Here is a 72,089-nt window from a genome sequence, read left to right as displayed (position 1 = left end):
ACAGGACTCGAGTTGGGATCAGTAATTGAATTTATACTTAGGTGAAATGGTTACAGTTGTGGAACTGCTCATGCAAGTATGAACAGAATAAGTGTGTTGCACAACAACCAAAAATGTACAACCTCATATGTAAGAGAACTTACGCAAATGTATGACACAATTCCCACCTGAATCTCTAATCCAGGTTGGCCAGAACTGGTCCAAATTAGTTCTCACATGCAAAATCTTGAAAATATTTATAGAGCAGATTCCAAGATTTGGAGCAGACCCATGCAACTACTCTCACCTTCTAGACCACCTAACCAAAAAAAAAATCCTGACATTTTACACCACTGTTTCTGCCATAATAGCAGCAGGAAATTGCCAGAGAGGGATATGGTGAAGACCTCTGGGGCTATAGTGAAGCACTGGCAGGTCCTGGGCTGGTTGTATATTTGGGGTCAAAACTGGGCAAGAGAAAACAAATGTTGTAGCATCCTTCTCAAGGTCAACAACAGCAAGCGAAACCCTGTCACTGTGCACAACTTTGAAAATTATCCTCCTCCTCCTCCTCCTTATTTGTATCTCGCCCTTTCCCCAAAACTTGGGAAAGCAGAACAGGTACACAAAGCCTTTCAGTCAGAGACACCCTCTGTCTTTGGAAATGCTCATCATCACATGTAAGTTCAAGCAAGTTTTGCTTTAATCAGGTTGCAATGTGAAAACAAAAATCTACATAACCAGGAATGTTTGTCCACATTCCTAATTTCTCTCAGAGCTGGGAAATGTTACTGTTTTGGGGCTACAACTTCTAAATTTCCCATAGCATGGAACCATCTGTGGGGAAATTTGGAAAGTTTTACCCCCCTCCAGTTGCTCTTCTGTTTTCTCTTTGGGACTGCAATAACTACTTACTGGAACAGTTTAAACTTAAAAGAGATTGCGACCTCACATACTGAGAAAGATCCAGGTGTTCCTCTCAAGTGTCCAAAATGGAGAAATAAACATTACCAAATATAACTGAACCTCTGGTTTGAGACTGTGATATCCGTATCACTTTAGAAAGTCTTTAAATTCTGTGGTAATTCCCATACCCCAGAATGTGAAGCTCAGTTCTCTAGACACACTCTTTGTGAGAGTCCTTCCACTAATAAAAGTTGTTAGCTATCTGCCTGGTGCCTGGAATGTAGAATCATGGGGATTAAGGGTAGCAGAAGTTCACGCAATCCAATCTTCTGTCTCATCGAATCACCTTTCCTTGTTGAGTGACAGGCAGGGCATTTTCATCAGTAACCTTTCCATCAGCCTGCACATAGAAATGGCAGTATGGAGACCACCCTTTGCGCAGGCCACTAGCACTTAAACAAGTTCCTTTGTTGGACTACAACCCCCAGAATCTTCTCAGTCATTGGGGATTATGGCACAAAACCACAAATCCCAGAATTCTGTAGTATGGAGCCATGTCAGTTAAAGAGGTATCAAACTGCATTAATTCTACAGCATAGATGCAGCCCAAGCTCTCTAGTATCAAAGTAAGAGGTAGACAGACAAATGGAAGGGGAGTCTGGATGCAACAAAAACAGAATGTTAATTATGTAAAGGTACAAACAAAAATCCATCAATGATACCTTTATTGGCCAATTGAAATGCACAATATACTTGTTGCAAGCTTTCAAAGCTCCATGGGCTTCTTCGTCAGGCAAGATGTTACAAACCAAACAGGAGGGGGGGGGGGAACAATTGGAGATGTTAGTCAGATGCCTGCATGTTGTTTCAGTCCTTAGTAATGATGGTATGCTGGGGATGATATCTTTTGTAGGCAGGCTACCAGGCTACCCAGCATACCATCTTTACTAAGAACTGAAACAACATGCTGGCATCTGACTAACATCTTCAATTTTCCCCCTTGTATTTGTTAAATGGCCTACACCACCACCCATGCATGTTTTATGTAAAGGTAATAAGGCATATGTGAATTGCTCTTGCAAATGTTGATTTTGTTTCTTCACATTTAGAGCAAGGGTGTAGCTGGGTCAGGGGCAGCAAAGTGAGAGCATTGCCTTTCAAATAAGGATTCTGTATTCCTTGTTAAATTTTCTTTCAGTCCCCCAAATTTCTTGCATTGTAGTAACTGAAGACTTCAGCTGAGCATTTAGAAATAGAGTTTAGGCCTCCATAGAAAAAGGGCAAGCAAAGTTACCACAGGAATACAAATAAAGCAAATAAAAGAATTAACGGTATAAATGCTTTTCAATGTCTCACCCTTTGCAGTGCTAGAAATTTGAGGATGGAAGGAAAATTTTTATTGCAGGTACACAATTCTTATTTGGAGGGCAGTGGGCACATTTTGCCCCTTCCATAGTTGCACCCCTGGTTTAGAAGCTGCTTAGCAGTCTATTTCCATTTAGATTGCTGCTCCTTTTAGCTCACCTGCCTGTCAACCGTGTCAGGGACCGGAGTATTCAATCCACATAAATTGCCAGATTTCTTTTCACAGTTTCTGAGAATGTACTTCAGCACCAAGGCAAGACTGGCCAGCTTTTCCTCACACTTCTAAACAGATGACAATTGACCTTTCTGTAAAAATAGAACTCAAATGTGCTTTGTGAAAGAAAAGCTCTGAATTGTTATTAATACGGTGGCATGTGACACCACCTCAGCAGCAAAGAGTTCTATTTTGTATGTGTGCACGCACTTCCTAGAGGAGCTCTTTATAGAAGTGCTAATTTTTCATGTCCCAATTCCTGCTTTCAGCACTTTGTCATTCAGTTCAAGGATGGCCTCTTGCCTATCCAATCCAGTCTTCTAGAAATAATCTCACCAAGGGCAAACAATCATTAAAATGCTCATTTAAGGAGTTGAAAACAGCCTCTTGGCTTTCTGTCTCTCCAATGTTGGGAAAACAGAAAGCCAATTAGCGATTAAAGCCTTAATAAAGTATTTTATTTGTGTGCATTTCCATCCCTGTGCAACAAAACCTGGCCTTGACAAATTGGTCTAGCCTGCGATACCACTGGCATGGAAGAGCAGATTCAAATGAAGATGTGGAGGATATGCCTATTTAGTTTAGCTGAATGAGTTTCTATTTTTAGTCTATTCATAATAGATTTGCCAATTTTCCTTTTAATTAATTTAAAAGTTTAATTATGACTCATGCGGAAGCACTGATGTCATTAAATTGAGAAGTACAAAGCTTTTGACTCTGCTGAAGAGGGCAAGCTTTTGTAATCAAGGTATCCATCACATAGATTTTTAAAATAAATGTTTTAATGGCAATTTTCACACAACTGCATGTCACATGTACTTTAAGCATCATGAAGACTTTTCATAGTCTTTTGAGGGACAAAGTGTTGTCCTGCCACTTTCTCCTCCGTACTGTAATGTTGTGATAGGAGATACTATTCTTCGGGGACTTTGGGGGCAAAAACTGGAGACTTTGGAGGCAACATTTTCCTTCAGATGGATAGGTGTTGTTGACTAAGGGGCTGTCTGAACTACAGAAATAATTCAGTTGTTCCCAGTAACTGCCATGGTTCAATGTTGTGGAATTCTGGAAATTATAGTTTTGAGAGACATTTAGTTTTCTCTGTTAGAGAGCTCTGGTGACACAGTAAACTACAATTCCCAGAATTCCATGGCACTGAGCCATGCCAATTAAAGTGGTGTCAAACTAGATTATTTCTGCAGTGCAGATGCAGACTAAAATCAACTTTCTGAACAGGAAAACCCTCAAATATAGACTATTAATAATGCGTGTGTTAATAATGCAAACAAAATGAAGAGTCTTTGGGAGGTGACATCCTTTCCCACATACTCATCATTAACCCATACCATTTTATTTTTGTTTTATTTATTTATTTAATTTATATCTCACTTTTCTTCTATAGAGGACCCAAAGCAACTTACACTGTATGTTAAAAACAAAATAACTAAAATAATAGTGGATATGACTCAAAGCCAGGTGACTTCTCGAAAGCATATATAAAATTTCTGAATCATTAACTGAAACTTGTAATGATAATCACATTTCTTACCAAGCAGTTGATGTAATTACATTTGAATCCAAAGGGGTTACCACTTAATTATAGTCTCTCCATGTAATTTCTATCCTAGATAAACTGATGGAAAAAGCAATGTTACTACTAATATTGTTAAACATGTAGAAGGAAATTACTTAAGAAGAAAAAAATCACTGATTTCACCTTACCAGTTTCATTCAAGCATTTTGAGAGGTACACATTTGCAGAGCTTGTTCCGCTATACACTGAAGAAGACTCTGTTGTCCCTACTTTATCTTCACCTCACCCATTCCCTTATTCACTGGCCCTTTTCTTCCCATTCATGTCAGTGTGTTTCATTTTCTAGGCATGCTAGTAGTGTTAAAGGGTTAAAGCCAGCAAAATGAGAAATGCTTAGATGTGTGTGTGACCATGAGCATCCAGCACCAGAAGGACAAGGCTAATTAGCCACAGCTGATGCTCATAGGCACAAGTTCACTCTGTTTGCCTACATGCAGCAAAGCCTGGATGATGAAACAGGAGGACGCTTTACAGTGTGGGACAGGAAGTGACTGAGTTTGGGAGACCGCATGGTCTGGAGTGTATATAAACTCAAGGGCTTCCAGTAATTGCTTGTGGGTTTGAGTAGGAGTTGGTATTCGTTTGATCTGTATAGTAGCATTGGTGATTTGTGGTTAGCACTCTGTAAATAAAGATAGCACTTTTGGGAGCCTGGCTTCTCTGGTCGTTTATTCAGCTGGAGCTGAAGCAGCAGCGATTGCTGGAGAGTTCCTGAGATTTCTGCAATTCCTCCACTTCTGGAAGACATCCAGTGCCTGTCATCTTCACTGTGAACCATGTTTCTACACATTTGTCAACTACTCTGTTATATTCCAGAATTGGTTTATAAGCCCAGCAGTTTTTTCTGCCAATAGTTATTGGGCTCAGCAGTTATTGGCAAGTAGTATATCTGGCATCAGGGGGACATAATTTTCTCTTTGCCATACACTGTCCCCTGTTTTCTCCAAATGATGCACTATGTTTGTATTGATTTTCTAAAAGGTTAGCCTACTTGTTTTGTCTTTGGCAGTGCCAAATATTATTCTGGCAAAAGGAGAGAAGGCAGGTTGCCCTTGCTAGACATATCTGGGTATTAGGGATGGCAACAATTGTAAGGTAAGATTTACAGTAAAGGTAGGAAACTTCTTTTACCCATGAAGTATGTTCATTTTCAAGAAAGACATAGGGGGTTATGTTCTGATAATGGGCCAGGCCAAAGAGAAAATGGTGGTGTCAAGGTGACAAGGTAGGCTCAGGCAAAAAGGATTACTTACAAAGGAGACAAACTGGAATGTTTTCAGAAAAGTACAGCCAAAATAGTATAGTATCTGAAAATGAAGCCTCATGAGAAATTGCATAGGGAGATGGATATGTTTAGCTTGGAGAAGACTGAGAGGAGATAGGATAGTCATCTTTAAATAGTTGAAGGGATATAATGCAGAAGATGGAGCAAGTTAATTTTCTGCTGCTCCAGGGGCTAGGACACAAGTCAATGGATTCAAATTACCAGAAGAGAGTTTCTACCTAAACATTAGGAATAAGTTATTTTTTTTAAATTATGAGAGCTGTTCAACAGTAGACAAAACTGTTCCAGAGAAGGTTGGAGTCTCCTTCTTTGTAGGTTCGTAGACAGAGGTGGGATAGGCCTATCTTGCAAGTGATTTAACAATGTAAATTTCTGCATGTTAGGGGGCTGGATTAGATGGCCCTTGTGATCCCTTCCAGCTGTGCAACTATGATTTTATGAACACCAACCATGCAAGGGCTCTTATTCCCATTTCCCTCTGACTTTGTATAAATTGTGTTTTCCTTTTTTTCTTCCTTCCCTTTTTTTCTTCCTTCCCTTATTCTGGCCTGTGAAATATTTCATGGGCAGGTCAGAAACAAGACTTTTAATAGATTGCTTCCTAGTCAGCACTACCTTCAATTCAATAAAGATCTGCTGTTTCTCCATTTTTTTTTACAAGTCAAGGCAATTTATAGAGGCATCCAGAGATATTTATAAAAGACAACATTTAACAGCCCTACTGAAATAGATTGTGTATGTCAGGTTTATCTGTGAAATTTCAGCAGATTGAGGAGAGGAAGAACATTTGCTATACTTAGTGATATCATGTTACCAACAGGATGAGGAAGTTGCTGCAGTTAATGAAAATTCAGCCTCTCTGTCTTTGCCAACAGAATTGATTCAGCCAGTGTATACCACCTTTCATTCTTGTTTCTGGATTTCAACAATGCTATGGGATGAACAATCTCATATTAAACTGTTAATGGTCTGCAGAAGTGTATTGGAATACACTGAACACAGCTAATGATGGAGAAGCAAGTCCATGAGAAAATATTTGTCTAAGTATTATCACGTTAATTGGAATTGAGTAGATGAGAAAGAAATGATGTAGGAAGACACAGTGTTTCTGAAAGGCTGGCATGTCGATTATGATACCATCTGTTGCTAAGGCAACTTCATGCGTAATATATAAACCTAGAAGAGATACAGCAGTATAGATTTGTTGAGAGCTATGCCTTCGCATCTGTTATAATGAATGAAAGGGCCAGCAAAATCAGTTCAAAATTATAAATATTCCACACTGGTAATTTTTAGCATCGTCTACAAATAGACAATGAAATCAATTCTTTCCTGTTGCTTTAGAGTGTTGCCAGATTTTCGAAACAAAAAAACAAGCTCCATGTGCTCTGGGACGGTCAACGGTTTATTCAATGTTTAAAAAGCCCAACATGTTTTGGCCACAATGAGAAAGACCTTCTTCAGGGGCTCAGTTATGATAACAACCATCCAGTAACTATATGCATGGTTTGCTATCAAAACTGAGCACCTGAAGAAGGCTTTTCTCATTGTGGCCAAAATGTGTTGGGCTTTGTAAACACTGAATAAACAGTTGACCATCTCAGAGCACATGGAGCTTGTCTTCTCATTGTTTCTTGCTTTTCTGTGTGCTTTCTAATTCTCTTTTCACTACAGACTTTCAATGCAGGGTTGACAATCAGGAAGGAACTATTAAGAAGTTTGGGGCTTGACAGACTGCCCTGAAAGGGTGGGCTGGAGTCGCCCATTTTTACTCCTGACAAGTTTTTAGTCTGCGCAGCAGGTGCCATGAGTGCGCCAATGGCACACTTGCATGCAGCGATGATGCACGTGCACCGGGACAATGTTTAGACACTTTGCCACACTTGCTTCATCATGGCGGCCCCAATGTGGACAGGGCCAAGCCATGATGGTGCTGCCGGCGCACGGAAGGGCTTGCGAGCATGCGGTCGCTCTGCATTCCCAAGCCCTAAAATTTACCCCAGACTGCTGTTTTCCCGCAGTCTGTACCGGGCCTTTGTGTCTTACCTGGATACCAAATGAATATATTAATTTCAATTAACTTAGCCATTAATTACTCTGTAAAAAATAACATATTGCCCACATTCATCAGTTACATCATGCACACATTCCTGAAGGGCTCACATTCAAAAATAGGATTTCTTTTGGCATCTTGTTCAGTGTATGTAAAAGAGAAGTCTTTGCAACCATCTAATAGAGGCTGCCCCTCATAATAAGACACCCCTGAAAGTCCTATAACTTACAAACTTTTCAAGATGTGTACATGCATTAGTAATGCCTTCCTGGTGGCTTTTCAATTGTGTTTTGTATTTTAACATGCTGTACCCTGCCTTGACCCTTGATGAGAGGCAGGAAAGGAATAATAATAATAATAATAATAATAATAATAATAATAATAATAGGAGCCCTGCTCAAGCAAATCAAAGTTTAAATGGATTTTTAAAAACAAGATATCTTTAAAGCCATGGAGTATTATGGAGACCACCTGCCAGTGAATAAACAATCATCCTTTTAGTCTGCTATGAATTGCTTGTGGATCTCATGAAGAAAACCTAGCTGCAGAGACAGAGTTCTTGGGTTTATGCCCGACATTTTACGTGTGTATGTGTGTACAGCTTACAATTTCACTTTTAAAATCTTCATATATGTGGTATGTATATCTAGCAAGAAAAGTAAAATTTGTAGTAGCTCAAAGTTCCCTTGTAGTAGGATTTACAACTTAGATAAAGTCCTCTGAGAGGAATATGCATTTGTTGTTATTTATGTCAAGTTGACTTTTACTAATTGCAACCCTATGAATGAGAAGGAGGAAGGGAGGGGAGGGGAAAATGATGTAGCAGCACCTTTAAAACTAACTAATTTTTATTTTTACAGGACCTTTTGTAGATATAAACCCACTTCTTTGGATGCTTACAGAGTGATAATACACACACATGTATAAAGCATATATACACAGTTATGGGGATAGGATGGAATGTAATAGGTCCCAGAAAGATGTAAATAATCTTTGCAGTGGCCAATTAGTGTTGATATGTTAAAGCAATAAAGCTGGTTACCAACAGTCAGTTCCTTGGATGAATGAGACACCCCCAAAGCCCTGTCCCCTAACTGGTCTCTCTGGATTGAATCCACTCACCTGTGACGAGGTCTTCTTTTCCTATTCGCTTTCACTTTCTCAAGTGTTATCGTTTCAAGTAAGCCATGCTGTCTCATCTAGATCCAAAGTATGACAGTCTCAGTTTAGTTATCTTCACTTCTAGTGAGAGTTATGGCCTGATTTGCTCTAGAAGCCATTCATTTTTTCCTTTTTAGCAGTCGATGTATCCATACAACTATCCAGCACCATTTTTCAGATGCATTATGTTCTTCATGTCAGCCTTTTTTTCTGTCCAGCTTTCACATGCATACATAAAAATCATAAATACAGTGGCATGACCTATTATGGTTTTGGAATCTGGTGATATATCTTTACACTTGAAGGTCCTATCTAGTTCTTTCACAGCTTCCCTTTCAAGTCATAGTTTTCTGATTTCTTGACTACAGTTTAAAGTGTAATGTAATGTAAAAGTTTATTCGGTCATTGACCATCAAACAGTTTAAAATCATGTAAATCATATGTGGTGATAATTTTTTCAGTGTTTTAGATGACTTTTCACCTTCTTCCTTAACTTTCATCAATAGTCATTCCAAGTCTATACTACTGTCTGGAAGTAATATTGGTGTCATCTGCATATACATACTTTCCCCCAATTTTCACTCCTCCACCCTCTAAATCTAATCCTGCATTCTATATGATATCTTATTCATATAAATTAAAGAGATGGGATGATAAAATCTAATCTTGTATGACCCTCTTGCTAATGGGAAATCATTCTGCTTCTCCATATTGTGTTTTAACAGTGGCCTTTTATTAATACAGGTTACATAATAAGATGATCAAATCTTGTGGCACAACCTTTTCTTTCAGAATGAACCATAATTTCTTATGATCTGTATAGCCAAAGGCTTGTCTATGTATAGGGTATGCAGATTTCAGTAGAAAATGCAAGTTGCTTAACAATTAACAAACAAAACTTTATAAACATATTACCAAAATGTTTTGACTTCTGCCTTCTTCAGCTATTCAATGTAAAAGTGAGCTGCATTCAATGTAGCAATGTGAATGCTCCACTGTGAACCTTCTTAACTGGTTTTCATCCAGCCTGTGACAACATCCAGGCACTGATCCAGCACCTGCATAGCTCCATCTGACTCTGATGACAAGGAAAAGTAGAGCTGGGTGTCATCAGCATACTGATGGAACACTAACCCTAAACTCTTTATGAGCTTGCCCAGTGGCATCATATATATTCAGCCATGAAATTTTTTAAGCAACTGTTTATCATAACACAAGATGTGTGACTGAACAAGTAGGAATTATGGAGTCTTTCCTTCATAAACTGAAGTGGATGAGGGATGGTTGATATTGGGACCTACACCCATCACAGGGACATAGCCAAGGGGGGGGGGGGGTTCTTGGGATCCGGACCCCCCCTTCCATTAGAAAAATGAATGGTGTGTGCTGCTGTGCCACCGCACCCAAGCCCCATTATAATGGTGGCACTTAGTCTGGACCCTTCCTAAAATCCTGGCTACGTCCCTGCCCATCACAACACAATGGAGATTATCGCACTGGGTTCTGAGAACGTTCTCATCCCGTGATGAGAACGGAACGCATTTGAGTATACCGCACGTATGTGTTCCAATCGGGTTCTCAGAACGCTTAAATGTGTTCCAAATGTGTTCCAGGAGGGTACAGATATGAATGTGTTCCCAGAGAGCTGAAACGTGATGAGAACGTTCCAACAGAAGTGTGTGCGATATTCTTATCTGTTCTCAAATCCGTTCTCTCATTCCTCCGTCTCCTGATTGGCTGAAAGAATGACAGGCAGGGAGGGAGGCAGGCAGGCGAGCTACTGCAGTGAGGGAAGGTGTGTGTGTGTGAGGGGGGAAAGAAGGAGGGAGGGAAGGGAGGAAAGTTGGGACAAGTGAGAGAAGAGGAAAGAAGGGAAAGAGAGAGAAAGAGAGAGGGAAACAGGGGGGCCAGAGCAGAGAGCAAGAGGGAGCGGGTCTGGCTGCTTCTGCGGGGGCCTCTAGTGTCATGTCCAGTGGGGCTCCTGTGCTGTCACAATGCAGGAGGCAGGGATGCCCAGGACCTTCTCCTCCTTCCCTCCAGGAGGGAACCCACAAAAGCTCCTCTGTTTGGAGCACCACAGAAAAGCAAGCAAACAACTCCCAGAATTCCATAGCAAAGAGCCAGACAAGAGTTAAAGCGGGGAGGGAAGCTCACAACCTGAAGGCACACATTACATGCACACACACAGGAGGAAATGGGATGACAGCAGAGGACTCTTCTTTTCTAACCGGTTTAAAGAGCTGCAATGGCTGCAGGGGTTCTCCCCTTGGTCCAGTCCCCTCCCTTTCCCTCCGCTTGAAGGGACCTCCGTGGAGCTCCCTTAAAGCCCAGGCTGCCAAGGAGGGGACTCTGCCCTTGGCCCATCAAGTTACATAAGTTTTATCCTATTTTCTTCAAACATATGCCAGCATATGAAGCCCCAGCGTTTTATAGGGGCTTGCCTTCCTTCCCTCCCAAGAGAATCCTCTGACTCCCTTCGGAGGGAAGACAAGATGGGAGGGGGGATGCTTGCCTTCCTTTCCTCCCAAGAGAATCTTCGGAGGGAAGACTTCTCAGTGAGGCTGAGAAGCACTCTCCCAGCCAGAGTCCCTAGGCTTACTGAAATCCCCCACCTCCCTTCCCCATAGAAATCAATCCAAAAACTGAGTTTAAAAGGAGCAGAGGCAAGCCCTTTGGGTCTGCATCTGGGAGAGATTTTAAACTCCGTTTTTGGATTGATTTCTATGGGGAAAGAGGGGAGAGAGAGAGATGGCAGGACATCCCCATAGCCAAGCAACCTCTGCCTCCCCAGATGAAGACCCATAGGGCTCACTGCTCTTTAAGCTCCGTTTTTGGATTGATTTCTATGGGGAAAGAGGGGAGAGGGAGAGATGGCAGGACATCCCCATAGCCAAGCAAGCTCTGCCTCCTCAGATGAAGACCCATAGGGCTCACTGCTCTTTAAGCTCCGTTTTTGGATTGATTTCTATGGGGAAAGAGGGGAGAGGGATAGATGGCAGGACATCCCCATAGCCAAGCAACCTCTGCCTCCTCAGATGAAGACCCATAAGGGCTCTCTGCTCTTTTTTAACCTCCGTTTTTGGATTGATTCCTATGGGGAAGGGAGGTGAGGGATTTCAGTAAGCCAAGCCTCCCTTTTTCCTCTTTCCTGGGAGCAGCGCCTCTCCTGAGCCGTCCAACCACTGAGTGGCGACGTCATCAGAACACAGCCCACAAAACGTAATACAGCAAACCGTTCTGAGAACGGTTTCAAGAAAAAGGAATCGCTGTGCGGTAAAATGCAGTTCTGATCACGTTCTGATCACGTTCTAGTTTACTAATGCAGTAATATCTGTTCCAGGAACGTTCTCATCACGTGATGATAGGAACGTTCTCAGAACGCAGTGCGATAATCTCCAATGAGTCAATCTTTCCTTTCCTCTCTTCATATCTTTAGTCAGTCAGTGAAAAGTTTTAATGTTCTAGAAATATTTTCAAACTGCCATGAATAGCTGAGGATTTAACACATCCCCCCCCCCCCGCCATGAAGATTTTTTTCAAAGCTCATTAGCACTTCACCTCTGATTCTGCAAAGACTACTTAAATGGCAGAAGAGAATGACAATATGTTTACTCTGTGTGTGTCTGTGTTATTAATTAACCAAATTACAAATTGCATATTCACAGTTTTCCTAGCATTCTTCTCATATATAAAAATATTCCATCTTACTCAGTAATTTCAACAAAATATAACATGAGAATGCTCTGAAGATGCCAGCCACAGATGCTGGTGAAACATCAGGAAGGAACTCTTCCAGAACATGGCCCAAAAAACCCACAAAAAACTATGGATGCTGGCCATGAAAGCCTTCGACTAAACCTAAAATAATTTAAAACAGTAAAAGCAAAGAATAAAAGTGGTACACACAATGGTTTCTGCCACAGCATGCTTACAACACACCCATCTTGAGGTCAGCTGACTGCAAAACCTAAAAAGAAAAACCAAGGCTTTAGTTTAGGCCAGGTCTTCAGGAAACAACAGTAATGCACCCAACTGAAAGAGCTGAAAACAGAAGTTGAAACTGGAGATTGCCAAACCTCATTTATCTGTCATGCAACATTGGGCATTTTGGGGGAAATCTGTTCCTTCCACTCCCTGCTACAAAACTTCAAATCATTTTCTGAAAAATAGAGATCTCATGTATATACAGTGATACTGGAACAAATTTACTAACCTTGGTGAGATCTGCATTTTGATCTCTGCAATTTTCAAAGAAAGAAGGCTTTTAAGATGTCCACTTTTTCAACGTCTTCCTCATCCACTTGCTTACTGGTACATAATGTTGCTATATAAGTTGCCTTGAGTTAGTATGATCTCAAGATATTTAGATCTGGAAAAAGCAATGTTGATATCTTCTCTGAAGATGTCAGCCACAGATGCTGGCGAAACGTCAGGAAGAAACTTTTCTGGAACATGGCCACATAGCCCCAAAAAACCACAAAAAACTATGGATGCTGGCCATGAAAGCCTTTGATTTTACATTATAAAAGAGCACATCCCAGATTCTGACAGATAGTATGAACTGCCCAATGTCCCCTACTGAATTTCCATGGCTGAGTGGGATTTAAAGCAAGGTCTTCCAGGGTCCTACTCCAACACTCAAACCACTCCAATACACTGTTTTTCGTAAGCAATACCATGTTGTTGTTATTGTTGTTGTTGTTATTGTCATGTTCCTTCAAGTCTGAAATGGGGTTTTCTTAGCAAGATTTGTTCAGAGGAGCTTTGCCATTGCCATCCTCTGAGGCTCAGAATGTGTGACTTGCCCCAGGTCACCCAGTGTCTTTCATGGCTGAGCTGGGAATTGAACCCTGGCCTCTGGAGTCATAGTCAACTCAAACCACTATGCCACACTAGCTCTGCAGTATAAAATTAGAAAGCTGAAAGTTTCAGTGCTGTTTTTTATTGTAATGACATTTATATATTTATCTGACCTAATTAATTCTGCTAGGGCATTTGTGTGTTTAATTAATCCAGACAGTGAATGTCTGAATAGAAGCCCTTTCATGCTACGCAATTATAGCATTATGATTCCATGTTAACTGCCACGGTTGCATCTATGGAAACCTGGGGTTTGTAGTTTGGTGAGGCACTACAGCTCCCTGGCTGAGAATTCTAAGAACCCCTCCCAAAACTCCAAATCCCAGAATTCCATAGGACTGAAACAGGCCAAAGTAGAATCATAGCACTATACTTACATAATAAGAATAGACTTTAGGGGCGGTGCATGTGTATACATGTATATGTGCATGTGCATGGGTGCATACATGTGAATCAGGAGTGTGATGTTGATCTCACCCAAATGCTTCACAGAAGGTTCTCCATGAGACAATGTGTCCCTCAAGGTGAAAACGGGTCTCCTGTTCTACTGTAGAATGAGGTGAACCTTGAAGAGCAACACAAGTAATTTGCACTGACAGCAATTCAGCATGTCATCTGGAAGAGGAATGAGTAAAAAGGAGCTCTTTCTGATAAAAAGAGACATTTGGTGAATCTATCTACGCAGGCTTAAACAGACCTCTCATTGCACTAGTACATGCTCTCCCTGCACTCTTTTCCTAATTCATGAGGGAAATGGCTCTTACTGTCAGCAAGATGCTGACAAGACAAAATGTTCTTTTATGCACTGGGCATTTGCCAAAAAGCGCCACCTCAGGCACCAGGCCACCACTTCCAAACTCTCTTGCAAAACAGGACCACACTGAGATATGTTCTTACAGATTTTGCTCAAATATTTTGCTGCTTTTTAGGGCAGTCGTTAGAGCGTGCCATAAAACTAGGTCAGCATCATCTGAAGGATGGTTTTTAAAAGCATGGTTTTAGTTTTAAAGATGACAGATGCTCTTTTCATGAGGCCGAGCAGAAGCATTTTCAGGAAAGATTTAGCAGCCAGTTCCTGACATTTACCCTGAAAACTGACACTGTAGAAAAGCAGGGTCCCCATATCAGACCCCATACCATAGGCTTACAAATTCATAAAGAGGAGACAAAGTAGAAAACTTGTGTCTGGATTGTACCATTTCAGGGTGGAAATGAGGAATCATGTGAAAGTTCCCTATCTGTATCAAGCCAGATGTCAGAGAGGAGGGTCTTAATATGATATATAGAGGGTTATTTTATTTATTGAAGGTATGAAGGAACCTTCTTTTACAGGAGACTGAAGCCTCTGGGGGAAAGTATGGGCTGTTTTATTGCATTTTCAGTCATTGAGGGCATCTCACAAGACACCTGTTGCTCAGGCCTAAAAAAAAGGATAGACACCTCCCCAAAATGCCACAACAAACAATCAGTAGAATTGAAAGCAGTTAAAAACATGCCCATTGATAAGAACAACAAATTTAGATAACACATTTGCAAGTGGACCAATGAGCAGTAGGTCCTCAAAGACCTACCAAAACAAAGGTTTTTGCCTTAGGGTTACCAGAGTGAAAACTGGAGAGAGCACCTGTATCTTTCATTGTAAAGTCAAAGGCTTTCATGGCCAGCATCCATAGTTTTTTGTGGGTTTTTCGGGCTATGTGGCCATGTTCTAGCAGAGTTTCTTTCTGATATTTCACCAGCATCTGTGGCTGGCATCTTCAGAGAATGCTTTGCCTGGAAAACTTGGGTGTATATATACTGTGTGAGCCTGGGAATGCAGGAGTGATTTGCATGTGTATTATTCTGTGTTGATGGCTGGCCTCAGCCTGGGAGGTTAATGCAAACGAGGAAACAATGTCTGCTAATTGGTGATTAATTATCTTCTGGGAAAGCCCCTGACTCTGAATGGTTTCCCATTTGCATTTTCTGAGTCCTTATTTTGCTATTCTTCAGGACTGGTAGCCAAATTTTGTTCACTTTAAGGGTTTCTTCTTTCTGGTTGAAATTATCCAGATGTTTGTAGATCTCAGTGGCTTCCCTGGGCATCCTGACATGGTAGTGGTTGGAAAGGGGAAGCTATATCAGTAAATCCAGAGACCCTTGGGAGTGTCTTTGCCAGTTTCAGAAAAAAAAATCAATTGATCTTTGAATATTCGCTGGGGGGGAGGGAGACCATTGCCCCCTCCATAGAAATTCTACCCCCAAAATGAAATTTTCCTCCAATCCCCAAGTTTTTACAATTGCAGTGAGTGGAACATGGAAAATCATTCCTATGGTCATGACTAGAACCCCTGCACTTGCCGTGTTCCCATTCTCTTGGTAATTTTGGTTGTGCCTGTTCTTTGCCTGCCTAAACTGTATGTCTGAATATTGAAGGTTTAAATTCCTACAGTGGTAGAAATTTAGGCAATGAAGGAAAAAAAATCATTTGGGGGCAGAATGCTTTTTTTGTGGGGGGAAACACCCTCATTTTGCCCTTCTGCCTTGAAATGAGTCACATCTTTTGGCCTTCTTCAGCCCAAGAGGCTAATACAAGGGAACAAATTCAGAGGAAGAAAAAATGCATTCCCACTGCTGAGACATATGGTTGTGGGATGCATCTCTAGACACACCTTGACTTTAAAAGAAGCAGAGGCAGGTCTCTGGAAGCAGATCATCACATCCTGTGGACTTAAGGATCATTGAGGTCCTATTGTGTTGTCAAACTTCTGTGTATTCTGTTCCTTAACATAAAAGTCTTCTTTTAAAAAAACAAAACAAAACAAAACAAACAAAAACCCATCCTTGTATGCTTGCAGTTGCATATTGTTATTCAAGACAGAAAGCCCAGTTACATAATTTGATGTTGGATCAGATTCTTGAGCAGTCTCCCTCCCTCCCACACACAAAGAGAATACAAAAAAATCTACCTCCCATGAGCTGACACATTTTATTTAAATTCATTTGCACCCATTCTCCACCTGAAGTGCTGTTCTTTTAGGATTGAGGGAACACATCTCTGTTGCTGAGGCAATTAGGCTAGCTTTTGGAGGGGGGAGTGTAACATGGTGTAGTAGTTTGCGTATTGGGCTATGGCTCTGCAGACCAAGGTTCAATTCCCCAGTTGGCCATGGAAATCCACTGGCTGACATTGGGAGAGTCACACACTTTCAGCCCCAGAAAACTGTGTGATAGGTTTGCCTTAGGCTCGCCATAAATTGGAAACAACGACACACGACACCTTAGAGCACATCCCAATGGAAGAAATGGAAAGCAACATATTCAGACAGAAAGGTACAGAGTTTTTTTGATCCCATTGATGCAGATGGATTAATTGTTTGACTTTTAAACAGACTTTTAAATATGATTTGCATGTTACCACATAACTGCTACTTCATAATGTTGGGGTGCGGGAGGTCTGAACCCAAAAAATCACCATTCGTTTCTGCCCTATTCTGTTATTTTATCCCTCATTTTATTTTTACAAGCTTCAAATGATCTGTTTTGGTACTCTAAACCTGAGCAACGAAAACTGGGAGCCTAACCATAGATCAACCACAGCATTTATTGATTAGTGATTGAACCAGTTAAAAGTTTGAAGCCTTCCTTAAAAACCCTATCTAACTTTAGCATAAGATGTAACTCAGGATAAAAGCCAAGACAACATCAGCTGAATTATTTTTCAGGTTACTGTACCTACACAGTGAATCTTGTCACTTTGAGTCTCTTGTGTTCTATTTGTGAACAAGTGTTGACATTCTTTATGTGGAATAGCAAAAAGAGCTATTTTAAAATCCTTTGTACACTGTAGGGATTATATGTGAAACAGACAATTCAGTTCAATGATCATCTGTGACATTTATATCACAAAAATCCATCTATATTTACAGTTTATCTATCATCACTGTGGTACTGATTTTGAGTTTAAAAAAAGTTTTAATTTATACAGCATTGTCAAACATGTCTTTAGTCCCTGTGAAATAATAACAAAACAAGAATACCTCTGAGCATGTGTTGAGCAGTTTTGTCTCTTCACTGAGAAAACAAATTGGGGGTTACAGGGTCCGAATGTCTTATTTGCATGGTGATCGCAGCTCCATCTACTCCTGATCATTTTAAAATATATTCTAATTTTTAATACACTCCTCTATCCTGTATCGGGGTGGGAAGTATGTGAGGTAGGAAATGATAATGTTGATAATGCAGTTCATTACACTCACATATTATGTCTAATTTATAGCCATTGAATTTATTTATTTATTTATTTATTTATTGCATTTATATCGTATGTCACCTTTCTCCTAGAGTGGGACCCAAGGCAGCTCACAGAAGAAATTAAACCCCAACAATATAATTTTCAAAACAATTACAATAATCCCATTTAAAATACTACAAAATTATTTTAAAAGCATTCAAAAGTTAAAACAACCAATAAAGCATACATCCCAATAAGAAACCTGTTTGCAAGCGAGTATATCCTAAAAGCTTGCCTAAAACAAAAAGCCCTTGCCTGAAATTGGTGCATGGATGGGCATGGGTCTGTTGGCTGAGGATTCTGGGAGTTGTCATCCGAAAGAGCAATGTCTCTAAACTCTGAAATCTGTGATGTACAGACAGCAGCAAAAGGATATAGTTTATAATATAAGTATGTGAGGGAAGCTGTGGCTGCATCCATGCTGCAGAAATAATCCAGGTTAATATCACTTTAACTGAGCCGTGGCAGTTAAAGTGGTGTCAAACCGAATTATTTCTGCAGTGGGCATGCAATCTTTTGACCAGCCTTGCTCAAGTGTCTCAGGATAAATAAAGAAGAGCCCAGCCCGTTGGAAAGCTGGTTATACCACTTTTCTTCAGTAGATGGCAGTTAAAAGCTTAGTTGAAGTTGGCCATCTAGGTACTAATAGCAACTGTCTGATGCAGCTGCCAGAGCTAGAGCTGGTCCAGCCCAGAGAGGAGAGAGGATGTGCATAAGCAGGAGAGAGCTTGTCGCTCACGCACAGGAGCATTAAAGCCACAGTCCAGGCAGGCAAAGAGGAAGAGAGAAGGAGAGGAGCTGTAATAGAGCGCCTGGAGCACATGCAAGGCACAGAACAGCATCCAAGAAAACCTGCCAAGTGGGATGCAAAGGGGAGAGAAATAAAAGGGATAGGAAGGCCAGCTTGGTAGGTAGGAGAAGAGAGCCAACTATCAGCCCTCCAGAAGAAAGGTAGCACCTTGGCTACTATGACAGGCAAAAACTGAAGCAGAGTGATCAGTTTTATTTTCCTCAGGTAAGTCTCTTCTGCCTCTTTTTCCAAAATCATCTATACATTATAGATGCATGTTGCATAACAAACAAGGCATATGTGGCTGGGATGAATGTGTGAGAGAAACAGCGTTGCCAATTTCTGGGGATTTCCCCGGAGTCCGGGGAATTTAATTTATTTATTTCCAGGGATTATGACTGAATATTCTAGTAAATATTGGGGAATTCTGAGGATTCTGGATTTTGGTAAAACATTCGGGGGAATATCTTTGAGGCTTGTTGGCAACACTGGAGAGAAATGCTTGAATCCCATCTTCATATTGGGGAAGGCATCTGAAATAATACAGGATTTGAAATGAAGGCGTGGGAGGAACCAAAGGAATGAGAACAGATTTTGGACTGCAAAGGGATGCTGGTTGGGGTCTGGGGAGAACTTTATACCTCAGCATCTTTCAACAGAGGCTAGAATCTGTTTCATACCTTACATCTTCCTTCTGGGAGAAATCGAACCATGGCAAAGGTTCAAAACCTCTTCATCTTGGGTTTCGTATTCAGAGAGTAATGAAGCAAGAGGTGGAGGGGAGCAGTTTTAAAACAGATAAGTCTATAACATGGTTAGAGTTGGGAAACTTCAGAGATGGGCTCCAATTTGTAAGCTGATTCTCCTGAATCATCATTCTTCTTCAAATAGTGAAAAGAAGAGATTGACTGAAAATTTGCAGTTGGTGATTTTTATTTTATTCCTTTATTCTTAACAACATATTAAGAGGTACAATATGATATAGCATTTTCTACAAAGTTTGCATGTTTATATCTTTTAAAAATGAAAGTCCATATATTTACATAAATATTCCTTTTAGGTTGTTTTACATATACCTTTCAAGGCTGTTCCCCCAAGTAACCATTATTTTAAGTTTAAATTAAGCTTCATTTTATTTTATTTTTAAAATAGAACATTGGTGCAGATGTTTACATATATGCAGGAAAAAATTATTTTTCTATCATTAATTTTAAAGTCCTTTCTGCTTTGTCGTTTACAACATAAACTTGTACTGCATAAGCCAGTTTATAGCATAAATCTATACATGTCTAGACAGTAGGAAGTCTTACTGTGTTCAGTACTGAGATTTTTTTTTTCTAAAAAATAAAAGTAAAGAATGGTGTTATAGGAACAGTCATTCCTTACATTCCATAAAATATACAAGCCGTTGAATTATAAAAGATCATTAACAGTCATGAAGAAAAGACGTGAAGATGTACCAATGTCAAACTTATAACTGTTTCATATAGGAAGAATTATTTACAGTTGTGCATTTGGTTTCAGCTCTCAAAAGGAAGTAACTGTCCTACCATTATTCAACTGAATTTAGACATACTGGCATCTTTTCTTTCTTCATACCCCTGCTTAAGAAAAAGAGCTAGCTAGGTTCCACATGAGTTAGGAATATGATAAGATTTGTAAATACAGTCTTTAGTATGGTTGAGAAGCTCCATATGCTCAGTTCATTAAAAATAAAATAAAAAATCCTCATCATTTATCTAGCATGACTTGATAATTGAAACACAATCATTTTTAGATATGTATTCAGCATCTTTTTACCAAGCGGCTCATTTTACGGAACCCTTTCCAATGGTGCAGAAAGGTTATAAAGTACTTTTGATATCTGTGACAGTCATTAATACAGAGTGTGAAGTTTTTAGGCATCATTTTAGAAAAGTAGGCCTTTGGCAATTGAGTTAGGTGTGTTCAGACCTGCATTCTGCTTCCAGCATTAGCCAGCAAGATGTCTTTTTATAGTCACACAGGTAAAGTATGATTGTGATGGACTTCTCCTGTTTTGTGTTTTCGTCATAGGAGGTACACACCTCTTATACACACACATACCTCTTAACAGAACAGGAGAAGCCCATCATTGTCATACATTAAGTGTGACCTTAAAAAGATACTTCGCTGCCCAGTGCTGGAAGCAGAATGGGCTTGGCATATGTTCCTGTAAGGTAGAGAATCCATGTGAATCTCTCTAGATGAATGCTACATATCTTGACCAAGTGTTTTGTCTTATATAGTCTTGGTTCTCACCTTGCTTCCTGCACTCAGATATGCAATTACACATTATTTTTTCTAGTCCATGAACAAATCTGCCCCAGCATCTGGGTCTGGTTGTATGTATCCCTGGCATCTGCAGTTAAAATGATCAGGTGATAGGTGATGTGGAAATCTTCTACTCAAGATTCTGGAGCGTTGGTGTCCATCTAAAATGGTTATGTTAACTAACAGTGTGACATGGTGTAAGGCAGCCTCATATGTTCTGATTATGTTAGCCCTCTACTTTCTGCCTCAGCTCTTTGGTTTTCCCCCATTAGTGGGCCACATAAGATAAAATCTGCTTCCCACTCGATGAGGCAGTGATCTCTTTCTGTAAGATCTCTATAAAATAACAGTTAAAATAATGATCTGGGAGGGAAAGATTCACCTCAGCATTTTGTGTATTGATCTCCCTACTCAGAAAAAGGGCCATCCTGGCTATTTACATCCTCCCATCCCCAGCATGTGCATATCAATTTGCCAACCTTAAGTATAAACTTCACATATCTGATAATGGACAATGCCAATGGAAGCTTATGTCATAATAAATTTGTTTATCTTTATAGTGTCATGGTCCTCTTTGTTTCTTAAATGTCAAAAATATTTTTTTCTTATTATATAACGGTGCTAACAGAAAGGTTGTGCATATATTTCCAGGTCTGGAATTCCATTTAGTTCTTTTTATGCAGCTTCATAAAAATAGCATTTACCCTAGTGTTAAAGAAAAGAAAACTCTGTTTATTTCTATTCGTGTTTTTTTATATAAAATGCACAAGGAATGCTAGGGCAGTAGTTTAGAATGTATGCGCGCAAAGAGTACATCTAACGATCACAACTCCTTTGAGTTTAATGCAGCATGCATGGCTGAAAGAAATAGAGGTTACCCAGCAGGATTGCTTCACAGCTTGTGTCTGAAAAGTGGGCACACTATTAATGGCAGCTTGGAAGCCAATTCATTTTTTAAAAAATATTTAAAAAAAAAAAGAAGACCCTTCACCTACATTAAATCTGTGTATTGCAGTGAATGGTTCCTTACTTGATGTAGGCCCATGCATCTTAAGTTACCTGATGGCGGAGGGAAGAGCAGGATTTTCTCCCAGGAACCAGTACCATATTTCTTTCTTTCTTTGAAATCCTCCAGGGACCAGTAACTGGTGTCTCCTGGACCACTACTTTCCGTCACACTGATTTGGGCAAGCCTTTAACTAAAAATCTCCAGGTACTGTATTTATCCTAAAAGGAATTACTATTTGATCATTTTCTTAGTTTAAAATAATTTATTAAAACTTTTGTAAAGTGGGAAAAGATAAATAATTTCTCTCGCCCTCCCCAATAAACACATAGGCAAGGCAGCATATCATCATTCAAAGGTGGATCTAGGTTTTCTGCTACCTAGTCCAGCTATTAAAATACTTAATTTACAAGCCAAGAAATATAAAGCATGAATGAATTTTGGAAAAGAAAGACCAGAATCCCTCATTTGAAGCCTTTAACTGGAAGGTCTGTCAGAACATTCTTTACATTCCTTTAGTCAACACAGTAGATATTGAATTAAAGCTACAGGAAGCGAATTTGTGTCAGAGTGACTAGCAAATGCTACAGTGCTAGCATCCTGCTTTCTCTCTCTCTTTTAAAAGATGGATGTACCGTACAGCAGCAGCATTGGTAAAAGCCCATCAATTTTCAGATTGCATAAGGTTTTTTCCTCTGCGCTCAGCAGCTCTAACTAAAAATCAATGCCAGGCAGTAATGAGATTCACTGAATTGCATGAGTGTTTCTTTGTTTTTCTTCCTTAAAATGATGTTCAGTCTTGCCATTGGAAAGCCATGATGATAAAAATTGCACTGCGTAATTTTTTAAAAATTGCAGTTCGTCAAATTAGATTTTTATGATCAACTGGCATTAGTTAAGCTATTAAATTTAATTTTATCATTTTTTAAAAGAATACAAACATTTGAAATTTAATTTATTTTAAATATTAAGGTGACTACCACAATTACAGGTTTGTTTGTTTTTAAAAACATAGTTTGCCATTTAAAAAAAAAAAAAAAGACAAAGAAGCCCTATGAGTGGGGAATGTGGGGCAGATTATTCTGGTGAGCCCCACATTCCCAACAGCAACTTCCATCAGTCCTCTACCAGTGGTAGAGGACAATGGAAACTACAATATGGTAATACTTGTAGGGCCATACATTCCACATCACTTTTGTAAGAATTCCAGCAGTGTTGATAGAGAGATCAAATGCAATAGCAGCCCAACTGTTGGCCAGGAAATATTGATGCCACAAGAGCATAGCTGTGCATCTGGCCAGAGAGTGCCAGGAGAGGAGACCATTAGGAAGTTTGTGGAAGATATGCTCAGGCAGAATGAGCCGGTCTCCTCAGGTAAGCATTCACTACTGCACTTTAGGACAGGGGACTGAAAGAACAGATAATCTATACCTGTAACTAGATAAAGGGAGTGCATCTCTATTGGTTTAAGGGATGCCAGATGGCAGGGCTTGACACTGAGTCTCAGGTTTTCTAGGGTCATCTCCAGGCAGGATGTAAGAGTGCTAATTCTTTAGTTTTGTGGGTGAATGGGAAGAATCGGCTCCAGCCGAGAAGAAAGGGCTGTATGCAACTCAGCTAGGAGAGAAGCTCCATATTTGCAAGACCACCCAAGAAGTCTATGGATTTACTAAGGACCGAAACAGATGGGTAGAAAAAAATGTGGCAGGGCTGCACCGGTGCCATTCACACCAGGGCTGTGGTGACTGCATGCACCCGTTCCCGATCCAAGCAACTGCTGTGGTCCTGAACCAGGCTGCAAAAAGGAGTTGATTTTTTTGCTCCGTTTTGGCCTGGTTCTTTTCTAAAGACATAGCATCGGCACAGTTTCCTGCCATGTTTGGGGCATGCGTCACCTAAACGCTATGCCCAGCACGCGGTGGGAAACCACATCAATTTGCCTCTCTGTTTCGGGCATAAGTTAGTTTTCTCATTGCCTCCCAGTCACTGTGGTGTCAAGGTTCACCTTCCACTCTGCTCTACATTCACCTTCGGGCTAGAAGTAAGTAGGTTGGATTATATGTTATTTATGCGATCTCCATAAGTAAGGGAGAAGGAATAATTTCTTCATTTCACCTTGATCTAGGAACACCCTCTCTCTGTGTCTGAATGAGCAACTGTAGTGAGTATTTAATACAGAACTCTTAATGACATGATCAGGGCTCTCCTTAGGTCTATGGTTTTTGCCTGGAAAAACCAGAGCCTGGGATGATCCTGAACTGTCAGCCTTAATTGGTTCTTTTAGACCTCTGGTGGGATGCTGCCCCTTTCCTGGACGGATTGGGGCCGTGGCAACCTCACGATGCAGCCTGATTTGGCCTTTGGAGGGTGCAAAAGGAGCCGCAAAAAGCGGCTCCTTTTTGCACTCTCCAAAGGATGCTATAGTTGTGGCGGCATGGCTGTATGACGCCCCTTTGGTGTTGCATCATCTGGACACAGTGCTGGAGGCACGCCATGATGCCGTGCGCCATCTGGAGCAGTGCACAACATCATGGCGCCCTAGGGGCGGAGTCAGGGCATGCATCGTTAGGGTGTTGCATCCCGACTCCGCCCATAGGCCGGCCTTTCGGGCCAGTCTATATAGGGCCTTAGTACAATTAGACAGTACAATTGGCCATGTTTTGTGCTGTATTTATTTATTTGATTTATATCCCACTTTTCTCCCAAATGGGACTCCAGGTTGGTGAACAAGCCTAACTTAAAAACTGATTTTTAATTATTTAATTATTTACATTTTCAAAACTGATATACATGTTCTTTCTCCTTTAAACTGATTTTGATTATGAAGACAGTTGATCTAGTGATCTGATGTCATCATATTTCTGGAAAACATTGCAAGGCTGGATTTACAGTGTAAGAATGTTCTTGGCCCAGGTGTTCCTGCATGCTCAGGATTCCCAAAGGCAGAGAGTTGCTTTTGTTCAGCTTACACTAGTTTGTCCACTGTATCCATTTCTGGAGAGGGAAGACAGTCACATATGCCGTAGAATGGATTGCTTTAACATGCTATATAGGGTGCTACTTTTGATGGCAGTTCAAAAACTTCAGCCAGGACAAAAATTCTGGTGCAATAGCCCAGTGAAATGAAGAACATCAGTCCATTATTGTATCAGCATAATGTGTAGGGATTCAGTTTTAGGAGAGAGACATTGGGAGCTCTGGAGTACAGATTATTCATATGAGCAGTGTGTATGTGGGAAATTATGGCTTGTGCTCCACTGCTATACAGGTTATGCTTCTCTGATATAAAAGTCATTTTTTCACTTCTCATTTCATCTTTCATCAGCAGCTTCATGCCCCTGACCAAATCAACCCCAGATTATTGCCTCCAAGGAAAATTTCAATATTTTGGGCCATCCCAGTGGCCTGGATGTGTACTCTGTTAACTACACTGGACCCAAATTGTAAAGGGCTATTGGGCCATAAGTAGTTTCCTGAACAGTGCTAAGACTAAAAGAACAATCTATATAAGCAGTGCTCACTATAGTCACATCCTAAGAACCCATCATAAGAACTTAAGAAAAGACATGCTAGATCAGACCTAACGCCTATCTAGTCCAATATTCTGCTTGCATATTGGCTAATCAGTAGCCTATGGGAAGCATAAAAGAAGGACATGAGTGTAGCAGCTTCCTCCATCTCTTCGACTCCAGAAACCAAATGTACAGAAGCACACTGGCTCTTTTTGCAGCAATAACATATGGACATTTTGAGTAGTAGTCACTGATGGCCCTATTCTTCATGAATTTATTGAACTCACCTTTAAAGTCATTCACATTGGAAGTCCTCACTACCTCCTATGGCAGTGAGTTCCACAGATTAATTATTAGCTTTGTGAAGTGCTTCTTAATCACCCACCTTCCAGCATCAGCAGATGACCCTGAGTTCTAGTACAGTTGGTCTTCCATATCCACGGATTCTTTATCCATGCATTCAACCATTCAGAGCTTGAAGACAGACAGACAGACAGACAGATCCTATGGGAGAGGTGGGATAGAAATAAATCATCATCATCATCATCATCATCTAAATTCCAAAAAGCAAAGCTTGATTTTGCCATTTTATATGAGGGACACCATTTTACTAAATCACTACCGTATATATCTTGAGACTTTAGGAGAAGGAATAAAGATAGGAAGAATGAATATCAACAATCTAAAATATATGGATGACACCAAACTACTAGCAGAAACATGGAACATTTACTAAGGAAGGTCAAATAAGAAAGTGCAAAGGCAGGCTTATTGCTGAACATAAATAAAACAAAAATAATGACCACAGAGGAAATACATAGACAATGTAAGCAAGAAAATGAGGATTAACCTAGACAATGAGGATATTGAAATACTTAAAGATTTCATAACTTAGATCAAATATTAATCAGAAGAGAGACTCCAGTCAAGAAGTAAGAAGACTAGGAATGGGAAGGGCAGTTATGAAAGAACTAGGTAAGATTCTAAAAATAGACAACTGAGCAGTAAAGTTACAATCCTCCACGCTATTGCATTCCCCATCATCATGTACAGATGTGAGAGTTGGACAGTGGAGAAAGCGGATCAGAAGAAAATCAATTCATTTGAGATGTGGTGCTTGAGAAAAGTGTTGAGGATATTGTGGACAGTCAAAAAGAAAAACCAATGGGTCCTTGAACAGACCAGACCTGAACTCTCCCTGGAAGTCAAGATGATCAAACTGAGGCTGTCATAATTTGACCAAAGCATGAGAAGGCATCTTTGAAAAGATAATAATGCTAGGAAAGATAGAAAGTAGTAGAAGGAAAGAAAGACCACATACCAGATGGATGGAAAGGTAGAAGGAGAAGGAGAGGAAAACCACATGGCAGATGGATGGACACAATCGGAGGTCATGGGCCTGAATCTACAAGACCTAAGCAAAGCAGTGGAGGATAGGGGTCTTGTCTTGTCTCATTCACAGGGTAACCATGAGCCAGGGTCAACTCGAGGGCAATTAACAACAACAAAGTTCTCAACAATGGAGAATGTGTTTGCAGCTCTGAACATTGTTCAAGAGCACCAATGTATACTTTGTCAGTTCACAAATACATTTGTAAATGCAAGAACAAATGCAGCTTCCTATTAAATAGATCCCATTTTCTTGTTAAAATACCATGCACTGTAAAATATACCGGTACTTTATTTTAAAGAGTTCAGGCTTTGATGCTGTGTCTTAACTGCTGGTAGGAATAGTTCTTTCTCTGTGATTCAGTCTTAGCTCAGCTGAAATACAAAGCATCCGAACAGAGTGTTCTCTGGCTGCTGAGGCCTTCAAAATAACAGAAGTAATGACTGCTTATTGAATGTATGCCAGTCACTTTGCCTAATCAGAAGCACAGCCTTGTAATCAATGAATGATGGATTACTTGGGCTCTGGCTCCCCATTTGTAAATGAAAGCACAATGTAAAGCTCCCCTGGTTCTGTACACTGCTTCTCTCCATATTTACTGAGTAATTCTGTTGCATATTTCATACAGTCTTAATAGATTGTCACGCTCTCCAACAGTCCTGATTAATCCTCTATCCTTCTATTTTTTTAAGCTGCTTTTAAAGTGTTCCACTTTCTCTCTCTTCCTCCCACTCAGTTTACATTGATTGCTACCAACTGAGTTCAAAGAGCAAAGATAATTTCTACGTAATTAACTCGGAGCGGGAGGGGGGAAGATGACAGAGGGGTCAGTATCTTGCCCTTTCCTGTAGACTCAGGCAAAATCAAACTACTCCATCCACTTCTAGCTAGTATCTCCTTCATCATTAATAAATTTTGCCATCTTGACCACTCTTTGTTGCTGCTTGGCCACATGTGTTCCACTTTTTATCTGTGAAAAGTTGGAGGGTATGGAATTTCCTCAGTAGATCAAGACCTTTAGAAAGCTATTTCTTTGGATGACAACTCCCACGATCCACCCCAGCCAGCACTGGGGATTCTGGGAGTTGTAATAAAAAACAGGTAATTTCCCCAAATTCTGTCTATCCTCTAATTTGCAATCTTCTGACTATGCATTTCAGTGGAAGCCTTCCTAACTCCTCCTTAAAAACTTCGTGAAGGCCAATGAACATTGCACAGATTGTCTTACATAAATACTAACTACAGGAACGGTTGTTTCCATTCTAGGGAACAGAAAGCAGGGAGTTCTCCCTGCTACAGCTGTGGCAAAATTTGCCTCGCATAAGCCGATATTTGCTTTTCAGTGGCTGCTCCTATTGGCAACAATGGACATTTCCTTTGGATAGCAAATAGAAGCTTTGCAAAGCCTGTGTTCTGTCTTGTTCTGGTGAAAACTGTAATAGGGAGGGAAACTGCTTCTCCCCATTTTCTGTGGTGCGACAGGGAGAGTTCACCTTGCAGGATCTACATTGTTATTTTATTAGTAATGTTGTGATCCATAAACTGATGCATGATGCAAAAAGCATGCATTAGATGAAAAAGTTCTGGAATCTCAGCCCAGAATTTTGATTTGAACAGCAGAACTGATTATTGCTCACAGACCTTGCACATTAGAATCTACTACAACCACTAGGTTTTTCTAAACTGCATCATAATGTTTCTGCTGCAATTGCTAGACAGTCGAGAGTGAGAAATCCATACCAATCTATTGCAAGTTGCCCGGACATCAATCTGGATCTACTGTCTGTTTCCCCTGTTCTTTGGTCCCAACACTACTATTCACATAATAGAAATATTGTACTGTATGTCTATTGTATTCAGACAATTCATGCAAAGTAAATGCATCACAATTAGTTTGATCCTATAGAAGCAAAATTCACAAGCTCTTACGGTACCTTATTGCAATTGTTGAATTTTGCTCTGATTGTTCAGTGTTCCTTGTAATTCTTTGGTCTGTGAACACTTCTACTTCTGAGAACTGCAAAAGACCACCAGAAAAGCAATTATAAAGCAATCATGGCACACTATGGGCCTTGAATGATCAATGTTATATATGAAGAATCAGAAGGTGCTTCAGGGAAAGCTTCTGTTTTACTTTGGGCATCTTTGCAAGTCTGTAAGTGGTTTTGTACTCCTGGTCTCGAGTAATGCCATGCATTAGATACATGGGTATGTATTTGAAATTGAGATTTAAGTTAGTAACATTGAGTAATATGTTCCATTACAATTTTGGGGTGACCCTAAGTGCACTTCCAGAGAGTTCTAATGTTGGAGGTGGAAAGGTGTATGATGACACTGACCCAAACTTTTTGTAATAGCAGTGTTTTATCCTGCAGCAAATTTCCATCTACATGTCGAGACTACTTAATGAAGATCCTAAAATGTAAGAGCAACAGCTGGTCTGACTAAGCTGCACAACCTGCATTTTAAAAACAAGGCATAATTGATGCAACGAGGCTGTGAGAACGTGTGTTCTTTTAAACTGTTACGTAGTACAAATTCCATTAGGATTCCACAGGAATTTCAAGTGGCCTAGCTATCAAACTAGAATGATCCCATAACTTTAAAATTGCTCCAATACCCCACTCTACATGAAATCATCCCCAGATTTCTACAGCACTACAACCTATTCCTCATTTTAGGAATTTAGGCCGAGGACCTGTCCGTGGGGAACCTTGTTGCAAGGTCTGCAGTGGTGAGAACCACTCAGCCTTTCAGAAGTTGTTGAACTGCAGCTCTCAGCTTTCCTTACCATATGTAATCTAGGTTGGTAAGTAGTTGCAGGCCAACAGCATCTGGAGTGCTCCACAATTGTCATCTGCCACTGAAGGCAATGCTTTGGCAATAGATTAATGGTGACAGAACTTTCTGGAAGTATATGGCTGATCTTCATGGAGGATCCTTCTTGCTCCTCCTCCCTTGAGTGTAACTCTTCTCTGCTAACAGAGAGGCATTTCACCTCTGTGGTTAACCTTTCAGAAAGAGTCTGGGTTTTTTGGAGCAGACCTTATGAAAGAAGCTATTTTGTTCATCAGAAAAGAGAGAGCCATCTTTGATCAGAAAAAGAACTCCGTGGTGATTTTTCCTTTCTCTTCAATTAAATCTGGCATCTTGTGTTCCACAGCTAAATTTGGTGCAACTTGGCTAGCTCTCTAGGACTGTACTTAAAACGATTTGAAAAAGCATTTTTGCATTATTAATTGTCCTGATGGAAATTCTGCTTAAATATGCAGCTTCTTGGGAAGATAGAGAATGGTAAGAGATGCAAAGAGAGACAAATCCTCACATACCTACATATTAACACAGCAAAAACTATGCTTTTTGCTTATTGTTTTCTAAATCCTCAGAATGAGCATGTGTCAATCTACAATGCCAAGAATGTAAAGTGCACTTCCCCCCCACCCCACCCCCCTTTCCTCTTGAACAGTAAGAAGTTCTAGCAGTGCAGCACTTACTCGGGCTGGGTTCTTTTTGGAAGGAAATCAATGGATGATGTTTACTGGCATTTTTCAAAATATTGCATAGCCTACAGCTGTCCTAATTTAATAGAGACAGTCCCAATTAATCCTATGTCATCTCACTTCTTCTCTCCTCCTCCCACTTTCCCCTTTTGTCCTCAGCTTACTTAGGTTGCTGCAAACTGCGTCCAAAGCCCGAAGTAGTTTTCACTTAATTAATTTAGCCAAGGGAAAGGAGTGTCTGCAATCTTGGCCCTCCCTGTAGACTCAGGCAAAAGAAAACTCTAGATTGTGTATTCTTCGTCATGAATACATTTTACTGTCTCAGCCTCACTCTGATGTTGCTTGGCCACACATGTCCTGGTTTTCAACTGTGAAATGTTGGAGGGTATGACATGTTGTTGTTGCTGCTGCTGTTGTTGTGTGCCTTCAAGCCATTTCTGATTTATGGTGACACTAACGATGCTGGACCTCTGATTATTACACTGTCACTTATTTATTACAATTACACAAGTGCCAGAAAAACTCAACCCATCTTGACAGCAATAATCCTCTGCCACACTTCCAGGGAGATAGCAAAAAGTTGAAGAGGCCAAACCAAGCTCCCTATATCCCTTCCTTTGTGTCCCAACATATTAGCCTGATGAAGATGCTAGTGAGCTTCAAAATCTGGCATATTGCATTTTGTGCCTTTAGCTGGCCTCAGTGTGGTGTGTAGTTTGGATTTTGTTTTACTTTGCTATGTAGCCAGTACATCTGTGCTTGAATATGACATTAGTTTAGCAGTTTGGGACACAGATGGCTTCCCAAAAAGAATGAAAGAATTAGAATTCATAAGTCTGAAGATATGTAGTACACGTGACACTGATAACCATCAAAGGCCATGGAATCAAAGAATGCATTTATCCCATCTTTTCAGAGAGTTTGCAATGCTTTATTGATAGATTATATACTTAAATGAACAAATTGCTCCCACAATATTGGGGGGAATTTTTTTAGAAAAAAAAACCTAACCAAATTTCTTATAAAACAGTAGGTGGTCATTTTCTCTTTTATCGGTAAGAACATCTAACCTTTGATGATTTCTGCTATTACGTTACATGTGGATTTTTCAGAACGTCATTTAATATGCTTCTCAGTTCAGAAATATAGCTCTCTGTAGGTTTATTTATGATAGTTCAATCAATACATCAATTAATCAAAGATTAAAACATCTATATTAAATCAATTCAGATGCCTATAACAGGACCACATTCCTAATTTGCAGTCATAAAAACAATACGGCTAATAAACATTAGCCCACAAATATTTCATGGCTTATGTTGGGCAGATATATTGAGGCTCATTATACACATAAAATAGCACAGAAAATATCTGTGTATTTTTCACAGTCTAGACTTTTCTAGACTCATTATTCTCAGCTGATGTGCAGAAGACATTTTTATGTTGTTTTCCTTGGCCAGCTACTAGAGCTGAGAAGAAATAGCCCTAGAAGGAGCATTTTTGGCATGAAATAGAAACTTTGGTGGAACCTAAACTGTTTACTGAAGACTTAAAAGAGTTTTTAGTACCTGTTTGCCTTTCTTTGGAAACTCACTTAGCTGCTGTTGCAGTATTTAATAAGACATTAGTTAACATAGTAATGTCACACAAATCAAATCAGAGAGTCACATAGGTGAGGACTAAGGGCAAAGTAACGAGTGAAGTCAATTCCTATGTTGCCTCACTCTGAATAAGCTAAGCTTGTATCTCTGGTAGTGCCAACACAGCTTAGTCTGACTGGGTACATGATAACATCGTTGTTGGTAGCATAAAGACTGAAGAAAAAAACAATGGGCTCCCAAAAGGCCATGACCCCGATCCGGCCTTTCGAGGGTGCAAAAAGGAGCTGCAAAAAGCGGTCCTTCGTTTGTGTGTCATATGGACGCAGCGCCGGAGGAGCAGCATGATGCTACGCGCCATGTGGAGCGGTGCGAGGCATCAGGGCGCTCTGGGGCTAGAGTCGGGCATGCGTCATGAGGACACTACTCCCTGAGTCCTCCCCAATGCCAGTCTTAATGGCCGGTGTGTACAGGGCCTGAGTCAGAGTTTGCAGCTAACTGGGAGCTGTGTGAGGATTTGAAATTCTTCTTTACCAGAATGCCAGCTGCAAGGAATAGAAACTATTTAGATATATACAGGAGGTGTGTGTGTGTGAGAGAGAGGGAGAGTTGTGTCATTTTCTTCTTTTACAGTGGGAAGGTTTGGCGAAAGGAGTCACCTCTTCCCACACTGCTTAGACTCAGCATGGCATGTACAACACCAGGGACAAAATTATCTCAAAGAATATCCTGATTTCCCCCCACAGTTGACTATTCTCAGCTTTTTCAAAGACTGATTATGTTTCAAAGACATGTTTCCCTCCTTCCTAGAAACCTGCAGTCCTAAAAGAGGAACATATTAATTTCTGGAAAAAACAGCTTGCTCAGTAACTGTAATTAAACATTTCATTAGAGCAAGGTTCTTTAATCATTACACATACTCATTTAGGAGACTTTTATATTACAGTGCTTTTTTAACTTGTCTGCCAGATTTAGATGTTAAAGCAGCTCCGTCATCCCTGAGTGGAAGAGCTGATACAGTGGGCCCTTGGTATCTGCTGTGGTTTCTTTCCAGGCCCCCCTGTGGATACCAAAATCTATGGGTGCTTGAAAATACTGGAAGAACTGTTTGTTAACCTTTGTAAAATGATGCAATAGAAAGGGAGCTGTGAAGTTTCCCCCACTTTTTTTTAAGGGAGGGGACTGTCATAGATCCTTTCTTGGCCTTTCAGGTCCCAGACTAATTTGCCAGTGGAAGCCCCCCCCCCCCCCCACCTTATAGTCCCTGCCCACATGCATAGGAGCTAGTTTAAGCATGCATTTCTGAGTCAACATGTATAAGTTTGCACTGAAAGAACAATCAGTTAATTAATTATTAATGGAATCCTACTATCAGTCTTCTTTAGAGTAGATCCACTGACTCATTTGGATCTCCCTATGTTGATTTATAATTGTTCTAACTGGCCTAGCAGGAATCTGCAGAAGAAACTGGGACACATCCCAAGCTGCTCATTGGATGAAGGGTTTATTTATAAAAAGGCTTTGAGAATATATATAGGCCAAAATGCATTGGACCATTTATCAATAAATTAACCATCCAATCAGTACCTTGAGATGTGTCTCCATTTTCCTCTGCTGGTTTCATTGGATACCCACGAGTTTCTGTTTCCTAGTAGGATTCTGGTCTGTGAGTGCTAATTTCTTACTTATATTCACATATATTTGTATGTGAATAAAAATGTGAGTTTACATGTAAATAAAATCATACAGTGATAATAGTTATTCATGTTTGTGGTGCAACAGGTGCCATATTCAAAAAGGTGAGGAAAAGAAGGAAAAATGTGCTCTTGTAAGATGGCATATACTATCTCTGGTTTTAAAAAGCTTTAAAAAGCTAAGAACAATTTTTAGTCAACTGATTAAAAGTATTTTTAATCAGTTAATGTAATCAGTTATTTGACAAAATGTTTTGGTCTTGTCTCAAGTGTACTAAAAAGGCATGTAAGCGTTTACACATTTATATTTAAAATGTGCTGGTATTTCCTAGTAGATGTGGTTTCTCTTTGGGGTTCCACAGTCTGTAGTAGATGTGGTCCTGATATGCTTTTAAATAAGGCAGTTTAATTTGTGATGTGCATTTTAAAACATGACATAGGAAATTAATGATCTCTTTGAGATGGTTGCTATGAGGGTATATCACACTTGCAAAAATCACAGGATGAAAGAGGCGTTGACAGGCAATTGTTCTCATTATCTAGCTGCTAGACAATGAAGTTGTTTCACTGTTGGCATGGAAGTAGTAGGTCCATAGGTATCTTCTTTTAAGGCTGAAATAGATCCCTTGGAAGATACAGGTGAACAAAAACAGTCAATAAAATGTAGACAGTACATAAACATAAAAATGATGTACACTTTTCCAAGTCCCCTACAGCATTGCAAAATGCAATTAGACTTGGAAAATGACCTATTGGACTTAGAAAAAGACTCATCCTTTTCCCACAAGAATGGTGTATATCTGTTGTAGCTGGTTTTGGCAGGCTTTGGAAATGCATGGTCTCTTCTGTCATATTATTTTATTTAAATCATGATGACTGCAATTAATTTATTAATCCTTGCAGATTAATCCTTGCTCTTTCTAATCCACATTCTTGGCTAACAGCTGTCGCATAGATTTAGTCAGCTCCTCCCCCCCCCCCTTTTTAAGGAAATTTTCTTTCTAAATTGCCACTGGTCCTGTAGGCTGCCTACTTTCTCTTTCCCTACTATACCTTTCTTATATACTCCCTGGTAATTTTCTCAACCCATACATCTTTAACATACTCCTGGGAGTTCACACTTCCAACAAATATGAGAAATTCCAAGGCCATCCCTGTTTGTCTATATTGTATTAAGCAGTGGTCCCATTCAAATGACCCAGTTTTGCACTGTATTGGATTTTACTATCCATTTTGCTTTGCAGAATATTTTACCAAGCTTTACTGAAGATTACTAAAAGTGCTGTTTTGTCATATGGAAAGCAAATAGAGGAATTTCCTTTCCACATCTCCTTGCCATTTATTCATTTTAATATTTATTTCCTGTCTTATATCACAAGATCTCATGGTGGCTTACAAATAAAATATAAACAGACTGAAATAATTTAAAGCAATAAAATTAGTTTAAATAGACTAAAATATATGAAACATGCAAACAGTCTAACACATGTTAAAAGGTTAAAACAGTTTAAAATTCTGCATAGCCATTTTAGAGTAAATTATTTAGCCCCAAAAGCTTGAATAGACAACTGTATTTTTTACTTCGTGCAAAAATGCAGCCAGTATTTGTCTCAACCAGGCCTTCAACAGGTGTGCTACAGCTGAGAAGGCCCTCAACCAAGTCCTTACATAGTGCGTTGATCTCACCAGTGGCACACAGACGAATTCCCCTGCAGAAGATGTCAGTGTTCAGGCAGGCACAGATAGGCTGTTTAGGGAACTCAATACTGTAAACTTTTGGTTCTGTGGATTTACTCTGTTTGCCATGTCTTCAGGTCTCACCAAACCCTCCAACGTTGCACAGATGATAACCAGAACATATGTGGCCAAGTAACATCAGTGTGTGATCAAGATGGTAAAAGTTATTCTTGAGGAAGAACATACCAGCTAGGAGAGACTGCAGCAGTTTGCATCACTGGTGGGTGGGGACTGTATCAGGTGACACCATAAGGGGGGGTGACACCACTGCTCCTCAAACACCTGCCTTTTGGCAGAAACGGGCTGTGGCATTCATCTGCTTCTCTTTAAAATGCTTTAAAAGATGGTGGGAGTTGGGAGAAGCTCAGTGGGAGAGGCCCCAGAATTTTTTTAAAATTCAAATTTCAAAATTTAAATTTAAAATGAAAAATTGATTTTTTTATTCTTTTAAAAATTTCTTTAAAACATCACATGTTAACCACGTCTTCACTATGTGTATGTAAATACATTTAGGTTGTGCATACGATATTATAATTTGATGGTATAATTTTAATTTTGCTACTTGTTTATGTCACAACTATGAACATTACATTCAGTGGTATATGGGAATTACGATTTAGAGGTAATCTTAGCAAAAAAGCATTGTTAAAAAATTTGTATGATGTGAAACAGGAGGAGGTCATTGGGGAGAGGGTGAAATCATAAGTTCCCGCACCAGGATGCCACTGCTGGGAAGGGCAAGATTCTGCCCCTTTCTCCTGTTAACTGAGTGCAAGCTACTCTTACCCTTTGTATTCACTCTGTAGCAAATGAAGTATGCTGAGGACTAACTGAATTCAGGTAAAACTAATTATAGAATGTAAGCATGTGCAGTCAGCTGCAAGTTTCAGTTCCTTCATTTTATTTGCATGCCCCATCCTATTACTGATGCACATGGGTACATGGATAAAACAGCAGTAAAAAAGGCTCAGTCTGAAATCCCTTTAATGCCAGTGGCTGTGACAGTAGTGGCTGGAGAATAAATATACTGGGCAGAGCAGTTGAGCAAGGAGCAAGATACTGGTGAAAGAGGCTGTTCAGAGACAGCAGATTGTATTTGTCTGCCATTTCCATCACTTTCTGGGATCATCTACAGACTGCCAAAATAAAGCTGCTTGGGGTCTCTTTGGAGGTATGCTATTTAAATGATGCATGGGTCCTAAGAGTCCAGAGGTCGCTCCAAAGCCACACTCCATTCCTAAGCACTGGAGTGCAGCTTTGGTGCAGCTTCCGGATTCTTAGGATGCATGCATCATTTAAATAGCATACCTCCAAAGAGACCCAAAGCAGCTTTATTTTGGCAGTCTGTAACAGGCCTGAGTCTAGAAAAAAGGTGCAACAGCTAATGTAGGACAACAGAATTCTGACTGCAGTATGGCCATATCTATTTTTGTGGTGTTTCATTAATGCACACGTTTACATTAGTGTAACTGCATGCACAGAAGTCTTGATAGCACCATGCATATAAGCTTGTCAATTCTGTTATGGCGTCTAATCAATGCACACAAATGCTCACCAGCTGTTTTCTCCAGTGCTTTCTCATATTAGCATCAGTAATGCGAGATGGGAAAAGAATCGAATGGTACTGAAAACTGCAGCCAAATGCACATTCCCAGTATAGTTTTTTTTTAAAAAAATCAGAAATAAAAATATCCTAAAAAATACAATTTTATGATGTATCCAGTCCATGTCCAAGGCTAAGTAATTAACAACTCCAAAATTTTGCTCACATCTCTGATAACACAGTTTCAAGAATCCTGTTACAGTCAGAGCCACCATAACATCCCTTTCCATTGCATGTATTTAGAGCTCTTATGTAAGGCAAGATTAATTACATATAGATGGTTGCCTAAGAGAAAAAGCTTAGTGCAGCATTGTAAACCCCTTATTTATAAGCCATTCCTGGATTTCAGCAAATGTGAGGCTGTGTTTTGTCTTAAACAAATATCATAAATTCTATTAGAACATATTTGAAAGTAGGATAATCATACTGCAGACCAATACATGTCTGCTTAGAGGTAAATTGAACTGAGTTTTCAAAAGGGATCTATTTTCAGGTACATAAGAAGGAACAGTGAGTATACCATCACAGACACACGCTATACAGCTGCCCACATGTGTCAATAAACAGCGTTAAGTACCAGGTACAGACACAAATTAAACTGCTTTTCCTTTTCCAGATTTGTCTGGTTTTACAAAATTTGCTATCAAACGTATTGTATCATCATCTTGCTAACCCCGATTCCCATAAAGATAGAAATGCAATCTGTTTTTGTAAAAAGTATCTATTTCTATTTCTCTCCATCTGGAATTTAGTTTTCCTCTTTTCCTACTACATTCCAGATGGATAGGCTCAATCAAAGAAGCCTGATTCTGCAAGACTTGATGACAGTGTGACTTGGAGGTCTCTCATTTACAGGGTTGCCATAAACTGAAGTTGACTTGACTGTATTTAACAACAAAATCTGTTTGTGTGATAGTTATTGGAGGTACTATATACAGCAATACAATTTCACTGGACCAAGCATATTTAGTCACTGTTTCTAAGAATGATGTTTTAATGAGTCTGGGAGGAGAAATTAGAAAGCAAGAAAGCATATAGCACAACTGAAAAGATCACAGAGAAGGTTTTTATGCCCAGTGGAAATGAGCTAGCTTGCTTATTTTCTCTGGGCCAGAGTAAGATGTGGATGAAGAAGCAGAGTGGAATTGGGAAGACGAGCAGTAGCTCCAGGGTGATTTTGTTAATAGGTCTCTTGACATCAGCCAGCTCTGCCCTGGACAGTCCTAGAATCAGACTGTCATTTTACAAACAACCCATGCTATAACTATACTGTTGTATTCCTGTTAGCCCTAATCTCCCACTGTATAATATTTGATGCTTCATAATCATAAGGCAGTAATCACACAGCAAGAAGACAGCTATGCTACTGCTGTATGTCATACAAAAATGTGCTGTGTCATTATTGCTTTAGGGATATGAAGTTTAAAAATATTGTACAGTGGTAGATTAGAGCTACCAGGAGTACAACAGTATAGTTATAGCAAGGGTTTGTAAATCATTCAAATATTTCTACAGAACATAAACAGTACAGACATTAGTGAAAGGCCAATAATTGTTCAAGAAAGCACTGTTTCCTGTGAATTCTGTCTTTATCAGACTTTAACATTCAGACAAAATCTAGCATTCTCTGTCTAGTTTGGCCAATAATAATCTCTTTTATTTCATATTGGTTCTGAAATCAGGCAATCATAGTGATTGAAACTACAATACACACATGCTTTGGAAAGGAATTTGGTAATCTGAAGTTGAGATGAAATCGGCTTTATCATCACAAGCATTCAAGTTGTGAAATAACACACCATTTTATTCTATTTTTTCTGACTCTGAATTTCTTTTGAACAGTTTCCCCAACAAATTGTTAATGCTAATATTTTCTCTCCATAGGTTTTCTTTCCTTGTTGACCACCACATATCTTGAAAAATATGCCTGAACAAAGCAATGATTACAGGGTAGTGGTATTTGGAGCAGGAGGAGTTGGCAAAAGTTCACTGGTCCTGAGGTTTGTTAAAGGAACTTTCAGGGACAGTTACATCCCTACAATTGAAGACACCTACAGGCAGGTGATCAGCTGTGATAAGAGCATATGTACTTTGCAGATTACTGACACAACAGGCAGCCATCAATTTCCTGCCATGCAGCGTTTATCTATTTCCAAAGGACATGCTTTCATTTTGGTCTATTCTATCACAAGCCGACAATCCTTGGAGGAACTCAAACCTATCTACGAACAGATATGTCAGATCAAAGGGGATATAGACAGCATTCCCATCATGCTGGTGGGAAACAAGAATGATGAGGACCACAACCGAGAGGTGCAGACCAGTGATGGTGAAGCCATGGCCAAAAAGTGGAAGTGTGCCTTTATGGAGACCTCTGCCAAGACAAACCACAATGTGAAGGAGTTGTTCCAGGAGCTGCTGAATTTGGAGAAACGTCGGACTGTGAGTTTACAGATTGATGGCAAAAAAAGTAAGCAGCAGAAAAGAAAAGAGAAGCTGAAGGGCAAGTGTATTGTCATGTGAAAGCAGCAACCTTGGAGAATTATCAAGACTCATTCTCCTGAGTGGACAGGTTTCATGCCTATATACACCAAGGGGAAAGTATGTGAGACTACTTTATTAATAACTGTTTTGAAAGAAATATAGTACAATCTAACAACATGGAGTAAATGTACTAAGGCCCTTTCAAAATGTCATCCTTTTATAAATTAGCCATTCACGACAAGAATAGTTCCAAAGAACCAACGATACCTAATTGTAATGGTATAGAAAATAAAACATCCATAATTAAGAGCTCCCATCAGCATCACTACCACCATGTAAGGAACAACAGTTAGTCATTTAAAGATTTATGCTTGTGCTATGTGTATAATTATGGAAATGCTTTAGACCTCAGTCACATGTAGCACATGCCCAGATCAGGGGCAAAAGTGTGTGTGATAAGGTCTTAGGACTCTGGATACACAGAGAGAGGAAAATTTCTTTTTGACCAAAAAGGTGAAAAGAGCAGGCCAAATTCCTCCAATACTTAACATGTTATCAGTTTGTTTTGATTTCTCTCTTACGATACTCATGACAGTCTGTTACATAATGGGTTTATAGTTTATATGGATATCTGCAAAATTACTGTTAGGAACTGTAAAACAACATAATTTCATTTTTAACCCCAGAGACTCATAGGCTAGTTGAAATGCAGTGACTCTACCCTGTACTCCAGCAGAATGTCATGAGAAATCAGCATAAGTGCCAACAGAAAGGGATGTCCAAAAGCAGACAGCTCTCTTGGCACATACTCCCAAAAAGGATGGGAACAGGATGTTTTGAATCTGTTGACTTTTGACATGGACACCATACTTCTAAAGTCCATTATTTTCCCTGTTATAGCTGCAGCACAAACAGGACACTATGAAGGTTAGCACACTCTTTTTAAAGCACTTTATCCCTGATGGGATAGTGTGTTTAAATTTACAAATGGATTTTATCATATTCACCTGTGGCCAGGAAAATGCAGCCTATATACAGCCTGGATGCCACCAAATGCAGCCCATATATATCCCGGATGCCAGCCAGGCTTATTCTGTGGCTTTTCAAAAACAGGCTTTTGCCATTCTTGGAATGCTGCAGAATAAGCCTGGCTAGCATCCGGGCTGTATGCAGGATGCATTAGCCTGGCCATGGTAAATACGATAAAACCCATTTGTAAATTTAAACACACCTCTATCCCATCAGGGATAAGGTGCTTTAAAAAGAGTGTGCCAATCTCCTAGGCCAGCTGGTGTAGATATTACCCATGTCAAGACTCTAAGTGAGAGAAATGAAGAGACACCATCTCCACTCACCCTGGAAAAGAAATTGATATGGTGGTGATGGTGCTGTAAGCAGTGGTAGCTGGTGGCTTCCATTTTAGCAGGGCAGTGAATCCAGGTTTTACTCCAAGCAGCTGACCCAGTCCCAAAAGTAGATCAGAACCTTTGAATTTCCTTTAAATTTCAGGCTAAAACCTGGAGTTGATTCATCAGTCCAAATACATGGGAGCCACCATCCATCACTGGCCATAGCTGATCAATAATCCTAACTCTGTCAGGATTATTTTGCCATTTAAATTTACTCTTTTCCTGGATCTCTCCCACCCAGACAAAAACATGTGACACAAACATTCTAAACAACTTCTTCATATATGGTTTTTACCATGAAGGGGTAAAATAGGATGGGCTTGTGTGGCTTCAGGGCAGTCAGTCTATTGGCATAGAGTGGCCTGCACATCTTCAATGGACTTGTGAAATCTTTGTGCAATAAAACACACTTAAATTCCAGTACATAAATCACAATAGATTTTTGTTGTTGTTGTTATCACTAAAAGCTAAAGTGAAAAGAGAATAAACTCTTTAGAAAGAAAGGATATTAACCCATTGGCAAGTGTGTTTATCAAAAGTCAGAAAAATGTTTGTAAAAAACCAACAACTCCAGCAAGCATGTTACATTGAAAATGTCATCAAAGAGCTGGTTAAATGCATCCTTTGCTTTTGAATACACATTGCTCACAAATACATGAATGCTGTGAGCTCTTTCATCTCAGCAACCCTTTGCATGAAGACACAGACTTTGCAACAAAGCAAGTGCTTGCACTTTAAGGCCTGAGTTCCTTCCAAGTTTCCTTCCATCTTCCAGTCAGAACGGGAAACATTTCCCATGTCCTGGATGGGACAGCCTTAATAAAGTCAGATGTTCTAAGAGTGAAGACAGAAACCTGTTGCAGATGTCTGACCCAGACAGAACCAATGTGTCTGGGGAGGGAGTGGACCCAGGCTCCATGACACCTATGGCATGGTTGCTTGAATGTTGGAAGAGAGTCTATTGTTCATACAGTTTTATGTGAGTAGACTCTTTCCTGGTGTTAGCTAAACAGTTTGAGATAGGGGCACTTGCTGTAATACTGCTGCCTGCTTCTCCCAGCATATGTATTCACCCTAGACTGAACATGTGGAGAGGAATAATGATATAGTTTAATGTGTGGTAGAGAGTTTGGGTTCAACTGGGGTGTAGTACAGCCAAGCTAAGACGGCTGAAACCTTGCATTATATGATTAGTATGGCTGTGTTACTTCTTGAACTTCCCTCCCTAGTATGTGAAGAGGGAAACACATTTTCCCCAGCAACAATACAAAGCATTTGGGGTGGCTTTGTCTCTTGAGGTGGCAAGACTCATTAACTTTACAAAATATCTACTCCTGGTAGAAATGAAACCTGCTAGAAATTGCTTTAGATCACCACAGCCACTTTTGAACTTTCCATGGGAGTGCATAGAGGACAGAAGAGAGACTGTCCCACTAAAGGCCTGATAACAAACACTATTGGTTTCAATGGAGTTTATTGCATTGGCTTTGCTCCCATGATAGACGCGGGATGTAACTTTAAGAAAGCAGATCTTAGCTCATTTTCCTGTCATCAGGGAATATGCAGCCCATTTGCAACCCAGGTTTCTCTGGGCTCCTCCTGCATCTTTTCAACAATGGTATTTTCCCATTCTTGAAAAGATAGAGCAGAAGCCTGGGTTGCAAGAGGATTGTGTACTCCCCAGCGATGGGGAAATGTGATAAGATCAACCTTCTTAAAGTTACATCCCACATCTATCACAGGATCTTTCATGTGATGGCAAAGGGTGGCTTGCATGTTAGTGGGGTGGTGAATTCACTCTGGGTTTTAGTCTGAATTGTAAATGTTTAAGGTTGTGAACCTATTTGAGGGATAGACTTTGGCACCATGGGAAGCACTTTTAACAGAATAAAAGCCAGGGCAGATTCACTGCTTCAGAGATGTGGAAGCCAACAGTTGCCAGGAATTTTAGTGCAGCATACTCTATTGAAACAAGTTCCACACTTAATGTATAAATAGGGTATGTATAATGTATGCCTTCTCAAGGTGAAGGAACCAGTCAGATGCAATCCTATGTGAATCTTTACCTGCCCAGAAAATGGCAACGATTTCCAAAGCCAGATGTTATCTCATTATCTATTCTTCCTCTTGATGCACTAAAACTGCTATTAGAAAAGGGCATTTTAAAAGTGTTCATTAAGCATAGGAAATATATTTGTATATTTGTATATTGAGTTCTCTTTCTGACTGGCAGAAAATGCACCAGTTTTTAGCAGGGTAATAATTCAATATGTAACCACATAATTGGTTTGCTTTGTTTGTAAGGCAATGTTTCAGTCCAGTAAAAGGTTTTCATCTTTTCCATTTGGAACTCTATTTAGAAAAGTGACAAATTAGAAAACTGAAATATAATTTGGAACATAGGCTAAGATCCTACAGTGAAGCTTAGCTCCACTGATGTTTCATATCACCCCTTCACCAGCTATGATGAAGGGCTGCTTACTGGAGAGGAGGGGAGGGGATTGAGTGAGAAGTGATTTTGATCATGAAGCAGCAGTTGAATTCAGGTGTGGGGTGGAATCAAGGGTGCTCTCATGGATGGAGTACATCCTCCTTTTCCTTCCCCCTCCTAGAGCAGCCACATCTTCATGGCATGAATTGCTTCCCACTTCTTCCCTTTCCCACTGATAAGCAGCAGTAGCAGTTTTGGGACATTGTACAAGAGCAAGAGAAAATAGAACAAACATGGACAGACACACATGCAAGCCTCACTTATATGTCATAGTCTCATAACTGGCATTCAAAGAAGAGACTACATTGAAAAATTTGCTTCTAGGCAGCAAACAGGCATCTTGAATAGGACCAAACTATGAAAGGGATCAGAACAGCAACATATTCCATTTGACTTTCTGGGGACTTACCTCAGTGCTTCAGTAATTCATGCACTGTGATATCTCCCTCCACTTTATTTATTTTTTCAAAACTGGTAGAAGCCAAATGGGCCATGTGCAACACACTTGTGGGACTATTTCTTGCAAAACACTCACTTTGCATCCCAAGCCATACATGCACATGGAAGCCCACATCAAGAACCAGCCAGATGGACAAAATCCATATGTTAATTGTTACCATTCTGTAGTGTTCTTGGAATTAGATATACTTCAACTGTCACTGTTTAAAAAGAGTGTTCCTGACCTTCTGTTTTCTGTCCCTGGTTAATCAAGGTGTCAAGGTACCTCCCTTGGTTTTGGAGGGTGTCTTTTGTATTACATGGCACTGTTGTTCTTGATTCAGCTCCCTTCACAATGTCTTCTTGGACAGGAGCAGATGGAATAGGGGTTGCATGCAATCTAGTCATGCTTGGAGCAACACAACTGAAGTCAATGAGATTTAAGCTAATCATGACTAAATTAAGTCTCACTTTGGGTCTGCTCACTCTGAACACAACTAAGCCAACAGCCAAATTTCAGTGTCTAATGGCAATACATTCACATGAATACTAAGATGCTGGGATCAATGGGTCACCTCTCCAATGCACTGCAACTGCTCTGCTAAAGTGTCTTCAGTACTGTAGGCCATTTATGCTTTTGTACTGTAACTAGAATTAAGCAGGCAAATCAATCCCATGTTTTTAATTGATTTATAGCAGAGGGCTGCAGACAGCAGGAGGAGAGGTTTATGTAACAGTGTTTTTATGAATGTGTGCCGGGGACTTGGTTAGAGATCTCTGGTGTGGCAAGTCGGATGTTACAAGAGTGCCTCTATTCTCCTCATAAGAACACGAGAGAATTTGTAACTTAGAACTGCCCTACAGAATACTCTTGTTCCAGGAGAACTATCGGTAGTATGGTTTTCCCTGGATAGCTCATACTCTGAAAAGGAGAGTGACTGTGTATGTGTGAGAGAGATTTGTTTATAATTCTCCCTTACTCCGACCACCTCTGCACTTCTGTTATAAAAATGCATCATTCCCCAAGAGAAAGCTGGTACAAATCCTTCTTAACTTCATTGCAGCTTATATTATATAATGTGAAGAAAGGTTCAGTTTGGCTTATCCTGAGATGCTCTCAGTGATTGCAGTTCTAATCCATTTGTAGCAACCTGAAGAATCAAATTTAAACATTTAGTTGCTCTATTTCCAAGTGGTTTCAGTTAATTTTGCACATAAAGCCCTATCATGCAACACATGGGGGAGGGACTGGTCTGATCTAAGGCTATTATCCTGTTGTCCCTTATGTGCCCACCCTTTTTGGTCACAATATAATAAGCCATGGTTAATGTTTCATGCCCTTGCATTTTATCAATGCAGGGCTAGTAGACAAGCAATATTAATTCCTGGGCCAATAATTTTAAAGAGGATACATTTTATAATCTACCCTTCTGTTGTCCTTGTAATTTATAATAGATTTTACATATATGTGTATTTATCAAAATACCTGTTCTGCTTTGCTATTACTGGTATAAGGTTTTTTTACTACATATAGAGGGACAAAGCAAAATTCTTAGGAAAAATAGTTATACAGCTTTATTATATTTTGTGGTTTATTTCCAAGTGCAATAGTAATAGACATGAATTGTTTAAAAATGTACGTACATAAGAGGATGACATGTTTAAAACTTTTCAGAAAACTTTAGCATTGTGGAAACATTAAATTAATAGGTATGCTGCTCACAAAGCATGACTTTTATATACACGAGAAAACTCTTAAGATATATAGCTGTTTAGTGTAATTTATTGTTGCAGTTCCATTATCTAGTTATCATGTAATTTGTGCCCATAAGTTTCATGTGATATTCTGTATATATGATATGCAAAATAAACATTTTAAATTACAAACATTAGCATTTTCTTTTGATTGTTGGAATATCTCGTACAGCTGAGGATGCAAATATCTAAAGAGGTAAGCGTTTCCATATCATGCTGTCCATTTGTTGACAGGTTCTTCTATATATACCATATTGTCTAAAGCAAGTGCAGGCCGCATGTGCCTCAGGGCAGTTTTTGTGGCCTCTACCCCTCTTACTCCTTCTGATCACCCTTTCTCAGACTCAGGCATAGAAAGGAAGGTGGACTCTTATGGAAGTCTCCAGAAGATTGTAGAGGTTGTCTGAGAGCCAATGTGGTGTAGTGGTTTGAGCACTGGATTATGACTTTGGAGACCAGGATTCCCAGCTCAGCCATGGAAACCCATTGGGTAGGTAACCTTGGACAAGTCATACACTCTCAGCCCCAGAAAACCCCATGAAAGTTTTGCCTTAGGGTCTCCATAAATCAGAAATGACTCAAAGGCACCCAACAATAACAGCAGAGGTTCTCTGTACTGTTTAATATGACAGCCAAGATCATGTAACTGTTTTAACAAAGTTATACAGCTGTGCTGTGTAACTTTAGGATGATGGATCTATCTTGCTGACACATAATCTTGTTAGAGAACTGTGATGATGCACAATGGATCAGCATGCAAAATATCCTATGTGCAACAAGGGCTCCCACCCCATAACTAGGCACCACGTATGATGTCACATTGCACAATGGAGGGTCCCACCAGGTGACAGATCACCATACAAGATGTTCTGTTGCACAAAAGGAGGCTCTCATCACACAAGGGGGCACCATGAAAGATGGGGACAATTTTCTGGATGGGTATAGGAGACCTATGGCTTTCCACTGCCCTCTTTTCTGAATTATCAGTGCCTCGTGGCTCTGTCTGGAGCCATTGTCCCTCTCTCCTTGTGCTGTCATTGCACAATGGCAGTCTGTGAAGGTTTTGTGCATCACAACCACTGTGAAATGGTCACAGCACTCACTTCTCTTGTGCAATGGTCCAGATGACACAGCTATGACAAAACATTCCAGATGGGAACATGATTACTCCACAACACTGCAATTCTAAATGGCACAATCATAAATTGGTTTATATTGTCACTAATTCCATACAGGGTACCTGCCTACATATTCTTCTTTCTTCAACACCCTCAAGGGTTTTCTGGGCCAATCCATACACACAACTTCTGGATTAGCCATATGTATTATATCCAATTTGAACCCAGCAGTCTTATCTCTATCAGCACTTCCTGACTTGCCAATGCAACACACATAATTTGCACTCTGGAATTCACCTGTAGATGGATGACAATGGATACTTCTGGAACAAAAGTGCAAATTTGGGGGGGGGGGGGGGGTAGCAGAAAACAATCCAGGCATAATCAGTGGACACAAACACCTTTTAAAACTATGTGACATGGGGGCAGAGGAAGTTAGGCAATATGAACATGTATTCAAAAAGGTATATCAGTCAAAATATTTGGGGAAAAAAGGAGACCTTGTCTTTTTTTAAAAAAAACTGGGCAAGGTCAAAATAGGCATAGACAAGGGAGGGTGTTTATACATTTTGATTTTGTAGAACTGATCATCCATATTCTTTTTTGACACTGGAATGCTTTCCTGTGGATTGCTTGCCAGGTACCAAGCTTCAGATGTTTTAAGTGACAGACGAAAAACATACGCTGAAAGCAGCGCCGGAAGAAGCAACAGTGCATGCTGGAAGAAACAATGGCCACAGGGGTGCGCATACCGCCACCTCCGCCACAAGTATGAGCCCCATTACTTGTAATGAGGCTCGAGCATACGCGCTTTTTCTTTTACGCAGGGGGGGGGTCCGGAACAGATCCCCCGCGTAAAAGAAGGGCGCACTGTAGTCCAGACAAGGACAATTTGATATTTGTTGGGACCAGATATGGCAGGCAGGGCAATGTAAACCAGTTAGCATTTCAGTTCCATATTCTGTTAAAACAGCAATTGGACAGCATATTAGAGCATTTCCAGAATGAAAGACTTCAGAAATAACACTTTTACATACAAGGAAGGTATACCAATGGAACAACAGTATGAAGACACACCCAACTTAAGGTGGTGGCAGGTTTGGGTGTGCAACGCCGGTACCCTGGTGAGATCAAACTCTTCTACCCAAAAAAGGCTCTGAAGCTGAATGTAAAGTTTAAAAGGGGGGAAATTTAATTTAAAGGACAAAATAAAGAGTTTTCTCCTCCCCAGCTCTAAACAAAAGGTACTTTACAGTTGCAGCAATCTTCAGGTTGTCATCTTTCTGGGTCTGATGGTTTGCTCTCCTCACTCAATGGAGCTGGTGCAGGGTCTTTCAGCTCCTGAAATCTTCTAGTCACTTGCTGATGGTAACTAATTTGGCTGAGTTGGTAACTGATTTGGCTAAGTTGGTAACTAATTTGGCTGAGGTGTAAGAAATGCCCTTTCCGGCTGTCTGGGCCTGCTTGCCACCAAAGACAGCTCTCTGCTTGCTCCCAGCAAAGACTGCTCCCCCACTAAAAACCTCTAGCTACAGCACAGCCTGCTGGGAAAGGGCAAACCAAACCTGGAAATAATGCAGGGGAAACCTACAGCTCCTCCCACAAACTAATACAATGAACTTTTCTATACTAAAATAATCTATGGCCTGAACCAACACAAAAGAAAATGCAGGGGGAAGTCAATCAGTCCTGGCAGGACATCACAAACAGATAGATATACTTAGGGCTAAAATATTTAGGATCAGGATCATTTCCACAGATCATTTCATGCACAGGATTGCAGCTCAAATTTTAGAAAACTGCATTTAGAAGAAAAAAAGTAGTTATGAGCTCCATGCACCCCCAAACATAAGTGCAAAATGTGAACACATAAAAAGTGCCACAAGATAAGACAAAAGGCCCATCTAGTCCAAACATTCTGTTCTGGGATGAGTGAGAACTATCAGTTTCAGATCAGAATTAGCAAAATTTGGGCAATTTGAATGTGGGACACAATGCAAATGCTCATTCTTATAAATCAGGGATGGGAAAAAATGCAATTCCTGAACACCATTTTTATGTTTGTTTGTTTGTTTCTTGTATTTAAACCCTGCTCTTTAGAAATACTGCCATAGCGGCTTACAAAATTGTTAATTAGATAGATTCCCTGCCTTCAGGCTTAACACAAAAGCAGAAGGAAATGGCAATGGGGAAGGGGATCAAGTCCAGTGGTTCTTCTCTTCCTCCAAGGCCAGGGCCATGGCAGATGGAGTGGAGAGAGGGCCCTTCTTTTCTCTCTGGACTAGGCCTGGTGGAGCTAAGTGGAAATCTGTTTTTACAGCCCTTGAAGTTCCTTGGCAGTCCTGCCAAAGCCCACAATCCTCCATTGATTTTTCTTTAAAAAGTAGATAATTTGGAGGTGATTTTACACCAGGAACTGTTCAACTTGTATCCAAACTATGCACAGACAAGGCAGTTTGTCTCCCTCCCATTCCCCAGGTCTTTGTAGTGCCTCCAAAAACTGGCTGGAAAAGACAGCTGGAAGACAGCTGGAATTTTATTTATACTGCATTGTGGCTCAGAGCCTTATCGCATTACAAAAGTCTGCATGATGTTGTAGCACTTCAGTTCTCTATCCAGAGAGAGAGAGTTGTAAAAGCTTGCCTTTTACCAAACAGATTTTTCCAGTATGACAAAAGGAACACTTTTAAAATTGCCTCCCTCACAAATAGAACAGAATAGCTTTGGGGGCACCAGAAGAGATGAACAGAAAGCTGCTTCTCTATCGTTGCATCTCAATTTACTTTTGTAATGCAGTAAGGCTCTCAGTGTATGATTAATGGTACCTCAGGAGAGTGCTTTGGTCATTGCAGAGGGAGGAAAGGAATACCAACCTCCACAAAAAAATAGCAACAAAGACTCATGTAAAGCATAATATACATTTATACTTATGTATGTCATGCCAACTTCCGAGGTTGCTAAAATGAGTACTCAACTTGTGGGGGGCAATTAGCTTACAGTTGTAAACTGCTTAGAGACTACTTAGTTCAGTATGAAGTGGTATATAAATGAAGCTGCTATAAATAGAATATTAACCAGAGTATGTACATTGCTCATTGGAGAGCCCATTGTGACCTTGGCATCCCTTTTTTTGGCTGAAAAAGTAAGGTTTGCGTGAAAAAAACCTCACATTCAAATAATGAAGAATCCCCTTGCAGATCTGTCACAGACTGTTTTGGAGTTGTTAAGACAGCTGACAAATTGTCTGATGGTCACCCAAAATGCTGGCCATGAAAATGAACTGGAGCTCTCTCAAGCTCTGAAAGAACCACAAATAGTCTGGTGTCCCCTTCTAGTTTCTGAAGTATGGCAAAGAGTTATGTACCCTTTTCTACTTGCAATATAAATTTTCAAATATCCAAAGTAAGTATTGTTTGGTTCTATTGGGTCTAATCTGTACTGCAGAAATAATGCAGTTTGACATTGCTTTAACTGCCATGGCTGAATGCTATGGAATTCTGTGGTTTGTAATTTTGTGAGCTAGTTAGCTTTCTCCCACAGAGAAGTCTGGATCCCAAAAGAAACTACAAGTCCTAGAATTCTGGAGGGCGAAGCCATGGCAGTTGTGGTGTCAAACTGCATTAATTCTGCAGTGCAGATTAGACCCAGGTCTTTAATGTGAAACATAGGCCTGTTACAGACTGTCAAAATAAAGCTGCTTCGGGTCTCTTTGGAGGTATGCTGTTTAAATGATGCATGCATCCTAAGAATCCGGAAGCTGCACTAAAGCTGCACTCCAGTGCTTAGGAATGGAGTTGGCTTTGGCGTGACCTCCGGACTCTTAGGACCCATGCATCATTTAAATAGCATACCTCCAAAGAGACCCGAAGCAGCTTTATTTTGGCAGTCTTTGGCCTGTTACAGACTGCCAAAATAATGCTGCTTCGGGTCTCTTTGGAGGTATGCTGTTTAAATGATGCATGCATCCTAAGAATCCGGAAGCTACACCAAAGCTGCACTCCAGTGCTTAGGAATGGAGTGTGGCTTTGGCGCGACCTCCGGACCCATGCATCATTTAAACAGCATACCTCCAAAGAGATCTGAAGCAGCTTTATTTTGGCAGTCTGTAACAGGCCTTTAACAGGCCATAGTATGTCTCTGTTTGCTTCTTCTACTATAATTGATGTCAAAATGGCTGCTACCTAAAACTGTCATCCAATGCTTGCATTCTCTACATAACTACACTGGGAAATTTTATACTTATAACAATTTCTGTTTTCAGCTATTGTACAACACTGTCGTCTAACCTATTGTATTTATGTTTGTATGTGTGTTGGGGGCAGTTTCCCCACCTTGCAACACTGGTTGCTATGGTAGCAAAGTGGTACACTATTGTTATGCTGGAATTCACTGCACACGGGATGGATGCATCTGACCTAAGATTAGCTTTTTTTGCTCTTATTGTCGTGCAGTCCAAAGGAGGAGGAAGACATAAGGTCTTACACAATACATATGAAATTGTTTCACAGAAAGCAGTAGCAGAGCTGCCTTGACAGATTTTGCACATTAGTTTACATCTTTCATTTCAGACAAAATTTTCAAACACACAGAAGAATTTCAAAATGTATCAATGGAACTTGTAGACAATCCAGAACCAGGGTATGTATGAGCTTCTGCATCTGCAGAGAATTAAAGTCACCAAATTTCTTCAAAAGATGAATGAACGTCAGACTTCATCAGCCATTATTTAACTATTGAACAAATAAATATGTTTTTGTTTTGCTTGCTGGTTTAAATAAGAAAGGTTTAATGCTAATACTTTCCTCATGTTAACAGTTTCAGAATAATTCTATGGTCTCCGCCAGTGCTTGCCCACTTTGGAAGATGTTTCAGAATTAGAGTTTCTATGGCCTGGTCCAGACCGGTGCTTTGCGCCAGCTTGGCCACGTACTAGGGTTCCCTGGAGGCGGAGTGTCTGCATGCTCCACAACCCTACTATGTGGCAGCGGCATCATCATGGCGGCTTCCCATTTACATGAGGGCCACCATGATGCCAGTGCCGCCGCTGAGCGCCCAAACATGGTGCACAGGAAGTGGCGTCATGACAGTGCCACCTTCTCCATTGTCCCGAAAAGCACCGGATTGAGGCCTCTGGGCTGCTGGGGAGACTGCCCTTTCCCCAACCTGGCAAGAAAAGGGGTGGGTGCAGGCTGCCCCTGAAGGGGCGGTCTGTACTGCGCCTATATGATCATGTTGCTACATCTTCATTAATCTCTGATGCCTGGCCAACTAGACTCTTTTATTCAAAGATATAGCCATATTAATCTGTAAAATCAGTTTGGAAAAAGATTTTGGGACTAAGGTCCACACACTGCAGAAATAATCCAGTGTGGGAGTGTTTTAACTGCCCTGTCTAAATGCTAGGAAATTCTGGGAACTATAGTTTTGTGAAACATTTAGCCTTCTCTGTCAAAGAGCTCTGGTGCCACAATTCCCAGGATTCCCTAGCATAAGCCAGGGCAATTAAACTGATCTCAAACTGGATTATTTCTGCAGTGTGTTTTAACCTAAGTGAAAAAAAGAAATTGGTAACATGAGCTTTTGTAGACTTGAGTCTACTGCCTCCAAATGCACCTCAAGTTTACAAACGCTCATGCTGTTAACATCTTTCTTTCAGTTAGTCTGAAAGGTGATACAAGATATCTTTCCATATAGGCTGTTCTATGCAGACTTACCATGACATTAGGGCTGAGATTTTCTCTGAAAATAATTTTCTGACAACTCTTTTTGAAAGAGAAGTTAATAAGAATTTATTCAAATGAGAAAGATATGAAATATTTCAGTCCCCCTGAAGAAGAATGGCTTTAAAAGTTTAGAATGGCTTTGCCCATTCAGCCAGTTGTCTGGAATGTTTTTTTTTATACATTTGGTCCTCCACATTCGCTGGAGTTAAGGGCACAGGACTCCTGTGAAAGTGGAAAAACCACAAATAAAAAAAAGTTATTTTTTTACCGAACACCTCTCTAGGAATCTTTAGGTCCTCCAGTGCAACTTTATGGTCAACATCTGCCAGAAGCTGGTGGTAGAATCATGGTGAAGGACCTGCAAATGCCTCTAGAAGTGTTTCCTCTAGTAATCTCCAAGCCCTCCAGAGCAACTCTATGGTCAATTTCCAGCAGAGTTGCACTGGGGGACCTACACATTACTAGAGAGAACATATTAATCAAATCCACAAATCATCAAATTCGCAAGTCAAGGTTGCAAATGTGGAGGGCAGACTGTATATTTTACTAGTTTTATTATTGGGAGGGTGATCTGTTCTTGGAAAAGCAGAAGTCTTTATCTCAGTCCTACATTTCTTTGAAGCAGGTCATTGGTGTATTTACAAAGGCGGGATACAGACCGCCCCTTTGGGGCAGCCTGCACCCACCCCTTTCCCCAATGGATCGGGGCCTAAGCTGCCACAGCGGCAGCCCCGGAGGCCCCAATCTGCCGCTTTTCCAGGCCTCGGGGAAGTGGCAAAACACCGCTTCCCCATGGCCTGGAAAGGGGTGTCCTTGGGGCTTCATGCTGTGTAAAGGCCGCGCCAGCAATACACGGCGCGAAAGGAGCTCTGTTTTGGATCTCCTTTTGGTGCCACTGAAAGGGTGCCACAGATGCCCTGCAGTGGCACCAGGATGTAACGGCCGCGCTGCGCTGTTTGGACGTGCTGCGGCCATTACGTCAAAATGGCGGTGCCCATGTAGACGGCGCCACCATTTTGACGTACTGAGTATATCCTAGGGATAGGGCGCATCTGAAAAGGATGCTCCCGGGCAACCCTAGCACGTACTCAGTACGTGCTTAATGACTCGTTTGTACAAGGCCAAAATTTCAGGTTCTGGACTATCCACCCCTATTCCCACCTTAAAATAATAATACAAGATATTATATTGAAGGCTTTCATGGCTGAAATCCATAGTTTTTTGTGGGGTTTTTGAGCTATGTGGCAGTGTTCTAAAAGAGTTTATTCGTGACCTTTCACCATCATGAATCAAGGAACATGAGAGACACTACAGACTGGGTCAGCCAGAAAAATCAGCAGTAGCAGAGCACAGTGCCACTCTATTCTGCCTTGGTCAGGCTCCACCTGGAATACTGTGTCCAGTTCTGAGCACCACAATTTAAAAAGGCATTGAGAAACTGGAGCGTGTCCAAAGGAGGGCGACAAAAATGGTGAAAGATCTGGAAACCATGCCCTATGAGGAACGACTTAGGGAGCTGGGGATGTTTAGCCTGGAGAAGAGAAGGTTAAGAAGTGATATGATAGCCCTGTTTAAATATTTGAAGGGATGTCATATTGAGGAGGGAGCAAGCTTGTTTTCTGCTGCTCCAGAGACTAGGACCCGGAGCAATGGATTCAAGCTCCAGGAAAAGAGATTCCACTTCAACATCAGGAGGAACTTCCTGAAAGTAAGGGCTGTTTGACAGTGGAACACACTCCCTCGGAGTGTAGTGGAATCTCCTTCTTTGGAGGTCTTTAAGCAGAGGCTAGATGGCCATCTGTCGGGGATGCTTTGATTTGTATTTCCTGCATGGCAGGGGGTTGGACTGGATAGCCCTTGCAGTTTCTTCCAACTGCACGATTCTATGATTCTAAAACACTGAAATTTTGAATCATGCCAACAACTATCAAGTCAGAGTGCACAGGGAAGACATTGAAATCCATAAACACCTGAATTGCATACTATCTGCTCTGGACCTGAAATGCCATTAGATTTAATATAGAGATAATATATCTTTTCTGGTGGGATGCTAGTGGGGGGATCTTTTCCTCCAAATAGAACAAAGGTAGAGAAAGCAGGAGTGGGGGGAAGATCCAAGGAACATTCTCCCACACGTGGGAGTCATTGTGGGCTATTAAGCCCACTTCTGATTGTACAAAACCTGCCAATATTGGGGGTGGAATGTGGTGCATGTGTATGTGTGCGCACACTGTTATAAAAAGGAAATTCTTGGAGATTTTCAGGAGCACCAATTCTCCACACCCCCACTGGGCCTTCAAAAATGGGTGGAGTGCTGTATTTGGCTATGTGACTTTCCCCCATGTCTTAGAGGGTCAAGAGGGATATGTTTATTTGCAGTTAGGTATTGAATAAGGATGTAGTGGAGAAGTTTCCACTCACCCAGCATCACAATTTCTCTCCCTCTCTCTTTTTCTAGAAGCCTTTTGGTAATGTTGATTCATTCAACTGGTTTAAAATTGGGTAAGCGAGTTATTTTGAATTTGGTGACCCACCTGCTCACTCTGCTTATGGAAACCTTAGATTTTGCAGCAAAGTTTTCCCCAGACAGTATCGCAGGGACAAATTGCTGTTCAAACAAGGAAGCCTCACCAAGTCTGAGGAAAGTATAGTGGGCCATTGGTATCTGCTGGGGATTGGTCACACGACTCCCCATAGATACTGTGGATGCTCCAGTCCAGTCAAATACCATGTCACAGTGAATTGATGTCACTTATATAAAATGGGAAAACCAATGTTTGCTTTTGTAATTTATATTATTTTTGAATATTTTCAAAACTGTGGATGGTTGAATCCGTGGATAAAAAAATCCATGGCATCTAGAATAAGCAGCTGATGTACTTTTAACACTTACCATAACATTCTCAAAGTTGATGGGCATACTTTTTAAAATACATGGAACCAAAGTTTTGTAACAGAATTCAGCACCATTTTCAATTAGCTGATTATTCCATCAATTGCCTGTGTTTTGTGATGCTTAATCATGTCGGATGGCAGGACCTTGTATAAATGGAAGCATAATATTGGCACAGTCAACTTATTCTTTATTGCAAGTAAAGCTACTTCAAGTACTTATTACGCAGAAAAGTAATAGATCACACTGTTTTGCTTTTCATCGATGCCTGACTATGCTTCTAAAGCTGCTGACAAGACATTTGTAATTCAAGAATTGCTAGTTCATAAGGCACTTTCAGCTGCAGCAAAATCCATCTTTTCTAAACTTTCTATATTTCAATCTCTCTCTCTCTCTCTCTCTCTCTCTCTCTCTCTCTTTTTTTTTTTTTTTTGCAGAAGCATCATTAAGTTACATTACTGGAAAATTGTCTCCTAATTTTGAAAAATGCCTTAAAGATTATTCTTCACACACACACACACCCTTTCCCCCTCTTTTTCTTTATGACTGTCTCAGAGAAAGACACAAGATTACATTCCACAAAAATGTAATCAGCTCCACTAAAAAGAAAAGTGTATGCCAGGGAGAGGGAATCTGTGACACTCTAGATTATGTTGGACTGCAGTTCCCCTCAGTCCTGCCTTGAAAAGGATGGTGGGATTTGCAAATGGAGAAAACCTGGGGGGGTATGCTTTCCCCACCCCTGATCTAATTGATCATTTCAATTAGATTGAGTTCTAGGGATGGGAAAAAAATATCCAAAAGTGTCCCAAAAATATATAGCTTTTCTCAAGTATTGGGAAACGTTGATGAAGTTAGGAAACTAGACTGATGAGTTTCTTCAAGTTGGAGACTTAGGGGCTGTATAAATAGCCCCCAAGGGGCAGCAAGCAGCCACCCCTTTACTGGTCGGATCAGCGCTGCAGCCACTGCATGCTGTGGCCCTGATCCGCCTTCTAAGGGCTGTCACAGCCATGGAGGCTGTGACTTTGTGACACACTTTTGGTACTGCATCATGTGGATGCAGCACTGGAGGGGCATCATTATGGCACTTGCCGTGTGGACTGGCACGTGCCAAAATGGCACCCTGGGGCAGGATTAGGGCACACAGTGTGCAGACACTGTGCCCTGGCCCCGCCCACAGGCTGGTATTTCGGGCCAGTCTGTACAGGCCCTTATTCTATGCTAGTGGTGGAACTATGGCATGCATGTCCTCTGTGGCATGAGGAGGATTTCCATTGCCATCCTCTGAGCTTGAGAAAGCGTGACTTGTGTGTGTGGTGCCTTCAAGTTGTTTTGATTTATGGCGACCTTAAGGTGAAACTATCATTGAGGTTTTTTGGCAGGTTTTGTCAGGGGGTGGGGGGTTTACTGCCTGGGAGCTTCTTTTTGCACCCTGGATAGGGTGTGACAGACACAGTGTTGTGGCTTTAAGGCACTCTTTTGGTGCTGCAGTCCTTTGGTGAAGCTGCAGTCCAACATCTGGAAGACCACATGATACCTACCTATATGATATAAGAGAAGGCCATCATTACAGTTTAAATCTGGGGAGAATCATGTTTTATTTTCAGTTTTTAGCCTGAGAATGCTACATTGAAAGAAAGTGTCACATAAACATATGGCAGACTGCATATAGTGGATCAGCAAAAAGGACCCCAGTCACAAATCTGCTTTGTGCTGCAGATCCCGTGTGCAAGGTGTGGGTGGGAACATTAGACAGCCACCTCTTGATTGACAGGAGAATGGACCCCAATCAATCCCAGTGGCTGCTTACTAGTAAGTGGGGTTGGGGAGAGTTACAGTCCTTACATAGCCCCTAAACTAAACTAGGCTGAGAACAAAGGGAGAAACTGGAGGAAGAGAGAAAAACTGGGAAATTTTAAAAGCAGCAAAAAAGTGGGACAGCAGAGGATTAATTGCAATTATCCTGGCCAAATCAAGACAGCTGGAGGGTGTGATATTGCAGAGGTCCAAAGACTAATTCTTTGCTGCTAATCTTAGGCGGGATACAGACGGGCAAAAAGGGGTGTATTCATGACGTCATGAAGGTAGAGCCTTCAGACGGGCCTTACCTGAATGCCGCCATGAACACACACCCTGCACGCCCCAAGCGGGAAGAAGCGGCATTAAAAAGGTGCTGCTTTTCTCCGCTTCTTTTCCGTTTGATGCGCAGCTGCACAGCTCCGTCTGTAAGCTGCTGCACCGGTACGCCAGAATTGCTACGCCGCTAATTTAAGTTGCCCATTTAAAAGCTCCAAGTCAGCTGCGTCGCATAATGAGTCGGGGTCCTGGAACATGCGCAGTTTGCAGTCAGGCTTTAATTGCAGCGTCAGCTGCCATGCAGGTGTGGAAGCTGCAGCACAGCTGCAGTGCATTTTAAGACTCCTAACCCTAACCCTTACCCTAACCCTAACCCTAACCCTAACCCTAGAGCAACATGTACGCATGCACTGCTTGGAAAGTTTGGACTTTAAAGTGAGCCCCTACACACATTCCTGTGCCATTTTCACCTAACAATAAAAACCCCTAAAACTGTAAATATTTACATATGTACAAGGGAGGTGATGGGGGATGGCAGGGGGACAGCGGTGGCAGCGGCGACAGCTGTGGCTGTGCATTGCAGATTCAGCAGGAGCGCGGGGACCAAAGGAGAGGAGGCATCCATGATGCTGGTGACATTGGCAACGTGCAAGCGGACAAGGATGCCAACACCAGCTGATCACCAGCTGGCAGGAGACCACCATTGTTCTTGGGCAGAGCGGGGGGAAAAGTTTTAAAGGGGCTTGGGCACTTTAAATGTGCACATAGGCTTTCTGCCGCCGCTGCTTAGCGCTGCAGCTGCGCAGCTGCGCATCCGCCAGCTGGCAAAGGAAAAAAAAAGCCCCGTTTTTGGCCGCCCGTGAGGAAGCTGCCTCTCTCTTTGCAGCGTCCTCCGAGGCGGCGGTTTGGAAACTGCGGGTCAGAAACGGCCCCAGGTGAGGCGTCTTCACTGCCCCCCATGTGGAAGCCCCATCTCCTGAGCCACGCCCCCGGGGTGGGCGGTCTGGAGGCTCCGTATTCAGCAGAATACACCTCCAAGACGTCTTCCCCTGCCCGTCTGTATCCCGCCTTAGTAGTGAAAAACCTATAATGGTTTGCACTACTGTAATTATACATTTGTTACATTTATCATTAGTTTCAAAAGAACCCACAGGCAGTCTGCATACCAGAGCTCTGATTCCATACAAAAACTTCCAGAATTGCAAACCAAAGTTCTTTTCACTGCCAAACATTCCTAGGCTTTAAGTACATCCTTATCTTCAGTTTCCAGTAAATTATCAGAGACAAATGGCAGAAGTTAACAAATCAAATCACTGCTTGCTAGAAAATTTTAATCAAAGTTGTTAACGTAAAAGCAGAACGCAAAGCTGTTTTTTCACACTAGTTAAAACTTCTCCCCTCCCACAAATTACCATAACACATTATTCTTTACAGATCATTTCCAATCTCTGTTCTATCCCAATTGTCACATCCAAGATTGCACTACTGAGTGATAATGTGAATGAAAGTGTTTCATTTGAGGAAAAATACTTATAATGAGATATATACATGTATGGACATTCATATGCTGCTGTGCTATTTTCTTCTAAGTATTAGAGCAGTGATTACATTTAGATTCAATTTGTGAATGCACAAAACTATCCATTTATCTCATCTGTATTGGCTTTTTAAAATGTAAGTGATGTCCAAAAAATAAAGTTTTGAAGCTTGCTTTTGAAACTCTTGTGACAAGAGCATCCCAACTAAAAACTGCTTAATCATTGGGCCTGAATTTGTCTGCAGAAAGTTAAATGGAAAGATAGAAGTTGAGAAATACAGCAATAAATTGGCACTCCTTTAAGAACAACAAAAATACAAGTGACACAGAAGTGAAAGGTTTAATGAGTATTGGCTATAATTTTGCCATGCTTGCAAACAACAACAGCCAAATCCAAGGCTGATACAAGTTAAGGGGGAGAGATGTGTGAAAATGAATAAAGCAATCAATAATAATAATAATAATAATAATAAAATCCAAGCCAAATGACTGCCATAGTTCCATGAACTTGACAAGATGCAGAGAAAAAACATTATTTGGAAAAGAAAATGAATCAGTAAAGGGAAAGCCTCCTGTGCTTGCAAAAAAATATAGAGCACACTGCAAAAGCTGTTAGAGTGGGATGTGACTAATTGTACATTCAAAATTAGGACACAGTTAAATAACTGAGAATTGGAAGTAGTTTTAAAAGATGACAACTGCCAACATAGGGGCAATCCAGCCAGGTGAGGTTCTCAAGTCTTATTGATTTCAGTGGCAGGACACAGAAGAGGAGATTATGCTACATTTAGAGCGTACTAAATAGGATTTAAATGGCAAGGTACATCAGCTGGGATGAGAAGAATATAGCAGGGCTCTCAGTCAGAGAGATTCTCTATTACTGATTTGTGGGTCCCATTAGTGACATAGGATGCATCTACACTGTAGAAATAGTGCAGTTTGACACCACTTTAACTCCTATGGCTCCACCCTACAAAATCCTGGGATTTGTAGTTTTGTGCACCAGCACTCTTTGGCAAAAAGGCTAAAAGCCCTGTAAAGGTACAAATCCCAGGATTCCATAGGATACAGCTACAGCACTTAACGTGGTGTCAAACTGCATGAGTTCTAGTGTAGCTGCACCCACAGACAAGGCTAAGTCCACTGAGACGTCCAGCACACCCAAATAGAGCTTGGCAGAAGATATCTTCACTCTGTATCTGATTGTGGAAACATAGCCAGATGCTTCTCTGATCCCCACACCATTCTCCGTAAGTAAAAGTATAGCTGAGGGAGATATCACAGCAAAACAATGAAGCAAGGGTAGAAACAGGGAAGCTGTAGTGGAGTCCCACATGTAGAGCTCTTACACTGTGCTGGACAATGTAAGATCTGGGTCAAAATGCTTCAAATACCGGTTTCCGGCCAAGATGGCGACGCGCTAGCAGCAATCCAAGGGCTGTACCGTTTGCGGGGTAAAATTTAAAGGAAGATCGCTCCCCCCGTTAAAGGGGACTCAGGTGGGCTCACGGGGTCCTCACACAGCTATTGAAGCTGAAAAGAGGTTGCTAAAAACCTCTAAATAAGGGGAAATAGCTGGAGGACGAGAGCAAACCGCAGCCGCAAACAGGGGTCCAAGCCAAGCCTCGCCGAGTCGGCTTTTAGGGGGAAGGGAAGGATCAAGCAACTTAAGAAAATCTGTTTGCTAAATTGAAGTTCCTCATAGAAAAGACTTTGTCGGAGGTGAAGAGGGAAATAAATAAAGGAAGTAAAAGGACATACAACTAAAATTGTTGGATTAACTACCCAAAAGTCAACAAGCAGCCCAACAAGGCGGACGAAAGTAACTCGGCTGGAGGGAAGGAGAAAGAAAGAGAGGGTGTTTGGAACACGGCGAGTCGAAAGGCGAGGGAGGAAAGAAAAGGCGGTGGTAAATAAAGTTATTAGCAGGAAAAGTAATGGTGGTAGTTAGAAAGATTAGGTGAGACGAGGAGGAAAAGAAGAACGGTAGCAGACGAGGAGGAGAAGCAGACGGCGACGGACGAGGAGGAGAAGCAGACGGTGGCGGACAAGGAGGGGAAGAAGACGGCGATGGACGAGGAGGGAAAGCAGATGGCGGCAGACAAGGAGGAGAAGTAGACGACAGCGGACGAGGAGGAGAAGTAGACCGTGGCGGATGAGGAGAAGTAGATGACAGCGGACGAGGAGGAGAAGCAGACGGCGGCGGACGAGGAGGAGAAGCAGACGACAACGGACGAGGAGGAGAAGCAGACGGCGGCGGACGAGGAGGAGAAGCAGACGACAACGGACGAGGAGGAGAAGCAGACGGCGGCGGACGAGGAGGAGAAGCAGACGACAACGGACGAGGAGGAGAAGTAGACGGCGGCGGACGAGGAGGAGAAGTAGACGACAGCAGACGAGGAGGAGAAGCAGACGGCGGCGGACGAGGAGGAGAAGCAGACGACAACGGACGAGGAGGAGAAGTAGACGGCGGCGGACGAGGAGGAGAAGTAGACGACGGCGGACGAGGAGGAGAAGCAGATGGCGGCGGACGAGGAGGAGAAGCAGACGACAACGGACGAGGAGGAGAAGTAGACGGCGGCGGACGAGGAGGAGAAGTAGACGACAGCGGACGAGGAGGAGAAGCAGACGGCGGCGGACGAGGAGGAGAAGTAGACGACAACGGACGAGGAGGAGAAGCAAACGACAACGGACGAGGAGGAGAAGTAGACGGCGGCGGATGAGGAGGAGAAGCAGACGGCAGCGGACGGGGAAGAGAAGTAGTTGACAGAGGGGAAGAAAGAAGAGTAAAAGAACTGGACAGATAAGAAATTTAGATAGAGAACCTGCAACGTACCTGAAAATTGTTTTTCTTTTCATTTTTGAGGAGGGGAGGAGGTTTGTTTGTGATTTGGTTCGGCATTTTCAAGGTCAGGGACTGCGTGAGAGGCAGGAAGTGGGCAACAGGAAAAGAAGGGTTGGAGGAATATTAAAGAGAGAAAGCAAGAAAGGTGGTGACCGGGGTGAAAGGAAAAGAAAAAGGAAGAAGAGACACCTAGCGGTCGGAGGCTAAACTATAAATTAGGAAACAGGAAATAAAGTAAAGAGAAGCAGCAAGAAAGTACATAAGCTAAAAGAAAAAATCACAAGGAAAACAGCTCCACCTGCAGGATAAGCGGTATAATTACAGAAAATTGGAAAAATGGATAGAACAGAAAGAACCATTGTGACAAGAGGAAGTGAAAAGGAAAAAGAAAGAAGAATGATGCAAAAAGCTGAAGCAAACAAACATCTGCCAAGAAGACCCTCTTTGGAACTTAAGACAATGGATCCAAACTGGAAAATACTAGAAGCTATTCAGAAAATGGAAACGAACATTCGACAAGAGATAAAAGATTCAAGAGAGGAGTTAAGACAAGATTTTAAGAGGGATAGAGATGAACTGAAGGACACGATAAGAGGAATGCAAGAAGATGTGAAAGAGGTAAAGAAAAAGACGACAAAGTTAGAAGTTAAAACAGAGGAGTTGGAAAGAGTAACACAGGAATTAACGATGAAACAATTGCAAGAGAAAGATCAAAATAAATTGAGAGATTTGAAAGACAGGAGAAAATGTATCAAAATGCGAGGACTGAAAGAGAAATATAATGAAAACCTATATGAAAAGGTGGTCCCTGTCCTTGCAAAACTGATTGATTGTACACCAGAATATTTGGACTTAGATATAGACAAGATTTTTAGGATTAACTCAATGGCAGCACGGAACCAGAGCCTACCAAGGGATATTGTCATTTATTTTACGAGGGAACGGATTAAAGATAAAATTATACAGGAAAGTTATTTAAAGAAGATAACAATAGACGGAGTGGAGATCAAGATATACAAAGACATACCGGGTGAAATCTTACGTCGGAGAAGAGAATATGCAAATCTAACAAGGGCGTTACAGGCCAAAAATATAAGATACAAATGGGAGCCGGTGGAAGGAATATCATTCACCTGGAGACAGAGATTCTACAAAATCGATTCGTTAGAGAAAGCGAAGGTGTTTTATAACAGATGGTTGAAAGAAGAAGAAAAGATGGATAAAGACTTGAAAGAGGAACAGATGAAAAAAGAAAAGGAACAGGAAAAGAAAAAGAACCAGCAAGCAGAAGAAAAACAGGAGAGAGCGGAAGAAAAAGAAGAGAGACAGAAAGAATCAGAGAAAGAAAATGAAGAAGGAGATGAAGTACAACTACTAGGAGCCGTTGGTGGAGTGGACTTAGAAAGGGAGGACGAAACAAGACTAACAAAAGAAAGTGGTGAACTGTTGATTGAGTGGAAGAGGGACGAAGAGCAGGAAGGAGAGGAAGGAAACAAAGAACTGGAGGAAACCTAATAAATAACAAATACAATGAAGTTCCTATCTTGGAACATAAAGGGGATGAACTCGGTATACAAAAGAAAAATAATTTTTCATGAATTGGAAAAACTAAATTGGGATGTATGTACCATCCAGGAAACAAAAATAAAAAAAAAGATGAAAAATATTTAAGAAACCCAAAATTAGGGGAGATTTACATATCGGCAGGGGGAAAAAAAAAGAATGGGGTGGCAATTTATATTAAAAACAAGATTCCAGTACTAGAAGTAATGAACGACAAAGACGGGAGATATATTGGATTAGAAATGATAATTAACGGAAAAAAGACATTGGTATTAAGTGTATATGGCCCCACAGAAAATAAAACCAAATTTTATAAAAATTTACACAAAAAGATACAAAAATTAAATTATGATTCGCATATACTAATGGGTGATTGGAATGGGGTAGTAGATCCACAAATTGATCGGAAATCTGTTAAGAAAATAAAGGATAAACAGGGGAAGTTACCTAACAGTTTTTTTGATTTAATGGATACTATTTCACTGGCAGATGCATGGAGATACAAAAATGGAAGTAGTGAAGAATACACCTTCTTCTCACATCCACACAATTCGGCCTCTAGAATCGACATGTATATAATCTCGAAAGAACTTTTAGAAAGTATTAAAGAAGCAAAAATTAGAGTAAATAAAAATTCGGATCACAATCAAATTTGTTTGGAGTTAGTACAAAGGGAGACAGATTTTAGATGGAGACTTGATGATACGATGTTAAAAGATAAAAAAATTGTAAAAGAATTAAGGGTGCAAATTAATTATTTTTTTAAGGAAAACACAGAGAAAGATACAAAGATGAAAATAATTTGGGACACAGCGAAAGCGGTATTTAGAGGATATTTGATAAAAAAGAAAGCAGAAAGAAATAGACTGAGAAAGGAAGAAATTAGAATAATATCAGAGAAAATACAAGAAAAAGAGAATGAAAAAATCAAAAAACCCAACTGTAAAAAGATTGAAAGAGAAATAAAAACATTAAGAAACCAATTAAAAATACAAACGGCAGACGAATTGATAAAAAAAATGAAATTTACAAAACAAAGATTTTTTGAACAGGGGAACAAGGCAGGGAAATTTTTAGCATATAAAGTTAGGAAAATGAAGGAAGGGAGACAAATTGTAGGAATGATGGAAAATAAAAAAATAATCACAGAGCAATCCAAAATTAGAGAAATAATTCATAGTTATTATAAGAATTTGTATAGGGAAAATATGATTACCAAAATAAAGAAAAATAAGATGGAAAAATATCTGGGAAAAATAGACAAAATAAAAATAGATGAAAAAATTAAAGATAGAATAAATAAAAAAATAACAAAAGAAGAGATAAGAGAGGCGATAAGGAGAGGGAAAAAAGGGAAAGCCCCAGGGCCGGACGGGTACACCTTAAATTTCTATAAAATATTTGAAGAAGAGTTAATTGAATATTTGGTGAAGGTATATAATAATATCTTGAAGGAAGGAATTCCAGATACGTGGAAAGAAGCCAACATAACCCTGATACCAAAAGAAGGAAAAGATCTAAATTTACCACAAAATTACAGACCAATATCACTATTAAACACGGACTATAAAATATTTACATCAATTTTGGCGGAAAGGTTAAAAATAATATTAAAAGATTGGATAAAGGAAGATCAGTGCGGATTTCTCCCAAATAGACAGGCAAAACAAAATATAAGGATTATAATAGATTTAATTGAATACTATGAAAAAAATCCAAGCAAACAGGTGGCTATATTATTTTTAGATGCAGAAAAGGCTTTCGATAATTTAAATTGGGAATTTATGTTAAAACTAATCAAAAAGCTAGAACTAGGAGATAATATAATACAATGGATAACAGAAATTTATAAAGAACAATCAGCAAACATCTTGGTTAATGGTATTAGGACAAAAAAATGTGAAATAAAGAAGGGTACCAGACAGGGATGTCCATTAATCACCGTTATTATTTATTATATGTTTGGAAATACTATGTAATAAAATCAGAGCAAACAATACAATAAAAGGATTTAAATATAAAGGAAAAGAGATAAAAATTAGAGCTTATGCAGATGACATGATGTTAGTAATAGAAAACCCCTTAGAGAACATACTTAGAATTTGGGAAATTATAGAAGAATTTGGAGAATTAGCAGGGTTAAAAATTAATAAAGAAAAGTCGGCGATGATTGTAAGTAACATAACAAAAAAAAAATCAGGAACTATTACAAGAAAAGATAGGAATTAAGATTCAAAAAAAAGTTAAGTACAGTGGTACCCCGGGTTACGAAATTAATTGGTTCCACTGCCGCTTTCGTAACCCGGAAACTTTCGCTAGCCGAATAGCCCATAGGCGCTAATAGCGAAAGCCGCGATTTCGTGTGAAATCGCGCCGAAAAGCACCAAAAATTTTTTTCGTAACCCAAAAAAAAAACCGTAACCCGGAACAGTTTTTTTCTTTGGAATTTTTTCGTATCCCGGGAATTTCGTAAGGCGGTGCTTTCGTATCCCGGGGTACCACTGTATCTAGGGATATACATTACGAATAAAAATAATGAATTATTTGATAATAATTATAAACAAGGATGGCAAGAAATTAAAAACAATATGGAGAAATGGAGTAAGCTACAATTATCATTATTAGGAAAAGCAGCTCTGATAAAAATGAGTATACTACCTAAAATTCTATTTTTGTTTCAAAATTTACCAATAATATATAATAAGAAGATCTTTACAACATGGGAAAAAGACTTGAAAAGATTTGTTTGGGCAAGGAGGAAAGCAAGGGTTAAGTGAACAGTAATGACAGATGCTAAAGAACGAGGAGGTTTAGGGATCCCAAATTTAAAATTGTACTTCTACGCATGTTGTCTGGAATGGGTAAACAGTTGGATAGAATTAAAAGATGAAGGGTTATTGAATTTGGAAGGTTTTAATTTAAGGTACGGATGGCACGCGTATTTATGGTGGGATAAAGTAGAGTTAAATAAAGAATTTAAAGAACACATAGTGAGGAAAACGTTATGGCAGGTCTGGAAACTATATAAGGAGAAAATATACAGAGCAATACCGGAATGGGCATCACCACATGAGGCAATTTTAAAAAGAGATAAATTAGAAGGGAAAGAATGGTTAAAATATAAAGACATATTGAAATTGGTAGATGAAAAATTAATGATGAAAACAAGAAAAGAACTGAGCGAGGAAGGATGGAATATAAACTGGTATTTATATTACCAATTGGCAGAAAGATTTAAAACAGATGAAAGACAATTTGGAATAACAGTTAAAAAAAACTAGATTTAATTATATTGGATAAAGGAAAAAAGAAAATTTCCAAATTTTACAATCTTCTATTTAAATTAGAATTAGAACAAGAACAAATAAAACAACATATGATACAATGGGCACAAAACATTGGCAAAGATATCCAATTAGAATCATGGGAAAGAGCATGGGGTCAGGATTTAAAATTTACAATGTGTGCAGATATTAAAGAAAATTACTACAAAATGCTATACAGGTGGTATCTAACTCCAAACAGATTGGCAAAAACTTATAAAAATGAGAAAAGTAACTGTTGGAAATGTGGGAAAGAAGTTGGAAGTTTGTATCATATGTGGTGGACTTGCCCCAAAGTACATAAATATTGGATAGAAGTACATAAAAGAATAACGAAAATAACGCAATTAAAATTGCAGATGTTACCGGAATTATATTTGTTAAATATTGTAGAAAACAAAGAAGCGAGAAAGAAAATAAAACCGTTGTTGTATCTTATTACATCTGCCAGAATCACACTTGCAAAATGTTGGAGAAGGGAAACAATACCAGAAATTGAAGAATGGATGGAAAAAAGTTTAGAAATACTAGAATTGGACTCGTTGACTATGAAACTCAAAGAGGATATAAGAGAGGAGGAGGATGTAGCTTGGTTAAACCTGAGAGAATTATATATAAAGGGGAAGCTAAAAAGCTAAAGTAAATGATGTAAAGATGTAAAGTGGATGTTAAGAGTAACAGAGGTATAAACTGTAAGTGTAGAAGGAAAGAAGGGAGAAATAATCCGTCTTGATCATATAAGCGATAAGAGAGTGAAAAATGTACAATTTTAGGCAATTACGCAAAAGAGGTGGTGATTACAGTGAGACAAAGGAGAGGAATGCAAACTTATTGGGGAAAAACGATAAAATAGCTAAGATAAGCAACAGACATATAAGTTTATGTGGGGAAGGGGGAGGGTATAGGGGAGGGTGTAGAAGGGCTAGCATATGAGAAAAATATGTATAAGTGTAAATTGGTTATCCTTCTTTTTAATTGTGTATATAATCAATAAAGAATATTAAAAAAAATGCTTCAAATACCTACGCAGGTCATCAAGTCCAACCCTCTGCTCAATGCAGAATGTTCAGCTAAAGTATTCCAGCAGGTAGCTGCCTAGGCTCTCTCTGAAGACATCCAGAGAAGGAAATGCTACCACCTCTCCAGGAAATTGGATACATTGCCAAACTACTCTCACTGTCAAGAAGTTTCGTCTGACATTCAATCAAAATCTATTCCCCTATAACTTCAAATCATAAGAGCTGGTCCTACTACAGAAACAGTATAGGACAGACCTACCCTTCCTTCTTTCTATGACTGTGCTTGAGGTATTTAAAGTCTTCTAGAGAGGAGTGTATCTAAGAATTGTGTAATTAGATACAGCTGGGAAATTGAGTTGGGCTAGGAGCCTTCAGCTATAAGCTGCAAAGTAGTTCTGACTAATGTAGGAAATAGTAATAGTGAAATCTTTTACTATATTTTGTAAATCCTGGATTGTCTTACAACACAGTTTATCTTTGGATTTTTAACTCTGATTTATGTCCCGGCTTTTGACCTCCTGTTGTTCACAGCTCACCCTTTTTACCCCTTTTCCTCATGGCATTTCTGACCCCCTGGTTAGTGACTTCGCTTTCCTCAACCACAGTTCACACACCTCTGACTCAGGTGGGTGCCACTGTACCAATGGTACTTAAAGCCAGAGCAGGACAAAACTTTGTATAAACTCCCAGTATGTCTTGCCACTGTGGGTCACTAGATTCTGAGGTCAGAACAAATCACCCAGCAATGATCACATGGCTGGATGCCTCCCCATGACCTCAGAGCAAATGACTGTAGAGCAGCTCAGTAGGATGCCCATGCAGACAGCAGCTGTGGTGCAGGCACAGAGGGCTCTGGATCTTCCCTGAAGATCCAGAGCAAGAGATATATTTTTGAACACTGTTGTAAGGCTATTATATCCTGGTTCTGGTGTGAAAGTGCTGGACACCATCTGGACTTGTCACACCAGAACCAGGATTTGGGATGTGTGTCGTCCGAAAAGAGCAAAGCCAGGATGAGGGAAAATGGGCCTTTTGGGCCTGTGCAGACAGGATCAAAAATCTGTAATGACTACAGCCCATATGTTGAATCCCTCTTCCCATAGATGTGGAAGACTCCAGTGCAATGGTCTCTTCACCAGGTTCAGTGATTGCCATTTCTCCTCCCAGAGCCTCAGCACTTCAGAGAGCTATACCCAGATCCATCCTCATGATGGAATACATTCAGAGAAACGTGCTCAAGTGAAAGGCAGCCTCCCAGTGGCAAGGTCTGTATGTAAATGCAGATACCCTTTCCCTCTTTGTGCCTCTTTGCTGCCATTCCATTCCAACTTTTTTGTGTGGCACCAATCTGTACACTGCCAACAATTCCTTCTGTTGGCCAGCACCCCCTTTCCCCCAACAGCCTTTATTTCACAGGGCTAGCTAGATTAATTCCCCCATCACCCCACCATTTCAGCTGCCTTTAAAATGTCCCAGTTTCTCTTTCCTCCACCTTTGTCCTCAATTTACTTCAGTTGCAGCAAACAAAGTGCAAAGGTAATTTTCACTCAATTAATTAGTCATTTTTAAATATCTGCAGGGATGTCATATCAAAGAGAGAACAGGCTTGTTGTCCACAGCTCCAGAGACTAGGACAAGGAACAATGGATTCAAATGACAGGAAAAGAGATTCCACCTAAATCTCAGTTGGAACTTCCTGACAGTCAGAGCTGTTTGAAAGTGGAATATGCAGCCTCAGAGTATGGCGGAGTCTCCTTTTTTAGAAGTTTTTAAAATTGAAGATTTCCATACCTGGCTCAATTGTCGTTCAAACGTCTGTCAAACATCCTTAAAAGGGGGAGGAAGCATGCATGTCTGAAAGCCATGTCTGAAAACCTTGTAAGGACATTTGAATGATGAATGAGCCAGGTATGGAAATCTTCAGAGGTTGTATGACTATCTATTGGGGGTGCTTTGCTTGGTGTTTATGCTTGGCAGCTGGTTGGACTCAATAGTCCCTGTGGTCTCTTCCAACACTATGATTCTAACTCAGAAGAGGGGAGAGGAGAGGAGGAAGAAGAGCCTTTTCCTTCTCTCTACACTAAGGCCCTATATAGACCAACACTTTGTGCTGACCTGTGAGTGGAGTTACAGCCCAGCGTCCATATGCTGGACACCCTATCCCACCCCAAGGTGCCATTTTAGCATGTGCTGGTCCACACGGTGCATGCCGTTATGATTCCCCTCCAGTGCTGCATCCACATTATGCAGCATCGAAAGGGGCATCATAAAGCTGCGCTGTGATGGCTATGGCACCCCTTGGAGAGCACAAAAAGGAGCTCCAGAGGCTGGATCAGGGCTGCGGCATGGGGTTCCCGCGGTCCCGATCCAGCCAGTAAAGGGGTGGCTGCAGAACGCCTCTTTGGGGCAGTCTGTATAGCTCCTAAAACTGCTGCAGCTTCTCTTTACTTGTGTTTTCATCTGCCAAGTGTTGGATGATATCCTCTCATTAAAGAGTCTGACAGCATGTGGAAGGTCATATTTTGTCCACCCCTGATATAAAGCTGTATGTACAGACTGATTTTATATACCATCTTATAATATACAATAGCTGGTAATTCAATGTTTGTTTACTGTGAAATAGTAGTCAGACGTTCAAGAAAAGGAGAACAGAAAAAGAGGGAAATTTATTCTCTCTCTCTCTCTCTCTCCCCTCCCTCTCCCTCCCTTCCTCTCTCGCTCTCATGCTGAAATTAAGAACTGTGTTGACAATAATTGCTACTTGTGATGAATTTGATTCAGTAAAGCTAAAAGTACACAAGAGAGCTTTTACAAGAGGATATTAAGGAGAAGAAACAAATATTAGACTGCACTATGCTTTATTCTTTCCAAATATTATCATGAAGTTAGTCATGGTTCAGCATCATCATAGAAATGTATAACTTGCTCGCAGAACAGTTTATTCTGAGTGAGCTAACAGTAAGTATTAGAGAGATATTCAGACTATCCAAGGGAGAAAGGGAGAAAATATACTGTTGTGAGCCTTAGGTTCACAAACTTTGCTTTTTTCTAATCTTTTGCAGCAATGAGGATGTGACCAGAAGCATATGTTTCCATTTTAAATAGATCACAATTCACTGTTACATTAACATAACTGTGTTTAAAATGCTAACTAATTAGCAAGAACAAACCGGTTGGAATTTAAACAAACTATAATTCCATTAGTTTGGGAAAATAGGGTGGAAACCATGATTTGTTTAAAAGTAGATGATTTGTCACCTCTGTAGCTACTGAAAAGGAGGGAAATTGCAGTGCCTGTAACAAAGATGCATGCAGGCTCATTCAGCTAATGAGAAACCATGGCTTGCCATTACATCTAAATTGGAAAATACACATTCAAAAACACAAATTCATAAAAAAAAAGGAAGAGAGAAAAATTGAATAAGATAACTGAAGAAATCAAAAGGAAAGAATTGGACTTGCAGGAGAGTAAAGAAAAAGAAAAGGAAAAAATTCTACAAGAAATCCAAATACTGCAGAGACAATACTCGCTAGAAAACATAGATGAAATGATTAAGATGATGAAGAAAGCAAAAGTTAAATACTTTCAAAACGCGAATAAAGTGGGTAAGTGGTTGTCTTGGAGAATTAGGAAGGAAAGGGACAAATTACAAAATTGGTGAAGGGAGATAAAGTGTTTACGGAGCAGGAAAAAATCAAAGAGATTTTTTTAATCACTTTAAAAAGATATATAAAGCAAATGTAGAGTTTGATGGATTGAAGGATTTTCTAGACAACTGTCCTCTTCCAAAAATTGATGAAGAAGCAAAACAAGAATTAGATCAACCAATCACAAAAGAAGAAGGTATAAAACATTGCATGATTGGCAGAAAAAACTAGCAGAATTCATATGGTTGGGAAAAAAACCAAGAATAAAACAACTTTATTTATTTGACAGTGTAGAAAGAGGAGGATTTGCAGTACCCAACATCAAATTATATTTTGAAGCAAGTGCCTTGTTGTTGTTGAAAGATTGGTTAAATCTTGAAAACAAAAAACTATTAAAACTAGAAGGGCATGACCTTCGGTTTGGGTTTCATGCGTACTTATATTACGAAAAAATAAAAGCCCACCAGGGGTTTAAAAACCACTATATTAGAGCATCAATTTATAGAATCTGGACCAAATATAGGAGATGGATTAGTATGAAAACCCCCTTATGGCTTTCCTCCCATGAAGCGATATTTGACCCTTTGAAAAATCTACCGGATGAACAGAAATGGATGACATACAAAGATATACTAGTTAAGAAAAAGGATGATTTTGTTTTAAAACCTTTGGAACAATTAAGGGAGGAGGGCCATAACTTTAATTGGTTTCTGTATCATCAAATCAAATCCAAATTCAGAGAAGATAAAAAAAACCTAGGATTTACAGGGAAAACAACGGAATTAGAGAAAATTATGTTAAAGGGGGAAAAGTCAGGTGCTTTATCGGCTATATACAAGAAACTGTTAGAATACTGGTTGGAAAAGGAAATCATAAAAGATAATATGATAAGATGGGCGGTAGACTGTAAAAAAGCTTTGGACTTGTCACAGTGGGAAAAATCTTGGAAAGT

The 72,089-nt window shown here is 40.3% G+C and overlaps 1 protein-coding gene across 2 annotated transcripts; it reads left to right on the top strand.

Moving 5' to 3' along the window:
• The first annotated feature begins 16,610 nt into the window (after positions 1-16,610).
• Positions 16,611-45,454, top strand: LOC149323700 (GTP-binding protein Di-Ras2-like). Of its 2 annotated transcripts, none has more exons than XM_089491207.1 (2): positions 16,611-16,729; positions 38,697-45,454. In XM_089491207.1, exon 2 carries the CDS (start codon positions 38,736-38,738, stop codon positions 39,333-39,335), a length of 600 nt encoding a protein of 199 aa, XP_089347333.1. In that variant the 5' UTR covers positions 16,611-16,729; positions 38,697-38,735; the 3' UTR covers positions 39,336-45,454. The 2 variants fall into 2 exon arrangements, with proteins under 2 accessions (XP_089347333.1, XP_089347328.1); XM_089491202.1 differs by lacking the exon at positions 16,611-16,729 and adding an exon at positions 18,353-18,705.
• Positions 45,455-72,089: the final 26,635 nt, after the last annotated feature.

Source organism: Sceloporus occidentalis, unplaced genomic scaffold (assembly GCF_023333645.1).
Source record: "Sceloporus occidentalis isolate IW3139 unplaced genomic scaffold, rSceOcc1.0.p SCAF_1, whole genome shotgun sequence".
NCBI classification, from domain to species: domain Eukaryota; kingdom Metazoa; phylum Chordata; class Lepidosauria; order Squamata; family Phrynosomatidae; genus Sceloporus; species Sceloporus occidentalis.
Note: the sequence above shows the minus strand (reverse complement) of the source record. Positions and strands in the feature narration are given on the sequence as shown.

Excerpts from the sequence above, each read along its gene's own strand:
- LOC149323700 (XM_089491207.1), top strand. The coding sequence starts at position 38,736 with ATGCCTGAACAAAGCAATGATTACAGGGTAGTGGTATTTGGAGCAGGA.